Here is a 69,498-nt window from a genome sequence, read left to right on the forward strand (position 1 = left end):
TGAAGGACAATTGAAGGACAAAAGCCTGGGAGGAAGACAACCAGCATTCAGCCCGAGCAAGCCCCGAGAGACCACCAGAGACTGGTACGCAGGCGCCCCTGGGAGGGGTTTCGGATTCCGGAAACCAATTCTAATAACCCTGCCTCTTCTCGAAGTAGTAATGAATATGTATTAGCCTGGGAGCATCAAAACCAGCCGCCTTACGTAACAGGTGTGCGTCCTGGGGGAGCAGAGACTCCCGGCGCACCCAGCGCTGCTTGCTTGCCTCTATTCGTTTAATAAATTGTAAACTTTGATTGTAATCCTATTTGGATTTATAACAGCCATTTATAACACTTTTTATATTTGTATTTTATTTAAGGCTGTCTTGCCCCCCTCCCCCCCCCAGCCTCGCTGCTCACCAATAAAGCTGGCGCAGGGACTCCTGCCTGCGACCATAGAGGCGCAGGGACTCCTGCCTGCGACCATAGAGACGCGGTCCTCCCGGCCTGCTAGAGCGGCCCGCCACGCTCCTCCAGCATCCCAGCGTCCCTTGCGCGCTCCCGCCCGGCCTCAGGGGCTTCCGGAGGCGGCCCAGCAGGGGCGGCGGGAGCAGCGAGGCGGCGGCAGCCATGGCGTACCGCGGGCAGGACCAGAAGGTGCAGACGGTGATGGTGCAGCCCATCGTAGCCTTCCTGCGGCTGGGGAGCGACGGGGGAGCGGGTGGGGGGCGGCCCGGGCCTCAGGGGTCTCGGCCCGGGCCTTGAGGCCTTGTCCCGGGGCCCTGGGGCCTCGTTGCAGGGTTTGAGGCCTTGTCTTGAGGCCTTGTCCCGGGCCTGGAGCTCTTGTCCCCGTGCTGAGCCCTTCACGCAGTGCCCCAGAACCTCATCTTCCGCTACCTGCAGAGCGTGAGTAGCGCGGGGAGAGGACGGGGAGGGGATGGGGATGGGGATTTGGGGGGGGTGGGGGGAGCGGGGAGGGTCCGGGGATCTCCCTCGCTGAGTTTTCGGCTCCCACCCGTTGCTCGGGGCAGGTTTGTGGGGAATGGAGAGCTGTGCGGCGTGCTGGTGGGTACAAGGAGCTGCTGCGCAGCCCGGCGTTTCCCCCTCGTGTTAACGGGAGTGGGATCGTGCAGCCGGGCGTGCAGGAGTGTTCCCTTGTGACTGGAAACGTGTCCTTCAGCAAACGTGTAGTATTCACCCAGTCATATAAGACTCTAAAATGTCAGACTGTTAATTGAAACTGCCCCTGAGAGTTGCTCCTTGGAGTGTTTGGGAGCTCTAGCGGCTATGGTTAGCGGGTATTTCTGAACACACGAGAGAGAACAAAACTGCTCGCGGTGTTTGTGTTCCAATTTACTCTCCTCCTTCGTTCTGCAGAGCTCGAGGATCCAGGTGTGGCTGAGCAAGTGAACGTGCGGATAGAAGGCTGCATCATCGTGAGTGTCAGCATGACCCCACGTTACATCGTTAGTTTGTTTTCCCTCATTCACAATCCTATTTTTTCTTGTCAAGAAAAACTAGCCCAAGGGAAAAAAGAAATCGTGCTTCTCTAACAATTAGTCTTCGTTGTCCAGCCTGGGTCAGCAAAGCTGACGATGGTTCGTGTTGTTGCTGAACTAATTGCCACTGTTGCCGATTTCTAGGGCTTTGACGAGTACGTGAATTTGGCGCTGGACGACGCAGAGGAGATTCACTCCAAGACAAAATCAAGGAAACAGCTGGGTGTGTCGTGTGTCTGTGCAACCCGAGTGACGCGCGGTCTGAAACCTGCCCGGGTGAGCCTTCTAGGTAGCAGCACTGAGACGTACCAACCGTGTGACGAGCCTTGCTGTTGAAGTTCAGTGAGCAATTCCTGGCTACATCTCTGTCCCTGATGATTTTTGAGCTGCTGATTTTGCTGGATGAAGGAGAATCTGTCCCTGCCTGAGACCGGTTCTGGTCTTTGAAACGTGTAATACCAGGAGGCCTGCACTCTGCATGATGGGCAAAGCCCTGCTCAACCACACAAAACACTTTCTGAAAACACGAGATTATTCTCAGGTTCTGGGCTCTCTCTAATCCCCTCTTTCCCTTCTCTTTGCTGCAGGCCGGATCGTGTTAAAAGGGGACAACATCACTCTTCTACAGAGCGTTTCTAAGTAGAATTTGCCATCCTTAGAAGAAAGGTGGCTGCCGTGCTGCGGAGTGACTGAGTGCCAGGGGAACGCGGCCCGCTGGTAGATAGGAAGTTATTTGTAACTGGGGTTGCATGCTGAGGTCAAAAGTCTTTCCTTTGTGGGAGCGAGTTGTTTGTAGCTTGAAACAATACGTGATGTATTTCACAAATAGCCATTTTTCACATTAACTGTAAATGTAAACCACAAATCTGCTTGTTTTCAGTCTCTTCCTTCTGTGAATGGAGAAGGAGGAGAAATATAGAAGCGTGGGCTTTTCTTTTTGCTGTGGATCTGATAAGTTTCGATAACGCTATGTGCTTTCTTGACCATTACATCTGCATTATGTGGCCAGGGTGGACTCGTTCAGGGCACGGAAGCCCCACACAGTCCTTGAGCTAGCAGGGTGCTAAGGAGGGTGTTGGAGATTTTGCATACAATTGCAGCCCTTTGTTGCTGCAGTGACAGGTTCCTCAGATTCTTTCTAAACAGGGTTTAGCTTGTTGAGAATCTTTTTGGGAGTGTTTATTGTGGATCAGTCAGTAAAAGTATCTTAGTGGGCCCGTGAGGGATTTGGGGCTGTGGTGCAGTAACCCAGTGTTTACAAGTGTTACTGCTATGCATGCTTGTCCAATAACGTCTCCAGATCAGAGAGTGAGAGCGGGCAACTGGTTTGGATTAAATCTGTCACTTCTTGCTGCTTTGGACAGAGCCTGTAGATTAAACCCTTGTGCTGTTCAATAAGCTGGGGTATCAGATGTGTCGGTTGGGTTTTTATCATTTGATTTATTTTTTTTATCCGTTTGGAGATCTGTCTTTTCTATTTAAGTTTCCCCAAGAGAGCTGAGTTGCTTGATGCATCGACCAAAGAGAAGTTCCCCGGCTGACTTGGGACAGCCAGTCCCCTCGTTTTTCTGATCACAAAAAAAAAAAAAAAGGAAAAAAAAAAGAAAAAAATCGAAGAAGAAAAATTTTGACTGTAACTGTAACTCAGAAACTAAGATTACCTAAATGGAGAGAAATGAATTTTGATGCACAGGCTGTGCTAGAAATCTGTTAATCAGCATTCAGTTTTTCAAAACTTCAATTTGTGTATCATCATCACGAAAATTAATAAATTCAAGGTGGGAGATCCTTTCCTGAAAGGGAAGGACAGAAATACGAGTCTTGCTGTGGGGCCTACCCAGCGCAGTTCTGCCATTCCGAGAAGTAATACGTCAGGAGTGTCACAGCAGACGTTCCCAGGAAGAAACCTTTGAGGGGCAGCATGACACACTTGATTGGCTAAAGCAGCTTCAGCTGGACAGCCTGCTGCCGGGATGGGTAATTCTAAGTTGTGTTCAAGTTGCTGAGTTCCTTTCAGCATGTAGTAAAGATGTAACGTGCCGATGTCGTTTGGGAACAGGAGGCATTACGTGTCACCAGCAGTGGGCACGTAGGGAACAAAACAGTATCTTACGAGGTCCTCCACATCTGCCTTTCATTTTGTCCTTGGTTTGCCAGCTGGAGCTTTCAGGAGGTGAGGAAGGAGGCTGTCCCAGTGAATAGTTCAGGTGTTGCAGGGTATTTGTGATGCAGTGCTTGTAAAATTTACCTGCCCGCATCTCCTGTTACAGGCAGCCCCCCGCGGGCCCTGTGAGATGGGGAGCTGCTGCCCGGGGTTAGGCCCAAGGTGCCCTGTCAGGCCCAGGGCCGCCCTTCCCCTTCCCCTCGCCCTGCCCTTCCCTCCCGCTCCTCAGCCCTTGCTCAGGCCTTTTGGGCCGTCTGGCCGTCCATCTGGCCGTCTGTCCATCCATCCGGCCGTCTGGCCGTCCATCTGGCCCTGTGTCCCTCCATCCCACCGCCCTGCCCCGTCCCCGCTGTCTCCCTAGGGAAGCAAAGAGTCCCTGGGCTGCCTTCAGGGGGGAGGTTCTGCTCAGGAAAATAAAGCTTCCCCCTTAACGGGCGCCTTGCGAGTTATTTTGAGTTCCAACCTTCTGCCTTCCTTTCGTAGCAGTGCCTCTGAGGGGTGCGCTGTAAGGTAGCCGTCATCTGGCGCGCTGCTCCTGCGTTTCCCAAAGGAACTGCCTTCAGGATCTGACTAACTCTGGATGCACGCGGTTGTCACCTTAATTTCTCCGTTAGTTTGCTGAAAACAACCCGCTTGGGTGACCTTTGTGTTTGTTTCTTCAAACTTGGATCGAGGAGGTCTCTGTTTCCTTATGTTGATGTTCACGACGAAAGTGCAGAAGGGATGCTTACTGTTGCCCGGGTCAGTCCTGTTGCCAGGATGGGAATGTTTAGCCTACCGGCCCTCTGGTGCTGTTAGGCTGCACTCGGAGTGTGAGCTCTGGGCCTTATTTGGAAAAGACTGCGTTATTTGAGTGTACAAACCCGAGATATTCTGCGGATAGGTGATTCTCAAACCACGTCAGAACCACCGCTGTGACGTGTGCTGGAGTCGGACGCGCGTTTGACTGATCAGGCGGAGCAGGTGAATTGAATTTGTTGCTGGATGGCGAGGTGTTCTGGGGGAAGAGCTAGTCTAAGGAAAACTTCCTCTTACTGCCCCTTCCCATCTCAAATGGCCACTGCCTGGGGAAATTGCTTCTTTATGACATTAACTACAATGTTACAGTGAGGATGAGGAATCATCATTACTCCCATAGTTATTTGCTGCCAGGCCGCAGCGTTGATTTCAGAGATTTTAAAAAAAAAAAAAACAGGAAAAAGAAAGGAAGTATGTATTCTTTCACATACTCTCTTTTCCCTGAGAGTAAATGTTGTAGCTTCAGCAGTACCCTTCCTCTGGAAACGATTCCCAGTGCCTGCTCAGACACTGGGGAGTAAAATGACAGAACAATGGAGGAGAGCCACCCGATATAAAGAAAGGAAAAAAGGGGTTATGGATGAAGGGAAAGCAACTACATAAAAAATTGGTGCTATCTAAAAATTGGTTAACGGTTTGGGACCTGCAGGTGCTGCCTACACGTGCGTGTGTTGCAGTCGTGCCTGTTGCCACTGCGCAAAATGGAGAGAGCTTCTTTGTCGAATGCAGCACGTTAAAGAATGCGCCATCCCTCGTGTGGGACTTCTTCCCCATTGATCTGTGGTTTACCTGAAGGTTTACCATAACCTACATAAGTTTCAAAAGCAAGCAAACAACCAACCAAAAAACAACACCAACATTAAAGAGTGGCAAGGCAGATGCTCATCTGGGGACTCTGACTCATCGGTGACATCACCAAGCAAAGCATTGTGAGCGCTTCGGGTCGGGGCTGCTGTGGCGAGCCTCACAGCCGGGAGGGAGAGGAGGCCTCTGGTGGGTCTGTGTCAGCCCTCTGCCCTGGTGGCTTCGTTAGCAGTGAGAGTTTGACTGCTGTGTTCCCAGCTTTCGCTTCTGCACCGACCGTGTGGCAGAGCCCGCAAGCTGCTTCCTCAGCTGGAAGAGGAAGAGGAGTGACCTCAACTGTGCCGAGGTAAAGCAGAACCGTTGAAAAGATTTGTCAAAGATGCGGCTGGTACCAGCGCAGCCGCTGCAGCTGCAGCAGGTCCTGGAGCATTGGAGAAGATAGAGAGGGGTTTCTTCGTGAAAAGAATGCTGTGAAAGTGTTTTCACGCCAGAAATTAGGAGAAGCGCCTCTGTTGTTTGGATATCCTCTATTGACCTGGCACACGGGCATTACAGCATACCTGGCACACTCTTTGTATTGTTTGTAAAAGAAAAAAAAAAAAAAAGTGTTTTAGGGCAGGCCAAAAACCTGCCTTGGCACTTCCACATCGCAGCAGTGCTTGCAGGCCGTGCATCCTGGATGCCAGGCAAGGATCTAAATCCGATGGTGCTGTTGGTAATGTGAAGTTCAGGAAGCACTTCTGGTTTTTTCTGCTCTTCCATGTGAATTTTTGCCCTGTGAAGGTGGTGTACTGAGCTCTTTTCTTACCAACAAATAGGTTTAAAAGCAGTTACAGCAAGGATGAGCTGTGTTAGCAGGAGGCTGTTCTGTGCTTTGACCATGGGAAGATGAATGGTTTACCTATGCACCGTTAAATATAATTTGACACCTAGCACACAACACTTGCAGCCTGTGGGGTGCTTTAACAAGCAGGTAAATCAGCGGAGACTGTTTTGCAGCAAGGCTGATGCTGGGTGATTAAAAAGCAGGGTCACAACAAGGAGTTTATGCTGTTCTTTCTTGCTTGTCATCCGACTGTCCGCTTACACTGTTCTAAAAATAAAAAACCACCAAAACGGGGTAAGCATCTTTAATACCTTTATTATAAATGGAAGGCACAAAACAGGCCAGCAACAGAGACTGTCCAAGAGAAAGACTTTGCGCTTTATAAACAAACAAGAAATTACCCTTAGGTAGGTGTGATAATCCTTCCCTAATGCATTTTTTGGAGTGCAAAAATATTTTGTTCCCTTCTTGCTCTTCTCTCCAGGACAAAGGCAGAATAGCCAACTGGAAAGTTAGACCAGGGAGGTCAGTTTGTTCCGTACTGAGAAAGACAAGCCTGTAAAACAAACTAGGCAGGTTTTCTTTGGACTAGTTATCTTCCTTCAGCAAAGGCAAAGTTTATGACACTTGTTGGCATGTATTTCCAGACCCCCAGCTACCGTGACTGTAGTGCATCTGTAATTCTTTTGTACAAAAAGAGTTCAAAATCTCGTAACGCAAAAACTTTACTAGCACCCTGGAGAAAAAAGAAATCTAAAAATCTTGCCAACTTCTATTACAGACCTGCTGAGTGCACCAGAGTTACTCATTTTTATTCAGGCTTTCAGGGGCTAGTTCAGTTGGTTTCTGTTCAGCACTTGGATCGCCATATTGGCAGATGTCAGTTTAAAAAAAAAAAAAAAAGCTTTGGAGATCTTTTTTAAAATGAGACTGCTTTTTATGGCATTTAGGGCTGTGAGGTATCCTTGGTTTTTGCTTTCTTCCCATTCCTTAGACCAGATCCATTCATATCCTGAACAGCGTTCTGGGTCTGTTCAGGAAAATGGAAGGCAACAAGCAAAATGATGAGCTCCTTGGGCATTCAAAAGAGCTCAGTCTGGAAAAGATTTCAAGTCCAACTTCCATGCTAAGGAGCACCAGTAATTTTTAGAAGTAGATGCAGAGGAATCTGCATGGCACTAAGTGTGTTTCTGAAGGTGCTAAAGGTCAGAAGTGACGATTCCTCTCAATACTAAAGAAGAGAAGGAAACCTTGCACTTAACTACTGTTTTTATTCCCTTTGTCAAGCAGTCAAAACCAACAACTAATACGGGAACCCAACTTTTCCCCTCTTTACTTTAGATTTGGGAAAATTCCCTGCCAAAATAATACTTCCTGGAAAATTCACTAGTGTTTGTGTGAGTAAAAGGTTCCAACCTTTTATTATTAATTTGTAAGAACTATTTCATCCGCTTTTGTCCAGAAGAGTCCGAAATAATTTGCACAGAAATGTGCAGCATTTTAATGAAAGGCTTCAGAATCACTCTAATTTGAACTTTATCTGGTCTGGTTGCAGGTTTTATGACATTTAGTGTCCTAAAAAAAAAATCAAAATATCTGACTTCACATCAGAAAAAAAAAACCTGCTTGTGGCTAAATAAAATCTGTTGCAGCTCTGGTCATTGAAAAATCATTGGCTGTTAAATTGGACCTAAGTCATCTTTTCTAACCTTTCATGATCTTGCAGCAATGGATGATGATGGATATATGGATTAGGGAACAGCACGTGATGGCAAACCTGTGGTATTTGCTACAGCGCAGAAAGAAAACAAATTGCTTCCAAAAAATCAAACTAATTCAAAATTCTTGGTATCATGCAGCCATGCCACTGGCAAAGTGAGCATTGCCCTGCCTCTCAAAGCTTGCTGTATCCTTGATCTGCTGTCTTCCTGCTGTTAATTGATTGCAAGTCTACGTGTCTGATCAGGGCTACGAGTTGTTCTCGATATGGATACCATACGACATATACTGTGCACGCTTGTGTGTATAGATATGTTTATCCTGTATGCATGTACATATTTGATCTGGATAGGCTGGAGCGATGGGCTGAGGTCAACTGTATGAAGATCAACAAGGCCAAGTGCCGGGTCCTGCACCTGGGGCGCAACAACCCCAAGCAGAGCTACAGGCTGGGAGATGAGTGGCTGGAAAGCTGCCTGGCCGAGAAGGACCTGGGAGTGTTGGTTGACAGTCGGCTGAATATGAGCCAGCAGTGTGCCCAGGTGGCCAAGAAGGCCAACAGCATCCTGGCCTGTATAAGAAGCAGTGTGGCCAGCAGGTCTAGGGAAGTGATTGTGCCCCTGTACTCGGCTCTGGTGAGGCCGCACCTTGAGTACTGTGTTCAGTTTTGGGCCCCTCGCTACAGGAAGGACATGGACGTGCTCGAGCGAGTCCAGAGAAGGGCGACCAAGCTGGTGAGGGGTCTGGAGAACAAGTCTTACGAGGAGCGGCTGAGGGAGCTGGGCTTGTTCAGCCTGGAGAAGAGGAGGCTCAGGGGCGACCTCATCGCTCTCTATAGTACCTTAAAGGAGGCTGTAAAGAGGTGGGGGTTGGTCTGTTCTCCTACGTGCCTGGTGACAGGACGAGGGGGAATGGGCAAAAGTTGTGACAGGGGAGTTTTAGGTTGGATGTTAGGAAGTACTTCTTTACCGAAAGGGTTATTAAGCATTGGAACGGGCTGCCCAGGGAGGTGGTGGAGTCACCATCCCTGGAGGTCTTTAAAAGACGTTTAGATGTAGAGCTTAGCGATATGGTTTAGTGGAGTACTTAGTGTTAGGTCGGAGGTTGGACTCGATGATCTTGAGGTCTCTTCCAACCTAGAAATCCGTGATACTGTGTGATACATACGTATGCATATTTGTGTGCTGGCCCCCAGATCACTCATGGTATAAAGCATTGGCCTCGAAGGCATACTCATCAAAATATTTGGTAGATCCTCCATTTTTTTCTAGTTCCCTCAAAATGAGAGAGTTTTTACGCGCTCTCTGTGTCAAAAAGGCAAAACTTCTGATTTCCACTGTCGCTCTCGCTAACTTTCTATCACTCACTCCTCGTGTGTGTGTCTAAACACATATGTGTGTATGCGTATGCACATTTGTGTATTTCTGTGCACTGGTGTGTTTTTTGCTGTACAGGTAATAAAGACGGGGAAAGGTTTTAGTGTTTTCTTAATAGGTGAAGAAATCTTGAAGACCAGAGATTGGAACATACTGAATTTTGAATTAAAAAAAAAAAAAAAAGTCAAATTTTCTGGCTGTGGAAGATGGAGCCTCATTTTTGCAGCCACTTTGAATCACGAGTTCATCTCTAAATGCACTGGGTTTTTTTGTTTTCGTTTTGTTTTGTGTTTTTTTTTTTTTGGTTTTTATTTTTTGAAGAGCTAACTAACCCTGGCTGTCTCCAGTCTGAGAGAGTGTTCAGATGGACTTGCTTCCTCCATTAGTTATAAGCTGTTTAAAAGCACATCCTATGTTTGAATTGTGGATGAGAGGCTCCCTTGGCAAAGTGAGGAGGCAAATTCTTCCTACCCCTTTATCATTAATTCACGGATTCAGTGTTGGTTCGGCCTCCAGGAGAAGTTAACTGGAAGTCTTTGAAGATCGATAACTTTGCTGAGGTTGTCCAGGTAGGTGAACTCGAAGACCCACAGTGACTGGAACGTGCTATTTAATGCGTCATACTGCGTTCTGTAGAAGTTACTCGTAGCCATAGTTGATCATTGCCTTGCATGTATGATCAGGTGGTTTTTGAAGAAGTGACTCCATTTTCAGGCTTCCGGATGTGCTCCAAGGCATATTATTGAGGACGTGGAAGAGAACACTTGCTGACAAAGCTCCTGGCAGCTTTACAGAACTTTAGTTTAATATTGTGTTAGTTCCCGTAACAGCTGATTTCAAGGCATTGCTCTCCTCAAGAGACTAATTTGATGAACAGAAGAAAGCTGGAAAAATGCTTGTTACTCATTATTTTTCACTTGTTGGTACTTTCTTTAGGGTTACTTTTAAAAAGAAGATTTCACTGATCACAAGCCAGTGGAAGACTTTCAGCCCAAGCAAGGGTGAAGACAGCTCTCTCCAAGAGCAGAGGAAGTCCCTGTGGAGAGAACCCGAGCTTGTTATCAGAACTTGTCGGCATGTCTAAACAAGGAGACGATTGCTACTTCTATTTCTATTCTACCTGTACCAAGGTATGGCTGGGTTTCTTTTGCTTTGCTTTGCTTTGTTTTTTTGTTGTTTTTTTTTTTTGTTTTTTTTTCATTTTTTTCAGGAAGGGGTAGAGTAGGAGGAGGAGGCACACTGGTCTTTGGTTAACGTGATAACCAGATAGATTCTGAATTCAATCGTGGCAACCTGAGGCAGTAGCATGGACGTTTTTGAGGCTGTACTATATTTTCCTTGTTGGTTTCCTTTTGGTTACAGGGAGACAACTGTTCCTTCCGCCACTGTGAAGCTGCTCTGGGGAACGAGACAGTCTGCACGCTGTGGCAGGAGGGTCGTTGTTTCAGGAATGTCTGCCGATTCAGACACATGGAAATCGATGTGAGTGCCTAAAGATGTGTTCTCAAAATAAATCAACAAAAGCATTTTTCAGTGCTGTAGGTGTGCTGATTGTGCTTTTGCAGGACAGAGTCCTTTGCTTTGGAATTACACTGGTTTCTGTTAGCAGGGGAGGGGGTGGGAGGAAGGAGAGGGAAATAAAATCAATGCCTTAGGTATGTCTTAGCAAGATTTTCTTTTATTAGACGCCGACAGTATTTTCTCAACAGATGCAGAATAACCGCTAACTAGACTGCTCAAACCTGCTGGAGCAGGGGGGTAATAAACAGGCTGTACTAGCCTCCTGAGAGCAGGCTTGATAATGATCTATCAGGTCTCTTGTGTCCCGGAGTCCTTCAGATAATGCTGTTCTAGCTGCCTGGGCTAGGAAGCAGTGGGGAAAGTTAAAGGTGCAGAAGAACGAAGTCTCCGAGAAGTAGTTCTGGATAGAGTTAACGTAGGCAATTTAAGATGTCCTTTTTCCCTCTGAATAATCCTAGTATAATCCTAGGTGTATTAGTTTAACCCACCCTAAACTGATGTCTGAGAGTGCCTGTCTTCTCAAACTGAATGATGACAAGGCTAAACGTGCATAGTGGTTACAGCTTCTGCAAACTTTGTGAATATGCCCGGAAATACTATACTTCCGTGATAAACTGACCTTTGGAATGATGTTTCAGCACTGTATTGTGACAGCCCTATCGCTGTCGTGACCTGGAACTGTGCATCTCTTTGCAAACCTTAGGTGCATGTTATCACGAGCTTGTCTTTCTTTCTGTCTTCAGAAAAAGCGCGCTGAGATTCCCTGCTACTGGGAGAAGCAGCCAGTGGGCTGTCAGAAAGCCAACTGTGCTTTTCATCACGCAAAGGGACGTTACATCGATGGCGTCTTCTTACCACCAAGCAAGAGTGAGTTTAGGTCCTTTTTCTTTAAGTATTGAAGAATTAATTTTGCATATTACTTAGTGGGTGCCAATAGTGTAGGAGACATCAGGTAACCGTTCATTTGTGAGTGCAGGAAAAGGTCTGCAGTCCTAGGTGGTCAGCTAAACCGAGTGTACTGCTGCTGTACTGCTGGTATTTGTTTTCTGCTTTCATGCTCAGCTTCTCTCTGCTTTGTGTGATATTTGCCTTGCAGTTTGCTTTCTGTTGTTTCGTCTTCTGCTGGGTGGTAGGGAGATGTGTTGTTGTTTGAAGGCAAGTCATTGTTCACGGTGTAAACAGTGGCGGGATGGGCAAAAGGAGATGCTGCATTCATTGCCTGTGCAGGTTATCTGCCTTAGCTACCATCTTCGTGCATTGTGGTCAAAGTTTTAAACTGCCATATTACTGATGATCCTCCTCTTCCTCTAGCTACACTGCCAAGTCCGCCTGAGTCCGCGGACGATGATTTGAAAGTGGCTCAGATGTCACTGCAGCAAAACAAACTTTCTGTCCAGTCCAATCCCTCTCCATAGCTAAGGCGGGTGATGAAAGTGGAAAACTCGGAAAATGTCCCAAGCCCTACACACCCTCCAGTTGTAATCAATGCTGCAGATGATGATGAAGATGATGATGGTGAGCATGGTTTGGTTCTTGGAAGGAATTTGTGCTGTAAATGATTGTGTAAGTCTTTGGTTCTTGGAAGGAATTTGTGCTGTAAATGATTGTGTAAGTCTTTGGTTCTTGGAAGGAATTTGTGCTGTAAATGAATGTATAAATCACAGATGACCTGAGGTCTGACTAGCGATAGGGCAGGCAGTCCGCTCAGGTCACTGGTGGCTTTGTCTGGCAGTCAGTGGACAGAACCTGAAATGTTGGAGGAAAGCTTAGAACCACTCTTGGCTTTAGCTGGTCTGTTGTGTAAAGCTCTATGTGAAACTAGGAAGGAAATTCCTTTTTTTTTGTCTGAAGAGTAATATGTTGTGTAGTAGTTAAAGCTGCAGAGAGAATCTAGAGTCCTAGATGTTTTGTCCTAGGGTAGTCTACTTACGAGTTCATCAGGTCAGTGTAGCTGTATTAAAAAAAAAAAAAAAAAAACAACTTTTTTATAGGAACCATGGACTGAAGTGTCATTGCATGAGCTACATAATCACGAACAATCTGGCCTATGCATAACTGAATAGATTTTTCCCCTTCAGACCAGCTTTCTGCGGAAGGAGAAGAAACTAAAACTCCCGTCCAGCAACCAGCTGAGGAAGGCCAAAATGGATTACGGATGATTTCCACTCGGAAAGCCAGTGCTACTACTGCTAAACAAGGTATTCCAGCACCTGTAGTAGGATAAATCGGAAGGAGAACTTGACAATTAACTCAAAAGCAATGTGGCGTAAAAACACAACAGAATGTAGGGGTGCTGAATGGACTCGGTTATTTCCATGATCTCATTTCTCCCTGATACCATCATGTGCCCATTGGGTCAGAAAGTTGAACTCCTTTTCTTTCCTTTTGGAGAACAAAACAGGGTCACAGCATGGAGTTTAAATGGCTGCACGTGCAGCCTGGCAACCACTGTTGAAAGCCATATCTAACGATAGAGGGATCTAATATCACGTAAATGGATTAAAATTAAAACTACAGTTTTTACCCTGAAGGGTGAAAGGAGGGGCAAAATGCCATTGATTCTATGGTTGTTTCACTTGTGAGGAGTGTTGACAGGCTTTATTCTAAATACTTCTGAAAGTTCCTGAGCACTAAGAAGCCTGAGGATCTGTGGTCCTCAGTGAGTGCCTCTAAGCCTTAGTCTCATTAACTGTTTTCTGTTTTCAGAGGACGGTCTGAATTTTGGAATAAAAACACTTGAAGAAATCAAATTGCAGAAAATGAAGGAAAAAACTAAGAGACACGGTGGTGAGTTAATATTCCCTGCTTCCTTACCCTGTTCACCTTCATCCTGTGTGATGATTTTTCTTTCAAAAAAAAACTCTTCCAGTAATACCGGGTAGCTGGCTATGCTTTGGTGAATCCAACTATTTTGCCAAAGAAGTGAAATTTGATTGGCTTCAGAATGGCAGGTGATGGTGGCTGGGAGCTGCTTGAGGGATAGACTTCCATGTTTAGCTGGGGGCATCGAGCAACCTGATTCTCAGCCAGCTGGTATTCTAGATGGGAATTCCAAGGGCAACCAGAGGCAAATTAGTCACCTCTCTTATTTGCATGCTCTGGTCACTGTATGTTTGACAGTAATGAATAATTAAAGTTTTTTGTTCTTCGTGATAGTTTTTTCTGTTTGGTAAACTTCCTTATGTTTTGCTTGCTCTGAGCAGAAGGTCCTTCAAGATCTTCTCTTCCTCCCGTCGATTCTATGATTTTTCCTGCTCCGGAAAAGGAAAATGTCCGGACAGTGGTGAGAACTGTGACACTGTCTACAGAGGAAGGTAATAATTCATGCTTTTGTTTTGATTTCATTACTCCTAAACTGGAAGGTTAAGCAAGAAGGAAGGCAATTCACCCCTGTTAGCCTCCTGGTGCTGCCGCCTTCTGTTCAAAACATGCTTTTATGCTGAAAGTCCCTGGTTGTACTGGAAAGCTTTGGTGCTCAGGTTAAGTGCAGTAGCAGGAGAAAGAAAAAAATGTGTCAGTATGCAAATAGGGGGATAACTGAAAAACAGGAGAGTAACGAGAAGAAAGAGCTCTAGAGGACAGTGCTATGTAAGAAGCAATTTCTGAAGCTTTAAAGAGGCTGACAGTGGCACGTGTGGACAGTAGTGCGATAGGAGTCTGTGTATAAATTATATTGTTTAGAGTTGTGCAAATTCCTTTGAAAGGGAAAGAAGTGAAGAAGTACTTCTACTCATAGACATTCACCTTAGAAAGGAATATTTCTCAGCATTTGTACCTAATAATATTCTGCTTGCTTATGCAGCTCTGTTCTGCACAAAGTATAGCTGTCAAGCAGACTCAGATTCATTCTCGACTACATTCAGCTGGAATTTGAGGCAAACACTGAGACTATGGATACTTTTTCTAAGTTAATTATAGTTGAAATGTGAGTTTGTGTGGTTTAGCTGTCAAAACAGTGCCTTGCTGGGTTTTTTTTGGACATGGGCTAACAGTATACTATTTCTATTGGCTACTGGTTTCTATGAAATAGAAAAATTTTACTTTTGTTTTAGGGGAGGAACCTGTGGTTCGACTAGATCTTGCTGAGAAACAAGGAAAACGGAAAGCCTCCGTGGGTAAGAACTTTTTATGAGCTGTTATTTAGGTGCCGTCTTCTCTATATGACTGCATTGAAGAGTATTTTTGACGTATGAGAGGAAAATGCATTGCAGTGGAGATCTGTGTTGACTGCAGAAATGGCAAAAAAACCATTTAGCAGCTGAAAGGCAATTTTATGAAAATATGCTTGAAAAATAGAAGCTTGTGGTTGACTGTTCTCAAATCTTCCTGCAAAGAAATGTTCTTAAAATATTCCTTGTTTTCTCTGTCTGAAGCTGATGTAAGCGCCCTTCCGGTGAAGCGCAGCCTTGCTGAAAGGCTGGGGAAGAAGGTGGAGGTTCCGGGAAATGCTGACAAAGCACCAAAGAGAGGTACAGCTACTAAACAGGCATCTGGATGTGATTCACGGGTTTTGTATTTAGGCTTTCTGTTTGTCCTTTTCCTGCGATGTTTCTTTTTGCATGTTGGCTGAGGTCTTAATCACCGGGATTCAAAGTTACCTTTCCTGCCTTGTTTTCGAATGTGAACACAAAGTTGACGTTTATGCAGCCTCCCTAATTTGGTCTTTTTCTGTTTTGCAGTTCAAGTTCCCAAGTCTGTGAAGGAGAGGCTAGGATTACCTTCTCAACGGACTAGTGCTGCGAAAGGTAACAACTGGCTATTAAATATACTTTCTCCTTCTTCCTTTCCGTGAACTTAGACCGTTTTCATACAGCCCTAAAAAGGAATTCAAATGAAAACAAAGAACTGATTCCTCTTGCTTGAGTGCTGAAGCTCTTCTGACAGCCACTATCAGAAATCTGCCTCTAGGTGTGTGTTTATTTTCCGCTTGTGCCTTGTCAAGGTTTTAAGCTGCTTCTGTGAACCATCATATACAATTAGAATAGAGCCACTGCCGGGAGCAGGAATTTGAAATGCAGTCTGAAAAAGTAATCAAGTAAACTAGCATTTCTGTGTAGCAACTCTCTCTGGATAGGGCTGGTCTTCAAAATACAACAAGTGGCTCAGAGGAGGAGGAGAATGTTAGGCTATTGTCCTAAGATGCGTTATTGGGAACGCTCAGGCTTAGTTTTCCTTAGTACTGTGACAAATTTTGGAGACTTAAACTATTGTTGGACTCTCTTTAAATGTTGGTGCTTCTCATTTCTTGATGATGACAGGGAAGGCTGCTAAGCCAAAGGGAGAGATCCATGTGAAAACACTGGAGGAAATCCGTCGTGAGAGAGCTCTTCAGAGACGAGAATGTCAAGCCAAAGCCCAGGCTGAATGGCATGGTAAAACCAAAGATCCCAGCGCAGGGGCAAAAATTGAGGGTGAGCCCAAGAAGCAGAGCGTGCTCACTCTTTCCGGGCCCAGCAAAGTGCAGTCGAAGGAGCCGGCAGGTAAAGCCAAGCCAGAAGGAGAAGTGCGTGTTAAAACCCTGGAAGAAATAAAGCGCGAGAAAGCTCTGCGGATGCAGCAGAGTGGAGGAAATGTGCCAGCTCCCCCAGCACAACCTGGACCTGCCCCAGCCGGGCAGAAATCGTTATGGAACACAAAGCTATCAGGTAATAAGATGCTTTAATACCTGCCCCGGTGAGGTGCTTCCCATATTGAGCAAGTTCCGTTTGCTCAGGATCTGCTTTGCTTTTTCCTTCAATGCAGAGGATAAAAGAGTTTAAGGCTACAAAGTTCAAAGGCAAAGAAGGGCCAGAACATGCAACCATGTCTGTTTTCGTTAATTACGTGATGGTATTCTGTATTTCCCACTAGAAAATTAACACATTGAGGGGCTTTTTAGTCTAATTTTGGTATTCTGTTTTTTTCTGCCATCTGTTTACGGTATGAAGTCCTCCCTGCGTTGAGTTCAAGTTCACCTTCCTCTTTGGCATGTGTTGCTTAACTTGACACGTGTATGTGTTTGTAAAGCATGCATCAGCGTCTTAATGTGGGGGGCCAGTTTCTGTCAAAAATGACAGAGGATCAAAGGCCTCGTTGTTAAGATTATATCAACTTTGTAAAATGAGATTGTGTGAGGGAGATAAGGAGGGCTTAAAGGCTGCATGCACTGCACATTGTAGCCTTTCTCTCTGTCTCATGGGACACGAGGAAATAAACACACAAAGAAAACAAGTACCCAGCCTTCTTTCGTTTCTTCTCCTGCCAGCCAGATGTTAGGTCAGGAATGGGAGACTAGAATATGACTCTACAAATTTGGATTTTGTAGAACAACTTAATAGATTTTGTGGGACATCACTGCAGGGGAGAGGAAGCTGGTACAACAGTTGCATACACTCTCTTGTCTTACTATACCTGCTGCTTTTCCTTTCCTAGAGGGAGCAAGACTTTAAATACAAAAGCTGTCAACATTTGTGAATCTTACTAGACTTCATACAACGTCTTAGAGTATTGCTTGCACTTGGGATCGCTCTGTGTCTGAGTTTCCCTCGTCCTGGATTATGATTTACTGTAGCTATTCAGTTCCTTTGTTCCTTTGTATGGATTGTTGGTAGACGGAGTTTACTATGTGGAAGATATTGCTGAGAATCCAGGCAATGGCAGTGTACTTCTGCTGGCCAAATACAGTTAACTGTGTAGACGGGCCGTGGAAATGAGGAAGAGAACGTGGATTTTTCATGAGGCAGAGCAAGACTGTATCAGTTCTCTCTTCCTTTTACTCTAGCCAACTTTAACATGTTTGCGAAGCCTTGGGATGGGAAAGTCGTTTCCCCCAAGAAGAAGGCACTGAAACGTAAGGCACCTGGCAGTTTTCCCTCTGCTGTAGCAGCTGTGAAGCCACGGACTGCCTCTGACGCTGACACAATGGGACCTCCAGCCAAAAAAGCAGCTATGGTAAGGACAGGGGCTAATGCAGAAATGGATCCCTTGTAAAATTTACACCCTCCTCTAGGAGAAAAGATGGAAAACTCAAAAGTTCTACAGGCTTTCTGTTTCCTTTTAAATCCAGTAGCTGCCTACAGAATTCTTGTAGTACCCTTCCATATTTATTAGATTAATGGCACTATTTACTTAGTCCTCTGTGATTCTGTGATTTCTCTGGTGTGGAGGATTTTGTCCATTAATGCTGTGTTCTTAAAAGACACAAGATCATTAGTAACCTCCAAGTGAATATTAACTTTCTTCAGGAGCACCTTGGTTTTGTATTTTGGCTAAGGCTCCGCAATGCCAGAGGAGAAGCAGCATGGAGGAAAAAGCTAGTAAGGAATCTTTTACCCATGAGTCCTAAATACTGTTTTGCTGCTTTCTAGGCTGTTCCAGCCACGCTGGAGCACGTCCCAGCCACCAGACTTGAAGAAAATCCCCAAAACAGGTGATGACCACAACTTGTTCTTTTTCTCAATCGGTGTATATCCCCAGTGAAACATAAGTTCTGTCACACGTGGGGAAAAAAGGAGGGTTCTGAGATAATTAAAGCCCAAATCCATCAGAGGAATAAGTCACGTGAAATGACTTTCTAGCAGCTAGCAGGAATGCTTAATTAGACTTACTTTCTTTAAATGCTGCAAGTCGGTACAGCTTTCCAGTGACTTCTTGCTCTGTCTGAATACCTAAATGAGGATGAGGTGAAGTTCTCCTACTTCCTCGTGAGGTGATAAATGATGAGTAGTGTCCTCTGCCTTTTGGTCCTCAAGAATGCCACCCGAACAAACATACAAGGTGACAAGAGTGCAGGGAGAGCAGAGGGAAGTGATGGCTGCAGATCAGCTTCCTGTAGTGGGGAGCAAACTCTGCTGAGTGTGCCGTGGGAAAAATGACTAACTTAGCAAACAGATATTTGCAGATGGAGACTTCTTACCATTTTTACAGGAAAATTAAGCAAGGTGGCAAAGTGCCTCTTGCTACAACAATTGAACCATCTTTGCTAGACTCCAGGTGCTCTGGCTTCACAGAGAAACCCCCAAACTGAAAAATGTACCTGCTAATATATTGGGCTCTAAATGTAGCCCTGGGTTAATTGAATAACAATCCCTGGGTAAGATTGAAGTGCAGGAGGGGTTGGCTACGGTTTTAAGAGCCGGTTTGCAGAAAAGGGATTTCCCGTTAAGAAATGGCATATACTGATTGTTCTCTTCCTTGCTCTGCCAAGACCTGAAGCACATCTTGGAAGCCAGGCAGAATCTGTGGAGCCAATGGAGTTCTCAAGCTCGACTTCAGCTTCTTCCCAGCTAGAAGAAGCAAGGACACGCCGGCTGAGTTCCACAGGCAACGCGCCCGTATCTGTAGACGAGGATTTAGAGACGCTACTTTGGGAACTCTCAGACGGCATACTGGAAGCCGAGCTCGACTTGGACCCAGGGAAGGATGAGGATGACCTCCTCCTTGAGCTTTCCAAGATGATTGATGATTGAACTGCATAGTCCTATGGTATATTAAAAAAAACAAACAAACAAAAAAAAAATACAACTCTTCTTCTTGTTGGATACCCCGAGGTGATCCTTTTTCGAACTGAGGCTTTGCAATGAGACTTAAAGCACAGTTGGAACTGGTAGAAATTGGCAGGATCTGCACTCAGTTGTCCTAAGTTTCCCTGCTGGTCAGAGTTAAGGTCTTGTGCATGGTTCCGTAACTATAGGTGGCTACCTTTGATATCAAGAGGACAAAGCACTTGTTTCTTTTGGCACAGAAAGATGTCCATCGGCACGCTGCGGTGGCTGTGAATTGACGTAGTGATGGAGCGATGCTCTGAAGGCTTAAACGGAAAGCTTCTTCCTTCCCCCCCGCCTTGGCACAGCTCGATGTTGGGCACATTGTGAAGCCTGGGTGTTCTGATTTCTCGGACAGTTGATACCCAAATCCCGGAGTTACTATGTCAACTCTTGACTTTTATTTGTGTATGCCATTGTTTTGACTGTAATCTTTTCAGATGATGAAGCTGTAGGGGCGGGAGGGAGCAGAATAATTATTCTAGCGTTGTGGACCAAACATGCTGCCAGGAGTGGTGGTGGTGGGGTCAGCCCACCCGGCCTTACTTTCAATTATCAGGGATGATAAAATGGTGTGAAAAGCAGCAGCTCTGCGATACGGCTACGCTACCCCCACTCCCTTCTCTTGTGCTGTACCAAAGTTCCCCCAAGCTTTGGTTGGTGCTTTTTGCTGGTGACAGTAGGACTCCAGGGCGAGTAGTCGGGACTCTCCTGCAGTAACTGGGTCAATTAAGGGTTGGTTTAAGTGCCTCCTGGTTTTTAAAATTGCTCCCCTGAGCTGCTGGCTCTGCTGCCTGCTACAGCAAATGTTCGGGTGCCATCAGCGTCGCACTTGGGCGTGGGCACTGACCCTGCGGAGGAGAGCTGAGACTCGCGTGTATTGTGTACCCTGCCGCCAGTGATCGTTTTCCCCTAGCAGATCTATTTTGAATCATTTCCCTAAATTTTAGAGGAACTTTAGGCTCTTTGTGCTATGATTTGTGAAGCTGTAGGGGCCCTCAGGCATTTGTTGCTGGAAGAGAAAAACCGCTTGTCGAATTTGTTGTAAATACTTTCTGTTTGGACAACAACGCCTGTGTGTGTGTGTGTGTGTGTGTGTGTGTACGTGCGTGCTTTGATGACCCCCTGCGACGCCCCAGCTCCGCGAGGGAAGCTTTGAAGCGGCTCTGGGAAAACCTCTGCGGAAGAAACTGCTGCTGGCGACTTGCGGAAAACGGACTCCACAATCAGTGAGATTGTAAAGTAGGTATGTTTATTCAGCGCTGGGCAGCACGGGAGGTCGTGGGCATGAAGATTGATGACTCTTCCTCGTCACCGCTAGTTGACCTCTTGTCTTTGCACAGACTCAGTTGCTCCTTGGCTCTTGTCCATCTGCAGGACCAGTTTCTCCCAGTTTCTTAAGATAGGCTCGCTCTCTTATTAGGAGACTGACCTTGGTAAGGGGCCCAAGGCTTCTTGCTTTAGTTAATTGGCACAATGCACCATAGTTAGCAAAGACACTAAGTAGCATCCTAGTTTAATGCCGTCAGCGCTCTATCTCTACTTGATAAGATTCTCCTAACTCCCTCTCTCACTGGAGCCCACGCAGCCCTCCGTCCTGCCGAAGGACTTCACGGGGACTTCTGCCGGCTCCGGGTGCCCGCACACAGACAGAAATGGCTTTGAGAGAAAACAATCAGGAGGAGGAGAGCTCAGAGACTGCGGCCGGCTTCGGCCACCTTCCCCTCGCTTTCCCTCTCCGTGTTCAAACCGAGCACTGTTCTGCCGTCAACCTTCGCTGCCTCTGCCCGCGGCGCTGGGCTTTCGCGTGTGCCATTGCTCCTCTACATATTTTATCCTTCCTTTTGTAAGGAATGGTCCAGCAATTCGTGTCACTAAGGGATTTGAAGGGTTAACATTGAGGCCCGGGTCTAGGTGATAAGAGAACAAAGGGGTTTTTAGGGAAAAGTGCTGACTACTGCAGGGGATGTTGCTAGAGTTTCTGAAATCCGGCGCAGAGGCTCCCAAACGAGGAGGAAGGGGGAGCTGAAGGACAATTGAAGGACAAAAGCCTGGGAGGAAGACAACCAGCATTCAGCCCGAGCAAGCCCCGAGAGACCACCAGAGACTGGTACGCAGGCGCCCCTGGGAGGGGTTTCGGATTCCGGAAACCAATTCTAATAACCCTGCCTCTTCTCGAAGTAGTAATGAATATGTATTAGCCTGGGAGCATCAAAACCAGCCGCCTTACGTAACAGGTGTGCGTCCTGGGGGAGCAGAGACTCCCGGCGCACCCAGCGCTGCTTGCTTGCCTCTATTCGTTTAATAAATTGTAAACTTTGATTGTAATCCTATTTGGATTTATAACAGCCATTTATAACACTTTTTATATTTGTATTTTATTTAAGGCTGTCTTGCCCCCCTCCCCCCCCCAGCCTCGCTGCTCACCAATAAAGCTGGCGCAGGGACTCCTGCCTGCGACCATAGAGGCGCAGGGACTCCTGCCTGCGACCATAGAGACGCGGTCCTCCCGGCCTGCTAGAGCGGCCCGCCACGCTCCTCCAGCATCCCAGCGTCCCTTGCGCGCTCCCGCCCGGCCTCAGGGGCTTCCGGAGGCGGCCCAGCAGGGGCGGCGGGAGCAGCGAGGCGGCGGCAGCCATGGCGTACCGCGGGCAGGACCAGAAGGTGCAGACGGTGATGGTGCAGCCCATCGTAGCCTTCCTGCGGCTGGGGAGCGACGGGGGAGCGGGTGGGGGGCGGCCCGGGCCTCAGGGGTCTCGGCCCAGGCCTTGAGGCCTTGTCCCGGGGCCCTGGGGCCTCGTTGCAGGGTTTGAGGCCTTGTCTTGAGGCCTTGTCCCGGGCCTGGAGCTCTTGTCCCCGTGCTGAGCCCTTCACGCAGTGCCCCAGAACCTCATCTTCCGCTACCTGCAGAGCGTGAGTAGCGCGGGGAGAGGACGGGGAGGGGATGGGGATGGGGATTTGGGGGGGGTGGGGGGAGCGGGGAGGGTCCGGGGATCTCCCTCGCTGAGTTTTCGGCTCCCACCCGTTGCTCGGGGCAGGTTTGTGGGGAATGGAGAGCTGTGCGGCGTGCTGGTGGGTACAAGGAGCTGCTGCGCAGCCCGGCGTTTCCCCCTCGTGTTAACGGGAGTGGGATCGTGCAGCCGGGCGTGCAGGAGTGTTCCCTTGTGACTGGAAACGTGTCCTTCAGCAAACGTGTAGTATTCACCCAGTCATATAAGACTCTAAAATGTCAGACTGTTAATTGAAACTGCCCCTGAGAGTTGCTCCTTGGAGTGTTTGGGAGCTCTAGCGGCTATGGTTAGCGGGTATTTCTGAACACACGAGAGAGAACAAAACTGCTCGCGGTGTTTGTGTTCCAATTTACTCTCCTCCTTCGTTCTGCAGAGCTCGAGGATCCAGGTGTGGCTGAGCAAGTGAACGTGCGGATAGAAGGCTGCATCATCGTGAGTGTCAGCATGACCCCACGTTACATCGTTAGTTTGTTTTCCCTCATTCACAATCCTATTTTTTCTTGTCAAGAAAAACTAGCCCAAGGGAAAAAAGAAATCGTGCTTCTCTAACAATTAGTCTTCGTTGTCCAGCCTGGGTCAGCAAAGCTGACGATGGTTCGTGTTGTTGCTGAACTAATTGCCACTGTTGCCGATTTCTAGGGCTTTGACGAGTACGTGAATTTGGCGCTGGACGACGCAGAGGAGATTCACTCCAAGACAAAATCAAGGAAACAGCTGGGTGTGTCGTGTGTCTGTGCAACCCGAGTGACGCGCGGTCTGAAACCTGCCCGGGTGAGCCTTCTAGGTAGCAGCACTGAGACGTACCAACCGTGTGACGAGCCTTGCTGTTGAAGTTCAGTGAGCAATTCCTGGCTACATCTCTGTCCCTGATGATTTTTGAGCTGCTGATTTTGCTGGATGAAGGAGAATCTGTCCCTGCCTGAGACCGGTTCTGGTCTTTGAAACGTGTAATACCAGGCGGCCTGCACTCTGCATGATGGGCAAAACCCTGCTCAACCACACAAAACACTTTCTGAAAACACGAGATTATTCTCAGGTTCTGGGCTCTCTCTAATCCCCTCTTTCCCTTCTCTTTGCTGCAGGCCGGATCGTGTTAAAAGGGGACAACATCACTCTTCTACAGAGCGTTTCTAAGTAGAATTTGCCATCCTTAGAACAAAGGTGGCTGCCGTGCTGCGGAGTGACTGAGTGCCAGGGGAACGCGGCCCGCTGGTAGATAGGAAGTTATTTGTAACTGGGGTTGCATGCTGAGGTCAAAAGTCTTTCCTTTGTGGGAGCGAGTCGTTTGTAGCTTGAAACAATACGTGATGTATTTCACAAATAGCCATTTTTCACATTAACTGTAAAAGGAAACCACAAATCTGCTTGTTTTCAGTCTCTTCCTTCTGTGAATGGAGAAGGAGGAGAAATATAGAAGCGTGGGCTTTTCTTTTTGCTGTGGATCTGATAAGTTTCGATAACGCTATGTGCTTTCTTGACCATTACATCTGCATTATGTGGCCAGGGTGGACTCGTTCAGGGCACGGAAGCCCCACACAGTCCTTGAGCTAGCAGGGTGCTAAGGAGGGTGTTGGAGATTTTGCATACAATTGCAGCCCTTTGTTGCTGCAGTGACAGGTTCCTCAGATTCTTTCTAAACAGGGTTTAGCTTGTTGAGAATCTTTTTGGGAGTGTTTATTGTGGATCAGTCAGTAAAAGTATCTTAGTGGGCCCGTGAGGGATTTGGGGCTGTGGTGCAGTAACCCAGTGTTTACAAGTGTTACTGCTATGCATGCTTGTCCAATAACGTCTCCAGATCAGAGAGTGAGAGCGGGCAAGTGGTTTGGATTAAATCTGTCACTTCTTGCTGCTTTGGACAGAGCCTGTAGATTAAACCCTTGTGCTGTTCAATAAGCTGGGGTATCAGATGTGTCGGTTGGGTTTTTATCATTTGATTTATTTTTTTTATCCGTTTGGAGATCTGTCTTTTCTATTTAAGTTTCCCCAAGAGAGCTGAGTTGCTTGATGCATCGACCAAAGAGAAGTTCCCCGGCTGACTTGGGACAGCCAGTCCCCTCGTTTTTCTGATCACAAAAAAAAAAAAAAAAGAAAAAAAAAAGAAAAAAATCGAAGAAGAAAAATTTTGACTGTAACTGTAACTCAGAAACTAAGATTACCTAAATGGAGAGAAATGAATTTTGATGCAGAGGCTGTGCTAGAAATCTGTTAATCAGCATTCAGTTTTTCAAAACTTCAATTTGTGTATCATCATCATGAAAATTAATAAATTCAAGGTGGGAGATCCTTTCCTGAAAGGGAAGGACAGAAATACGAGTCTTGCTGTGGGGCCTACCCAGCGCAGTTCTGCCATTCCGAGAAGTAATACGTCAGGAGTGTCACAGCAGACGTTCCCAGGAAGAAACCTTTGAGGGGCAGCATGACACACTTGATTGGCTAAAGCAGCTTCAGCTGGACAGCCTGCTGCCGGGATGGGTAATTCTAAGTTGTGTTCAAGTTGCTGAGTTCCTTTCAGCATGTAGTAAAGATGTAACGTGCCGATGTCGTTTGGGAACAGGAGGCATTACGTGTCACCAGCAGTGGGCACGTAGGGAACAAAACAGTATCTTACGAGGTCCTCCACATCTGCCTTTCATTTTGTCCTTGGTTTGCCAGCTGGAGCTTTCAGGAGGTGAGGAAGGAGGCTGTCCCAGTGAATAGTTCAGGTGTTGCAGGGTATTTGTGATGCAGTGCTTGTAAAATTTACCTGCCCGCATCTCCTGTTACAGGCAGCCCCCCGCGGGCCCTGTGAGATGGGGAGCTGCTGCCCGGGGTTAGGCCCAAGGTGCCCTGTCAGGCCCAGGGCCGCCCTTCCCCTTCCCCTCGCCCTGCCCTTCCCTCCCGCTCCTCAGCCCTTGCTCAGGCCTTTTGGGCCGTCTGGCCGTCCATCTGGCCGTCTGTCCATCCATCCGGCCGTCTGGCCGTCCATCTGGCCCTGTGTCCCTCCATCCCACCGCCCTGCCCCGTCCCCGCCGTCTCCCTAGGGAAGCAAAGAGTCCCTGGGCTGCCTTCAGGGGGGAGGTTCTGCTCAGGAAATTAAAGCTTCCCCCTTAACGGGCGCCTTGCGAGTTATTTTGAGTTCCAACCTTCTGCCTTCCTTTCGTAGCAGTGCCTCTGAGGGGTGCGCTGTAAGGTAGCCGTCATCTGGCGCGCTGCTCCTGCGTTTCCCAAAGGAACTGCCTTCGGGATCTGACTAACTCTGGATGCACGCGGTTGTCACCTTAATTTCTCCGTTAGTTTGCTGAAAACAACCCGCTTGGGTGACCTTTGTGTTTGTTTCTTCAAACTTGGATCGAGGAGGTCTCTGTTTCCTTATGTTGATGTTCACGACGAAAGTGCAGAAGGGATGCTTACTGTTGCCCGGGTCAGTCCTGTTGCCAGGATGGGAATGTTTAGCCTACCGGCCCTCTGGTGCTGTTAGGCTGCACTCGGAGTGTGAGCTCTGGGCCTTATTTGGAAAAGACTGCGTTATTTGAGTGTACAAACCCGAGATATTCTGCGGATAGGTGATTCTCAAACCACGTCAGAACCACCGCTGTGACGTGTGCTGGAGTCGGACGCGCGTTTGACTGATCAGGCGGAGCAGGTGAATTGAATTTGTTGCTGGATGGCGAGGTGTTCTGGGGGAAGAGCTAGTCTAAGGAAAACTTCCTCTTACTGCCCCTTCCCATCTCAAATGGCCACTGCCTGGGGAAATTGCTTCTTTATGACATTAACTACAATGTTACAGTGAGGATGAGGAATCATCATTACTCCCATAGTTATTTGCTGCCAGGCCGCAGCGTTGATTTCAGAGATTTTAAAAAAAAAAAAAAACAGGAAAAAGAAAGGAAGTATGTATTCTTTCACATACTCTCTTTTCCCTGAGAGTAAATGTTGTAGCTTCAGCAGTACCCTTCCTCTGGAAACGATTCCCAGTGCCTGCTCAGACACTGGGGAGTAAAATGACAGAACAATGGAGGAGAGCCACCCGATATAAAGAAAGGAAAAAAGGGGTTATGGATGAAGGGAAAGCAACTACATAAAAAATTGGTGCTATCTAAAAATTGGTTAACGGTTTGGGACCCGCAGGTGCTGCCTACACGTGCGTGTGTTGCAGTCGTGCCTGTTGCCACTGCGCAAAATGGAGAGAGCTTCTTTGTCGAATGCAGCACGTTAAAGAATGCGCCATCCCTCGTGTGGGACTTCTTCCCCATTGATCTGTGGTTTACCTGAAGGTTTACCATAACCTACATAAGTTTCAAAAGCAAGCAAACAACCAACCAAAAAACAACACCAACATTAAAGAGTGGCAAGGCAGATGCTCATCTGGGGACTCTGACTCATCGGTGACATCACCAAGCAAAGCATTGTGAGCGCTTCGGGTCGGGGCTGCTGTGGCGAGCCTCGCAGCCGGGAGGGAGAGCGGGTACGGTTCGCCTCTGGTGGGTCTGTGTCAGCCCTCTGCCCTGGTGGCTTCGTTAGCAGTGAGAGTTTGACTGCTGTGTTCCCAGCTTTCGCTTCTGCACCGACCGTGTGGCAGAGCCCGCAAGCTGCTTCCTCGGCTGGAAGAGGAAGAGGAGTGACCTCAACTGTGCCGAGGTAAAGCAGAACCGTTGAAAAGATTTGTCAAAGATGCGGCTGGTACCAGCGCAGCCGCTGCAGCTGCAGCAGGTCCTGGAGCATTGGAGAAGATAGAGAGGGGTTTCTTCGTGAAAAGAATGCTGTGAAAGTGTTTTCACGCCAGAAATTAGGAGAAGCGCCTCTGTTGTTTGGATATCCTCTATTGACCTGGCACACGGGCATTACAGCATACCTGGCACACTCTTTGTATTGTTTGTAAAAGAAAAAAAAAAAAAAAGTGTTTTAGGGCAGGCCAAAAACCTGCCTTGGCACTTCCACATCGCAGCAGTGCTTGCAGGCCGTGCATCCTGGATGCCAGGCAAGGATCTAAATCCGATGGTGCTGTTGGTAACGTGAAGTTCAGGAAGCACTTCTGGTTTTTTCTGCTCTTCCATGTGAATTTTTGCCCTGTGAAGGTGGTGTACTGAGCTCTTTTCTTACCAACAAATAGGTTTAAAAGCAGTTACAGCAAGGATGAGCTGTGTTAGCAGGAGGCTGTTCTGTGCTTTGACCATGGGAAGATGAATGGTTTACCTATGCACCGTTAAATATAATTTGACACCTAGCACACAACACTTGCAGCCTGTGGGGTGCTTTAACAAGCAGGTAAATCAGCGGAGACTGTTTTGCAGCAAGGCTGATGCTGGGTGATTAAAAAGCAGGGTCACAACAAGGAGTTTATGCTGTTCTTTCTTGCTTGTCATCCGACTGTCCGCTTACACTGTTCTAAAAATAAAAAACCACCAAAACGGGGTAAGCATCTTTAATACCTTTATTATAAATGGAAGGCACAAAACAGGCCAGCAACAGAGACTGTCCAAGAGAAAGACTTTGCGCTTTATAAACAAACAAGAAATTACCCTTAGGTAGGTGTGATAATCCTTCCCTAATGCATTTTTTGGAGTGCAAAAATATTTTGTTCCCTTCTTGCTCTTCTCTCCAGGACAAAGGCAGAATAGCCAACTGGAAAGTTAGACCAGGGAGGTCAGTTTGTTCCGTACTGAGAAAGACAAGTCTGTAAAACAAACTAGGCAGGTTTTCTTTGGACTAGTTATCTTCCTTCAGCAAAGGCAAAGTTTATGACACTTGTTGGCATGTATTTCCAGACCCCCAGCTACCGTGACTGTAGTGCATCTGTAATTCTTTTGTACAAAAAGAGTTCAAAATCTCGTAACGCAAAAACTTTACTAGCACCCTGGAGAAAAAAGAAATCTAAAAATCTTGCCAACTTCTATTACAGACCTGCTGAGTGCACCAGAGTTACTCATTTTTATTCAGGCTTTCAGGGGCTAGTTCAGTTGGTTTCTGTTCAGCACTTGGATCGCCATATTGGCAGATGTCAGTTTAAAAAAAAAAAAAAAAGCTTTGGAGATCTTTTTTAAAATGAGACTGCTTTTTATGGCATTTAGGGCTGTGAGGTATCCTTGGTTTTTGCTTTCTTCCCATTCCTTAGACCAGATCCATTCATATCCTGAACAGCGTTCTGGGTCTGTTCAGGAAAATGGAAGGCAACAAGCAAAATGATGAGCTCCTTGGGCATTCAAAAGAGCTCAGTCTGGAAAAGATTTCAAGTCCAACTTCCATGCTAAGGAGCACCAGTAATTTTTAGAAGTAGATGCAGAGGAATCTGCATGGCACTAAGTGTGTTTCTGAAGGTGCTAAAGGTCAGAAGTGACGATTCCTCTCAATACTAAAGAAGAGAAGGAAACCTTGCACTTAACTACTGTTTTTATTCCCTTTGTCAAGCAGTCAAAACCAACAACTAATACGGGAACCCAACTTTTCCCCTCTTTACTTTAGATTTGGGAAAATTCCCTGCCAAAATAATACTTCCTGGAAAATTCACTAGTGTTTGTGTGAGTAAAAGGTTCCAACCTTTTATTATTAATTTGTAAGAACTATTTCATCCGCTTTTGTCCAGAAGAGTCCGAAATAATTTGCACAGAAATGTGCAGCATTTTAATGAAAGGCTTCAGAATCACTCTAATTTGAACTTTATCTGGTCTGGTTGCAGGTTTTATGACATTTAGTGTCCTAAAAAAAAAATCAAAATATCTGACTTCACATCAGAAAAAAAAAACCTGCTTGTGGCTAAATAAAATCTGTTGCAGCTCTGGTCATTGAAAAATCATTGGCTGTTAAATTGGACCTAAGTCATCTTTTCTAACCTTTCATGATCTTGCAGCAATGGATGATGATGGATATATGGATTAGGGAACAGCACGTGATGGCAAACCTGTGGTATTTGCTACAGCGCAGAAAGAAAACAAATTGCTTCCAAAAAATCAAACTAATTCAAAATTCTTGGTATCATGCAGCCATGCCACTGGCAAAGTGAGCATTGCCCTGCCTCTCAAAGCTTGCTGTATCCTTGATCTGCTGTCTTCCTGCTGTTAATTGATTGCAAGTCTACGTGTCTGATCAGGGCTACGAGTTGTTCTCGATATGGATACCATACGACATATACTGTGCACGCTTGTGTGTATAGATATGTTTATCCTGTATGCATGTACATATTTGATCTGGATAGGCTGGAGCGATGGGCTGAGGTCAACTGTATGAAGATCAACAAGGCCAAGTGCCGGGTCCTGCACCTGGGGCGCAACAACCCCAAGCAGAGCTACAGGCTGGGAGATGAGTGGCTGGAAAGCTGCCTGGCCGAGAAGGACCTGGGAGTGTTGGTTGACAGTCGGCTGAATATGAGCCAGCAGTGTGCCCAGGTGGCCAAGAAGGCCAACAGCATCCTGGCCTGTATAAGAAGCAGTGTGGCCAGCAGGTCTAGGGAAGTGATTGTGCCCCTGTACTCGGCTCTGGTGAGGCCGCACCTTGAGTACTGTGTTCAGTTTTGGGCCCCTCGCTACAGGAAGGACATGGACGTGCTCGAGCGAGTCCAGAGAAGGGCGACCAAGCTGGTGAGGGGTCTGGAGAACAAGTCTTACGAGGAGCGGCTGAGGGAGCTGGGCTTGTTCAGCCTGGAGAAGAGGAGGCTCAGGGGCGACCTCATCGCTCTCTACAGTTACCTTAAAGGAGGCTGTAAAGAGGTGGGGGTTGGTCTGTTCTCCTACGTGCCTGGTGACAGGACGAGGGGGAATGGGCAAAAGTTGCGACAGGGGAGTTTTAGGTTGGATGTTAGGAAGTACTTCTTTACCGAAAGGGTTATTAAGCATTGGAACGGGCTGCCCAGGGAGGTGGTGGAGTCACCATCCCTGGAGGTCTTTAAAAGACGTTTAGATGTAGAGCTTAGCGATATGGTTTAGTGGAGTACTTAGTGTTAGGTCGGAGGTTGGACTCGATGATCTTGAGGTCTCTTCCAACCTAGAAATCCGTGATACTGTGTGATACATACGTATGCATATTTGTGTGCTGGCCCCCAGATCACTCATGGTATAAAGCATTGGCCTCGAAGGCATACTCATCAAAATATTTGGTAGATCCTCCATTTTTTTCTAGTTCCCTCAAAATGAGAGAGTTTTTACGCGCTCTCTGTGTCAAAAAGGCAAAACTTCTGATTTCCACTGTCGCTCTCGCTAACTTTCTATCACTCACTCCTCGTGTGTGTGTCTAAACACATATGTGTGTATGCGTATGCACATTTGTGTATTTCTGTGCACTGGTGTGTTTTTTGCTGTACAGGTAATAAAGACGGGGAAAGGTTTTAGTGTTTTCTTAATAGGTGAAGAAATCTTGAAGACCAGAGATTGGAACATACTGAATTTTGAATTAAAAAAAAAAAAAAAAGTCAAATTTTCTGGCTGTGGAAGATGGAGCCTCATTTTTGCAGCCACTTTGAATCACGAGTTCATCTCTAAATGCACTGGGTTTTTTTGTTTTCGTTTTGTTTTGTGTTTTTTTTTTTTTGGTTTTTATTTTTTGAAGAGCTAACTAACCCTGGCTGTCTCCAGTCTGAGAGAGTGTTCAGATGGACTTGCTTCCTCCATTAGTTATAAGCTGTTTAAAAGCACATCCTATGTTTGAATTGTGGATGAGAGGCTCCCTTGGCAAAGTGAGGAGGCAAATTCTTCCTACCCCTTTATCATTAATTCACGGATTCAGTGTTGGTTCGGCCTCCAGGAGAAGTTAACTGGAAGTCTTTGAAGATCGATAACTTTGCTGAGGTTGTCCAGGTAGGTGAACTCGAAGACCCACAGTGACTGGAACGTGCTATTTAATGCGTCATACTGCGTTCTGTAGAAGTTACTCGTAGCCATAGTTGATCATTGCCTTGCATGTATGATCAGGTGGTTTTTGAAGAAGTGACTCCATTTTCAGGCTTCCGGATGTGCTCCAAGGCATATTATTGAGGACGTGGAAGAGAACACTTGCTGACAAAGCTCCTGGCAGCTTTACAGAACTTTAGTTTAATATTGTGTTAGTTCCCGTAACAGCTGATTTCAAGGCATTGCTCTCCTCAAGAGACTAATTTGATGAACAGAAGAAAGCTGGAAAAATGCTTGTTACTCATTATTTTTCACTTGTTGGTACTTTCTTTAGGGTTACTTTTAAAAAGAAGATTTCACTGATCACAAGCCAGTGGAAGACTTTCAGCCCAAGCAAGGGTGAAGACAGCTCTCTCCAAGAGCAGAGGAAGTCCCTGTGGAGAGAACCCGAGCTTGTTATCAGAACTTGTCGGCATGTCTAAACAAGGAGACGATTGCTACTTCTATTTCTATTCTACCTGTACCAAGGTATGGCTGGGTTTCTTTTGCTTTGCTTTGCTTTGTTTTTTTGTTGTTTTTTTTTTTTGTTTTTTTTTCATTTTTTTCAGGAAGGGGTAGAGTAGGAGGAGGAGGCACACTGGTCTTTGGTTAACGTGATAACCAGATAGATTCTGAATTCAATCGTGGCAACCTGAGGCAGTAGCATGGACGTTTTTGAGGCTGTACTATATTTTCCTTGTTGGTTTCCTTTTGGTTACAGGGAGACAACTGTTCCTTCCGCCACTGTGAAGCTGCTCTGGGGAACGAGACAGTCTGCACGCTGTGGCAGGAGGGTCGTTGTTTCAGGAATGTCTGCCGATTCAGACACATGGAAATCGATGTGAGTGCCTAAAGATGTGTTCTCAAAATAAATCAACAAAAGCATTTTTCAGTGCTGTAGGTGTGCTGATTGTGCTTTTGCAGGACAGAGTCCTTTGCTTTGGAATTACACTGGTTTCTGTTAGCAGGGGAGGGGGTGGGAGGAAGGAGAGGGAAATAAAATCAATGCCTTAGGTATGTCTTAGCAAGATTTTCTTTTATTAGACGCCGACAGTATTTTCTCAACAGATGCAGAATAACCGCTAACTAGACTGCTAAAAGCTGCTGGAGCAGGGGGGTAATAAACAGGCTGTACTAGCCTCCTGAGAGCAGGCTTGATAATGATCTATCAGGTCTCTTGTGTCCCGGAGTCCTTCAGATAATGCTGTTCTAGCTGCCTGGGCTAGGAAGCAGTGGGGAAAGTTAAAGGTGCAGAAGAACGAAGTCTCCGAGAAGTAGTTCTGGATAGAGTTAACGTAGGCAATTTAAGATGTCCTTTTTCCCTCTGAATAATCCTAGTATAATCCTAGGTGTATTAGTTTAACCCACCCTAAACTGATGTCTGAGAGTGCCTGTCTTCTCAAACTGAATGATGACAAGGCTAAACGTGCATAGTGGTTACAGCTTCTGCAAACTTTGTGAATATGCCCGGAAATACTATACTTCCGTGATAAACTGACCTTTGGAATGATGTTTCAGCACTGTATTGTGACAGCCCTATCGCTGTCGTGACCTGGAACTGTGCATCTCTTTGCAAACCTTAGGTGCATGTTATCACGAGCTTGTCTTTCTTTCTGTCTTCAGAAAAAGCGCGCTGAGATTCCCTGCTACTGGGAGAAGCAGCCAGTGGGCTGTCAGAAAGCCAACTGTGCTTTTCATCACGCAAAGGGACGTTACATCGATGGCGTCTTCTTACCACCAAGCAAGAGTGAGTTTAGGTCCTTTTTCTTTAAGTATTGAAGAATTAATTTTGCATATTACTTAGTGGGTGCCAATAGTGTAGGAGACATCAGGTAACCGTTCATTTGTGAGTGCAGGAAAAGGTCTGCAGTCCTAGGTGGTCAGCTAAACCGAGTGTACTGCTGCTGTACTGCTGGTATTTGTTTTCTGCTTTCATGCTCAGCTTCTCTCTGCTTTGTGTGATATTTGCCTTGCAGTTTGCTTTCTGTTGTTTCGTCTTCTGCTGGGTGGTAGGGAGATGTGTTGTTGTTTGAAGGCAAGTCATTGTTCACGGTGTAAACAGTGGCGGGATGGGCAAAAGGAGATGCTGCATTCATTGCCTGTGCAGGTTATCTGCCTTAGCTACCATCTTCGTGCATTGTGGTCAAAGTTTTAAACTGCCATATTACTGATGATCCTCCTCTTCCTCTAGCTACACTGCCAAGTCCGCCTGAGTCCGCGGACGATGATTTGAAAGTGGCTCAGATGTCACTGCAGCAAAACAAACTTTCTGTCCAGTCCAATCCCTCTCCATAGCTAAGGCGGGTGATGAAAGTGGAAAACTCGGAAAATGTCCCAAGCCCTACACACCCTCCAGTTGTAATCAATGCTGCAGATGATGATGAAGATGATGATGGTGAGCATGGTTTGGTTCTTGGAAGGAATTTGTGCTGTAAATGATTGTGTAAGTCTTTGGTTCTTGGAAGGAATTTGTGCTGTAAATGATTGTGTAAGTCTTTGGTTCTTGGAAGGAATTTGTGCTGTAAATGAATGTATAAATCACAGATGACCTGAGGTCTGACTAGCGATAGGGCAGGCAGTCCGCTCAGGTCACTGGTGGCTTTGTCTGGCAGTCAGTGGACAGAACCTGAAATGTTGGAGGAAAGCTTAGAACCACTCTTGGCTTTAGCTGGTCTGTTGTGTAAAGCTCTATGTGAAACTAGGAAGGAAATTCCTTTTTTTTTGTCTGAAGAGTAATATGTTGTGTAGTAGTTAAAGCTGCAGAGAGAATCTAGAGTCCTAGATGTTTTGTCCTAGGGTAGTCTACTTACGAGTTCATCAGGTCAGTGTAGCTGTATTAAAAAAAAAAAAAAAAAACAAACAAAAAAAACAACTTTTTTATAGGAACCATGGACTGAAGTGTCATTGCATGAGCTACATAATCACGAACAATCTGGCCTATGCATAACTGAATAGATTTTTCCCCTTCAGACCAGCTTTCTGCGGAAGGAGAAGAAACTAAAACTCCCGTCCAGCAACCAGCTGAGGAAGGCCAAAATGGATTACGGATGATTTCCACTCGGAAAGCCAGTGCTACTACTGCTAAACAAGGTATTCCAGCACCTGTAGTAGGATAAATCGGAAGGAGAACTTGACAATTAACTCAAAAGCAATGTGGCGTAAAAACACAACAGAATGTAGGGGTGCTGAATGGACTCGGTTATTTCCATGATCTCATTTCTCCCTGATACCATCATGTGCCCATTGGGTCAGAAAGTTGAACTCCTTTTCTTTCCTTTTGGAGAACAAAACAGGGTCACAGCATGGAGTTTAAATGGCTGCACGTGCAGCCTGGCAACCACTGTTGAAAGCCATATCTAACGATAGAGGGATCTAATATCACGTAAATGGATTAAAATTAAAACTACAGTTTTTACCCTGAAGGGTGAAAGGAGGGGCAAAATGCCATTGATTCTATGGTTGTTTCACTTGTGAGGAGTGTTGACAGGCTTTATTCTAAATACTTCTGAAAGTTCCTGAGCACTAAGAAGCCTGAGGATCTGTGGTCCTCAGTGAGTGCCTCTAAGCCTTAGTCTCATTAACTGTTTTCTGTTTTCAGAGGACGGTCTGAATTTTGGAATAAAAACACTTGAAGAAATCAAATTGCAGAAAATGAAGGAAAAAACTAAGAGACACGGTGGTGAGTTAATATTCCCTGCTTCCTTACCCGGTTCACCTTCATCCTGTGTGATGATTTTTCTTTCAAAAAAAAACTCTTCCAGTAATACCGGGTAGCTGGCTATGCTTTGGTGAATCCAACTATTTTGCCAAAGAAGTGAAATTTGATTGGCTTCAGAATGGCAGGTGATGGTGGCTGGGAGCTGCTTGAGGGATAGACTTCCATGTTTAGCTGGGGGCATCGAGCAACCTGATTCTCAGCCAGCTGGTATTCTAGATGGGAATTCCAAGGGCAACCAGAGGCAAATTAGTCACCTCTCTTATTTGCATGCTCTGGTCACTGTATGTTTGACAGTAATGAATAATTAAAGTTTTTTGTTCTTCGTGATAGTTTTTTCTGTTTGGTAAACTTCCTTATGTTTTGCTTGCTCTGAGCAGAAGGTCCTTCAAGATCTTCTCTTCCTCCCGTCGATTCTATGATTTTTCCTGCTCCGGAAAAGGAAAATGTCCGGACAGTGGTGAGAACTGTGACACTGTCTACAGAGGAAGGTAATAATTCATGCTTTTGTTTTGATTTCATTACTCCTAAACTGGAAGGTTAAGCAAGAAGGAAGGCAATTCACCCCTGTTAGCCTCCTGGTGCTGCCGCCTTCTGTTCAAAACATGCTTTTATGCTGAAAGTCCCTGGTTGTACTGGAAAGCTTTGGTGCTCAGGTTAAGTGCAGTAGCAGGAGAAAGAAAAAAATGTGTCAGTATGCAAATAGGGGGATAACTGAAAAACAGGAGAGTAACGAGAAGAAAGAGCTCTAGAGGACAGTGCTATGTAAGAAGCAATTTCTGAAGCTTTAAAGAGGCTGACAGTGGCACGTGTGGACAGTAGTGCGATAGGAGTCTGTGTATAAATTATATTGTTTAGAGTTGTGCAAATTCCTTTGAAAGGGAAAGAAGTGAAGAAGTACTTCTACTCATAGACATTCACCTTAGAAAGGAATATTTCTCAGCATTTGTACCTAATAATATTCTGCTTGCTTATGCAGCTCTGTTCTGCACAAAGTATAGCTGTCAAGCAGACTCAGATTCATTCTCGACTACATTCAGCTGGAATTTGAGGCAAACACTGAGACTATGGATACTTTTTCTAAGTTAATTATAGTTGAAATGTGAGTTTGTGTGGTTTAGCTGTCAAAACAGTGCCTTGCTGGTTTTTTTTTGGACATGGGCTAACAGTATACTATTTCTATTGGCTACTGGTTTCTATGAAATAGAAAAATTTTACTTTTGTTTTAGGGGAGGAACCTGTGGTTCGACTAGATCTTGCTGAGAAACAAGGAAAACGGAAAGCCTCCGTGGGTAAGAACTTTTTATGAGCTGTTATTTAGGTGCCGCCTTCTCTATATGACTGCATTGAAGAGTATTTTTGACGTATGAGAGGAAAATGCATTGCAGTGGAGATCTGTGTTGACTGCAGAAATGGCAAAAAAACCATTTAGCAGCTGAAAGGCAATTTTATGAAAATATGCTTGAAAAATAGAAGCTTGTGGTTGACTGTTCTCAAATCTTCCTGCAAAGAAATGTTCTTAAAATATTCCTTGTTTTCTCTGTCTGAAGCTGATGTAAGCGCCCTTCCGGTGAAGCGCAGCCTTGCTGAAAGGCTGGGGAAGAAGGTGGAGGTTCCGGGAAATGCTGACAAAGCACCAAAGAGAGGTACAGCTACTAAACAGGCATCTGGATGTGATTCACGGGTTTTGTATTTAGGCTTTCTGTTTGTCCTTTTCCTGCGATGTTTCTTTTTGCATGTTGGCTGAGGTCTTAATCACCGGGATTCAAAGTTACCTTTCCTGCCTTGTTTTCGAATGTGAACACAAAGTTGACGTTTATGCAGCCTCCCTAATTTGGTCTTTTTCTGTTTTGCAGTTCAAGTTCCCAAGTCTGTGAAGGAGAGGCTAGGATTACCTTCTCAACGGACTAGTGCTGCGAAAGGTAACAACTGGCTATTAAATATACTTTCTCCTTCTTCCTTTCCGTGAACTTAGACCGTTTTCATACAGCCCTAAAAAGGAATTCAAATGAAAACAAAGAACTGATTCCTCTTGCTTGAGTGCTGAAGCTCTTCTGACAGCCACTATCAGAAATCTGCCTCTAGGTGTGTGTTTATTTTCCGCTTGTGCCTTGTCAAGGTTTTAAGCTGCTTCTGTGAACCATCATATACAATTAGAATAGAGCCACTGCCGGGAGCAGGAATTTGAAATGCAGTCTGAAAAAGTAATCAAGTAAACTAGCATTTCTGTGTAGCAACTCTCTCTGGATAGGGCTGGTCTTCAAAATACAACAAGTGGCTCAGAGGAGGAGGAGAATGTTAGGCTATTGTCCTAAGATGCGTTATTGGGAACGCTCAGGCTTAGTTTTCCTTAGTACTGTGACAAATTTTGGAGACTTAAACTATTGTTGGACTCTCTTTAAATGTTGGTGCTTCTCATTTCTTGATGATGACAGGGAAGGCTGCTAAGCCAAAGGGAGAGATCCATGTGAAAACACTGGAGGAAATCCGTCGTGAGAGAGCTCTTCAGAGACGAGAATGTCAAGCCAAAGCCCAGGCTGAATGGCATGGTAAAACCAAAGATCCCAGCGCAGGGGCAAAAATTGAGGGTGAGCCCAAGAAGCAGAGCGTGCTCACTCTTTCCGGGCCCAGCAAAGTGCAGTCGAAGGAGCCGGCAGGTAAAGCCAAGCCAGAAGGAGAAGTGCGTGTTAAAACCCTGGAAGAAATAAAGCGCGAGAAAGCTCTGCGGATGCAGCAGAGTGGAGGAAATGTGCCAGCTCCCCCAGCACAACCTGGACCTGCCCCAGCCGGGCAGAAATCGTTATGGAACACAAAGCTATCAGGTAATAAGATGCTTTAATACCTGCCCCGGTGAGGTGCTTCCCATATTGAGCAAGTTCCGTTTGCTCAGGATCTGCTTTGCTTTTTCCTTCAATGCAGAGGATAAAAGAGTTTAAGGCTACAAAGTTCAAAGGCAAAGAAGGGCCAGAACATGCAACCATGTCTGTTTTCGTTAATTACGTGATGGTATTCTGTATTTCCCACTAGAAAATTAACACATTGAGGGGCTTTTTAGTCTAATTTTGGTATTCTGTTTTTTTCTGCCATCTGTTTACGGTATGAAGTCCTCCCTGCGTTGAGTTCAAGTTCACCTTCCTCTTTGGCATGTGTTGCTTAACTTGACACGTGTATGTGTTTGTAAAGCATGCATCAGCGTCTTAATGTGGGGGGCCAGTTTCTGTCAAAAATGACAGAGGATCAAAGGCCTCGTTGTTAAGATTATATCAACTTTGTAAAATGAGATTGTGTGAGGGAGATAAGGAGGGCTTAAAGGCTGCATGCACTGCACATTGTAGCCTTTCTCTCTGTCTCATGGGACACGAGGAAATAAACACACAAAGAAAACAAGTACCCAGCCTTCTTTCGTTTCTTCTCCTGCCAGCCAGATGTTAGGTCAGGAATGGGAGACTAGAATATGACTCTACAAATTTGGATTTTGTAGAACAACTTAATAGATTTTGTGGGACATCACTGCAGGGGAGAGGAAGCTGGTACAACAGTTGCATACACTCTCTTGTCTTACTATACCTGCTGCTTTTCCTTTCCTAGAGGGAGCAAGACTTTAAATACAAAAGCTGTCAACATTTGTGAATCTTACTAGACTTCATACAACGTCTTAGAGTATTGCTTGCACTTGGGATCGCTCTGTGTCTGAGTTTCCCTCGTCCTGGATTATGATTTACTGTAGCTATTCAGTTCCTTTGTTCCTTTGTATGGATTGTTGGTAGACGGAGTTTACTATGTGGAAGATATTGCTGAGAATCCAGGCAATGGCAGTGTACTTCTGCTGGCCAAATACAGTTAACTGTGTAGACGGGCCGTGGAAATGAGGAAGAGAACGTGGATTTTTCATGAGGCAGAGCAAGACTGTATCAGTTCTCTCTTCCTTTTACTCTAGCCAACTTTGACATGTTTGCGAAGCCTTGGGATGGGAAAGTCGCTTCCCCCAAGAAGAAGGCACTGAAACGTAAGGCACCTGGCAGTTTTCCCTCTGCTGTAGCAGCTGTGAAGCCACGGACTGCCTCTGACGCTGACACAATGGGACCTCCAGCCAAAAAAGCAGCTATGGTAAGGACAGGGGCTAATGCAGAAATGGATCCCTTGTAAAATTTACACCCTCCTCTAGGAGAAAAGATGGAAAACTCAAAAGTTCTACAGGCTTTCTGTTTCCTTTTAAATCCAGTAGCTGCCTACAGAATTCTTGTAGTACCCTTCCATATTTATTAGATTAATGGCACTATTTACTTAGTCCTCTGTGATTCTGTGATTTCTCTGGTGTGGAGGATTTTGTCCATTAATGCTGTGTTCTTAAAAGACACAAGATCATTAGTAACCTCCAAGTGAATATTAACTTTCTTCAGGAGCACCTTGGTTTTGTATTTTGGCTAAGGCTCCGCAATGCCAGAGGAGAAGCAGCATGGAGGAAAAAGCTAGTAAGGAATCTTTTACCCATGAGTCCTAAATACTGTTTTGCTGCTTTCTAGGCTGTTCCAGCCACGCTGGAGCACGTCCCAGCCACCAGACTTGAAGAAAATCCCCAAAACAGGTGATGACCACAACTTGTTCTTTTTCTCAATCGGTGTATATCCCCAGTGAAACATAAGTTCTGTCACACGTGGGGAAAAAAGGAGGGTTCTGAGATAATTAAAGCCCAAATCCATCAGAGGAATAAGTCACGTGAAATGACTTTCTAGCAGCTAGCAGGAATGCTTAATTAGACTTACTTTCTTTAAATGCTGCAAGTCGGTACAGCTTTCCAGTGACTTCTTGCTCTGTCTGAATACCTAAATGAGGATGAGGTGAAGTTCTCCTACTTCCTCGTGAGGTGATAAATGATGAGTAGTGTCCTCTGCCTTTTGGTCCTCAAGAATGCCACCCGAACAAACATACAAGGTGACAAGAGTGCAGGGAGAGCAGAGGGAAGTGATGGCTGCAGATCAGCTTCCTGTAGTGGGGAGCAAACTCTGCTGAGTGTGCCGTGGGAAAAATGACTAACTTAGCAAACAGATATTTGCAGATGGAGACTTCTTACCATTTTTACAGGAAAATTAAGCAAGGTGGCAAAGTGCCTCTTGCTACAACAATTGAACCATCTTTGCTAGACTCCAGGTGCTCTGGCTTCACAGAGAAACCCCCAAACTGAAAAATGTACCTGCTAATATATTGGGCTCTAAATGTAGCCCTGGGTTAATTGAATAACAATCCCTGGGTAAGATTGAAGTGCAGGAGGGGTTGGCTACGGTTTTAAGAGCCGGTTTGCAGAAAAGGGATTTCCCGTTAAGAAATGGCATATACTGATTGTTCTCTTCCTTGCTCTGCCAAGACCTGAAGCACATCTTGGAAGCCAGGCAGAATCTGTGGAGCCAATGGAGTTCTCAAGCTCGACTTCAGCTTCTTCCCAGCTAGAAGAAGCAAGGACACGCCGGCTGAGTTCCACAGGCAACGCGCCCGTATCTGTAGACGAGGATTTAGAGACGCTACTTTGGGAACTCTCAGACGGCATACTGGAAGCCGAGCTCGACTTGGACCCAGGGAAGGATGAGGATGACCTCCTCCTTGAGCTTTCCAAGATGATTGATGATTGAACTGCATAGTCCTATGGTATATTAAAAAAAAAAAAAAAAAAAAAAAATACAACTCTTCTTCTTGTTGGATACCCCGAGGTGATCCTTTTTCGAACTGAGGCTTTGCAATGAGACTTAAAGCACAGTTGGAACTGGTAGAAATTGGCAGGATCTGCACTCAGTTGTCCTAAGTTTCCCTGCTGGTCAGAGTTAAGGTCTTGTGCATGGTTCCGTAACTATAGGTGGCTACCTTTGATATCAAGAGGACAAAGCACTTGTTTCTTTTGGCACAGAAAGATGTCCATCGGCACGCTGCGGTGGCTGTGAATTGACGTAGTGATGGAGCGATGCTCTGAAGGCTTAAACGGAAAGCTTCTTCCTTCCCCCCCGCCTTGGCACAGCTCGATGTTGGGCACATTGTGAAGCCTGGGTGTTCTGATTTCTCGGACAGTTGATACCCAAATCCCGGAGTTACTATGTCAACTCTTGACTTTTATTTGTGTATGCCATTGTTTTGACTGTAATCTTTTCAGATGATGAAGCTGTAGGGGCGGGAGGGAGCAGAATAATTATTCTAGCGTTGTGGACCAAACATGCTGCCAGGAGTGGTGGTGGTGGGGTCAGCCCACCCGGCCTTACTTTCAATTATCAGGGATGATAAAATGGTGTGAAAAGCAGCAGCTCTGCGATACGGCTACGCTACCCCCACTCCCTTCTCTTGTGCTGTACCAAAGTTCCCCCAAGCTTTGGTTGGTGCTTTTTGCTGGTGACAGTAGGACTCCAGGGCGAGTAGTCGGGACTCTCCTGCAGTAACTGGGTCAATTAAGGGTTGGTTTAAGTGCCTCCTGGTTTTTAAAATTGCTCCCCTGAGCTGCTGGCTCTGCTGCCTGCTACAGCAAATGTTCGGGTGCCATCAGCGTCGCACTTGGGCGTGGGCACTGACCCTGCGGAGGAGAGCTGAGGCTCGCGTGTATTGTGTACCCTGCCGCCAGTGATCGTTTTCCCCTAGCAGATCTATTTTGAATCATTTCCCTAAATTTTAGAGGAACTTTAGGCTCTTTGTGCTATGATTTGTGAAGCTGTAGGGGCCCTCAGGCATTTGTTGCTGGAAGAGAAAAACCGCTTGTCGAATTTGTTGTAAATACTTTCTGTTTGGACAACAACGCCTGTGTGTGTGTGTGTGTGTGTGTGTGTGTACGTGCGTGCTTTGATGACCCCCTGCGACGCCCCAGCTCCGCGAGGGAAGCTTTGAAGCGGCTCTGGGAAAACCTCTGCGGAAGAAACTGCTGCTGGCGACTTGCGGAAAACGGACTCCACAATCAGTGAGATTGTAAAGTAGGTATGTTTATTCAGCGCTGGGCAGCACGGGAGGTCGTGGGCATGAAGATTGATGACTCTTCCTCGTCACCGCTAGTTGACCTCTTGTCTTTGCACAGACTCAGTTGCTCCTTGGCTCTTGTCCATCTGCAGGACCAGTTTCTCCCAGTTTCTTAAGATAGGCTCGCTCTCTTATTAGGAGACTGACCTTGGTAAGGGGCCCAAGGCTTCTTGCTTTAGTTAATTGGCACAATGCACCATAGTTAGCAAAGACACTAAGTAGCATCCTAGTTTAATGCCGTCAGCGCTCTATCTCTACTTGATAAGATTCTCCTAACTCCCTCTCTCACTGGAGCCCACGCAGCCCTCCGTCCTGCCGAAGGACTTCACGGGGACTTCTGCCGGCTCCGGGTGCCCGCACACAGACAGAAATGGCTTTGAGAGAAAACAATCAGGAGGAGGAGAGCTCAGAGACTGCGGCCGGCTTCGGCCACCTTCCCCTCGCTTTCCCTCTCCGTGTTCAAACCGAGCACTGTTCTGCCGTCAACCTTCGCTGCCTCTGCCCGCGGCGCTGGGCTTTCGCGTGTGCCATTGCTCCTCTACATATTTTATCCTTCCTTTTGTAAGGAATGGTCCAGCAATTCGTGTCACTAAGGGATTTGAAGGGTTAACATTGAGGCCCGGGTCTAGGTGATAAGAGAACAAAGGGGTTTTTAGGGAAAAGTGCTGACTACTGCAGGGGATGTTGCTAGAGTTTCTGAAATCCGGCGCAGAGGCTCCCAAACGAGGAGGAAGGGGGAGCTGAAGGACAATTGAAGGACAAAAGCCTGGGAGGAAGACAACCAGCATTCAGCCCGAGCAAGCCCCGAGAGACCACCAGAGACTGGTACGCAGGCGCCCCTGGGAGGGGTTTCGGATTCCGGAAACCAATTCTAATAACCCTGCCTCTTCTCGAAGTAGTAATGAATATGTATTAGCCTGGGAGCATCAAAACCAGCCGCCTTAAGTAACAGGTGTGCGTCCTGGGGGAGCAGAGACTCCCGGCGCACCCAGCGCTGCTTGCTTGCCTCTATTCGTTTAATAAATTGTAAACTTTGATTGTAATCCTATTTGGATTTATAACAGCCATTTATAACACTTTTTATATTTGTATTTTATTTAAGGCTGTCTTGCCCCCCTCCCCCCCCCAGCCTCGCTGCTCACCAATAAAGCTGGCGCAGGGACTCCTGCCTGCGACCATAGAGGCGCAGGGACTCCTGCCTGCGACCATAGAGACGCGGTCCTCCCGGCCTGCTAGAGCGGCCCGCCACGCTCCTCCAGCATCCCAGCGTCCCTTGCGCGCTCCCGCCCGGCCTCAGGGGCTTCCGGAGGCGGCCCAGCAGGGGCGGCGGGAGCAGCGAGGCGGCGGCAGCCATGGCGTACCGCGGGCAGGACCAGAAGGTGCAGACGGTGATGGTGCAGCCCATCGTAGCCTTCCTGCGGCTGGGGAGCGACGGGGGAGCGGGTGGGGGGCGGCCCGGGCCTCAGGGGTCTCGGCCCGGGCCTTGAGGCCTTGTCCCGGGGCCCTGGGGCCTCGTTGCAGGGTTTGAGGCCTTGTCTTGAGGCCTTGTCCCGGGCCTGGAGCTCTTGTCCCCGTGCTGAGCCCTTCACGCAGTGCCCCAGAACCTCATCTTCCGCTACCTGCAGAGCGTGAGTAGCGCGGGGAGAGGACGGGGAGGGGATGGGGATGGGGATTTGGGGGGGGTGGGGGGAGCGGGGAGGGTCCGGGGATCTCCCTCGCTGAGTTTTCGGCTCCCACCCGTTGCTCGGGGCAGGTTTGTGGGGAATGGAGAGCTGTGCGGCGTGCTGGTGGGTACAAGGAGCTGCTGCGCAGCCCGGCGTTTCCCCCTCGTGTTAACGGGAGTGGGATCGTGCAGCCGGGCGTGCAGGAGTGTTCCCTTGTGACTGGAAACATGTCCTTCAGCAAACGTGTAGTATTCACCCAGTCATATAAGACTCTAAAATGTCAGACTGTTAATTGAAACTGCCCCTGAGAGTTGCTCCTTGGAGTGTTTGGGAGCTCTAGCGGCTATGGTTAGCGGGTATTTCTGAACACACGAGAGAGAACAAAACTGCTCGCGGTGTTTGTGTTCCAATTTACTCTCCTCCTTCGTTCTGCAGAGCTCGAGGATCCAGGTGTGGCTGAGCAAGTGAACGTGCGGATAGAAGGCTGCATCATCGTGAGTGTCAGCACGACCCCGCGTTACATCGTTAGTTTGTTTTCCCTCATTCACAATCCTATTTTTTCTTGTCAAGAAAAACTAGCCCAAGGGAAAAAAGAAATCGTGCTTCTCTAACAATTAGTCTTCGTTGTCCAGCCTGGGTCAGCAAAGCTGACGATGGTTCGTGTTGTTGCTGAACTAATTGCCACTGTTGCCGATTTCTAGGGCTTTGACGAGTACGTGAATTTGGCGCTGGACGACGCAGAGGAGATTCACTCCAAGACAAAATCAAGGAAACAGCTGGGTGTGTCGTGTGTCTGTGCAACCCGAGTGACGCGCGGTCTGAAACCTGCCCGGGTGAGCCTTCTAGGTAGCAGCACTGAGACGTACCAACCGTGTGACGAGCCTTGCTGTTGAAGTTCAGTGAGCAATTCCTGGCTACATCTCTGTCCCTGATGATTTTTGAGCTGCTGATTTTGCTGGATGAAGGAGAATCTGTCCCTGCCTGAGACCGGTTCTGGTCTTTGAAACGTGTAATACCAGGCGGCCTGCACTCTGCATGATGGGCAAAGCCCTGCTCAACCACACAAAACACTTTCTGAAAACACGAGATTATTCTCAGGTTCTGGGCTCTCTCTAATCCCCTCTTTCCCTTCTCTTTGCTGCAGGCCGGATCGTGTTAAAAGGGGACAACATCACTCTTCTACAGAGCGTTTCTAAGTAGAATTTGCCATCCTTAGAAGAAAGGTGGCTGCCGTGCTGCGGAGTGACTGAGTGCCAGGGGAACGCGGCCCGCTGGTAGATAGGAAGTTATTTGTAACTGGGGTTGCATGCTGAGGTCAAAAGTCTTTCCTTTGTGGGAGCGAGTTGTTTGTAGCTTGAAACAATACGTGATGTATTTCACAAATAGCCATTTTTCACATTAACTGTAAATGTAAACCACAAATCTGCTTGTTTTCAGTCTCTTCCTTCTGTGAATGGAGAAGGAGGAGAAATATAGAAGCGTGGGCTTTTCTTTTTGCTGTGGATCTGATAAGTTTCGATAACGCTATGTGCTTTCTTGACCATTACATCTGCATTATGTGGCCAGGGTGGACTCGTTCAGGGCACGGAAGCCCCACACAGTCCTTGAGCTAGCAGGGTGCTAAGGAGGGTGTTGGAGATTTTGCATACAATTGCAGCCCTTTGTTGCTGCAGTGACAGGTTCCTCAGATTCTTTCTAAACAGGGTTTAGCTTGTTGAGAATCTTTTTGGGAGTGTTTATTGTGGATCAGTCAGTAAAAGTATCTTAGTGGGCCCGTGAGGGATTTGGGGCTGTGGTGCAGTAACCCAGTGTTTACAAGTGTTACTGCTATGCATGCTTGTCCAATAACGTCTCCAGATCAGAGAGTGAGAGCGGGCAAGTGGTTTGGATTAAATCTGTCACTTCTTGCTGCTTTGGACAGAGCCTGTAGATTAAACCCTTGTGCTGTTCAATAAGCTGGGGTATCAGATGTGTCGGTTGGGTTTTTATCATTTGATTTATTTTTTTTATCCGTTTGGAGATCTGTCTTTTCTATTTAAGTTTCCCCAAGAGAGCTGAGTTGCTTGATGCATCGACCAAAGAGAAGTTCCCCGGCTGACTTGGGACAGCCAGTCCCCTCGTTTTTCTGATCACAAAAAAAAAAAAAAAAAAGGAAAAAAAAAAGAAAAAAATCGAAGAAGAAAAATTTTGACTGTAACTGTAACTCAGAAACTAAGATTACCTAAATGGAGAGAAATGAATTTTGATGCACAGGCTGTGCTAGAAATCTGTTAATCAGCATTCAGTTTTTCAAAACTTCAATTTGTGTATCATCATCACGAAAATTAATAAATTCAAGGTGGGAGATCCTTTCCTGAAAGGGAAGGACAGAAATACGAGTCTTGCTGTGGGGCCTACCCAGCGCAGTTCTGCCATTCCGAGAAGTAATACGTCAGGAGTGTCACAGCAGACGTTCCCAGGAAGAAACCTTTGAGGGGCAGCATGACACACTTGATTGGCTAAAGCAGCTTCAGCTGGACAGCCTGCTGCCGGGATGGGTAATTCTAAGTTGTGTTCAAGTTGCTGAGTTCCTTTCAGCATGTAGTAAAGATGTAACGTGCCGATGTCGTTTGGGAACAGGAGGCATTACGTGTCACCAGCAGTGGGCACGTAGGGAACAAAACAGTATCTTACGAGGTCCTCCACATCTGCCTTTCATTTTGTCCTTGGTTTGCCAGCTGGAGCTTTCAGGAGGTGAGGAAGGAGGCTGTCCCAGTGAATAGTTCAGGTGTTGCAGGGTATTTGTGATGCAGTGCTTGTAAAATTTACCTGCCCGCATCTCCTGTTACAGGCAGCCCCCCGCGGGCCCTGTGAGATGGGGAGCTGCTGCCCGGGGTTAGGCCCAAGGTGCCCTGTCAGGCCCAGGGCCGCCCTTCCCCTTCCCCTCGCCCTGCCCTTCCCTCCCGCTCCTCAGCCCTTGCTCAGGCCTTTTGGGCCGTCTGGCCGTCCATCTGGCCGTCTGTCCATCCATCCGGCCGTCTGGCCGTCCATCTGGCCCTGTGTCCCTCCATCCCACCGCCCTGCCCCGTCCCTGCCGTCTCCCTAGGGAAGCAAAGAGTCCCTGGGCTGCCTTCAGGGGGGAGGTTCTGCTCAGGAAATTAAAGCTTCCCCCTTAACGGGCGCCTTGCGAGTTATTTTGAGTTCCAACCTTCTGCCTTCCTTTCGTAGCAGTGCCTCTGAGGGGTGCGCTGTAAGGTAGCCGTCATCTGGTGCGCTGCTCCTGCGTTTCCCAAAGGAACTGCCTTCGGGATCTGACTAACTCTGGATGCACGCGGTTGTCACCTTAATTTCTCCGTTAGTTTGCTGAAAACAACCCGCTTGGGTGACCTTTGTGTTTGTTTCTTCAAACTTGGATCGAGGAGGTCTCTGTTTCCTTATGTTGATGTTCACGACGAAAGTGCAGAAGGGATGCTTACTGTTGCCCGGGTCAGTCCTGTTGCCAGGATGGGAATGTTTAGCCTACCGGCCCTCTGGTGCTGTTAGGCTGCACTCGGAGTGTGAGCTCTGGGCCTTATTTGGAAAAGACTGCGTTATTTGAGTGTACAAACCCGAGATATTCTGCGGATAGGTGATTCTCAAACCACGTCAGAACCACCGCTGTGACGTGTGCTGGAGTCGGACGCGCGTTTGACTGATCAGGCGGAGCAGGTGAATTGAATTTGTTGCTGGATGGCGAGGTGTTCTGGGGGAAGAGCTAGTCTAAGGAAAACTTCCTCTTACTGCCCCTTCCCATCTCAAATGGCCACTGCCTGGGGAAATTGCTTCTTTATGACATTAACTACAACGTTACAGTGAGGATGAGGAATCATCATTACTCCCATAGTTATTTGCTGCCAGGCCGCAGCGTTGATTTCAGAGATTTAAAAAAAAAAAAAACAGGAAAAAGAAAGGAAGTATGTATTCTTTCACATACTCTCTTTTCCCTGAGAGTAAATGTTGTAGCTTCAGCAGTACCCTTCCTCTGGAAACGATTCCCAGTGCCTGCTCAGACACTGGGGAGTAAAATGACAGAACAATGGAGGAGAGCCACCCGATATAAAGAAAGGAAAAAAGGGGTTATGGATGAAGGGAAAGCAACTACATAAAAAATTGGTGCTATCTAAAAATTGGTTAACGGTTTGGGACCTGCAGGTGCTGCCTACACGTGCGTGTGTTGCAGTCGTGCCTGTTGCCACTGCGCAAAATGGAGAGAGCTTCTTTGTCGAATGCAGCACGTTAAAGAATGCGCCATCCCTCGTGTGGGACTTCTTCCCCATTGATCTGTGGTTTACCTGAAGGTTTACCATAACCTACATAAGTTTCAAAAGCAAGCAAGCAACCAACCAAAAAACAACACCAACATTAAAGAGTGGCAAGGCAGATGCTCATCTGGGGACTCTGACTCATCGGTGACATCACCAAGCAAAGCATTGTGAGCGCTTCGGGTCGGGGCTGCTGTGGCGAGCCTCACAGCCGGGAGGGAGAGCGGGTACGGTTTGCCTCTGGCGGGTCTGTGTCAGCCCTCTGCCCTGGTGGCTTCGTTAGCAGTGAGAGTTTGACTGCTGTGTTCCCAGCTTTCGCTTCTGCACCGACCGTGTGGCAGAGCCCGCAAGCTGCTTCCTCAGCTGGAAGAGGAAGAGGAGTGACCTCAACTGTGCCGAGGTAAAGCAGAACCGTTGAAAAGATTTGTCAAAGATGCGGCTGGTACCAGCGCAGCCGCTGCAGCTGCAGCAGGTCCTGGAGCATTGGAGAAGATAGAGAGGGGTTTCTTCGTGAAAAGAATGCTGTGAAAGTGTTTTCACGCCAGAAATTAGGAGAAGCGCCTCTGTTGTTTGGATATCCTCTATTGACCTGGCACACGGGCATTACAGCATACCTGGCACACTCTTTGTATTGTTTGTAAAAGAAAAAAAAAAAAAAATTGTTTTAGGGCAGGCCAAAAACCTGCCTTGGCACTTCCACATCGCAGCAGTGCTTGCAGGCCGTGCATCCTGGATGCCAGGCAAGGATCTAAATCCGATGGTGCTGTTGGTAACGTGAAGTTCAGGAAGCACTTCTGGTTTTTTCTGCTCTTCCATGTGAATTTTTGCCCTGTGAAGGTGGTGTACTGAGCTCTTTTCTTACCAACAAATAGGTTTAAAAGCAGTTACAGCAAGGATGAGCTGTGTTAGCAGGAGGCTGTTCTGTGCTTTGACCATGGGAAGATGAATGGTTTACCTATGCACCGTTAAATATAATTTGACACCTAGCACACAACACTTGCATCCTGTGGGGTGCTTTAACAAGCAGGTAAATCAGCGGAGACTGTTTTGCAGCAAGGCTGATGCTGGGTGATTAAAAAGCAGGGTCACAACAAGGAGTTTATGCTGTTCTTTCTTGCTTGTCATCCGACTGTCCGCTTACACTGTTCTAAAAATAAAAAACCACCGAAACGGGGTAAGCATCTTTAATACCTTTATTATAAATGGAAGGCACAAAACAGGCCAGCAACAGAGACTGTCCAAGAGAAAGACTTTGCGCTTTATAAACAAACAAGAAATTACCCTTAGGTAGGTGTGATAATCCTTCCCTAATGCATTTTTTGGAGTGCAAAAATATTTTGTTCCCTTCTTGCTCTTCTCTCCAGGACAAAGGCAGAATAGCCAACTGGAAAGTTAGACCAGGGAGGTCAGTTTGTTCCGTACTGAGAAAGACAAGCCTGTAAAACAAACTAGGCAGGTTTTCTTTGGACTAGTTATCTTCCTTCAGCAAAGGCAAAGTTTATGACACTTGTTGGCATGTATTTCCAGACCCCCAGCTACCGTGACTGTAGTGCATCTGTAATTCTTTTGTACAAAAAGAGTTCAAAATCTCGTAACGCAAAAACTTTACTAGCACCCTGGAGAAAAAAGAAATCTAAAAATCTTGCCAACTTCTATTACAGACCTGCTGAGTGCACCAGAGTTACTCATTTTTATTCAGGCTTTCAGGGGCTAGTTCAGTTGGTTTCTGTTCAGCACTTGGATCGCCATATTGGCAGATGTCAGTTTAAAAAAAAAAAAAAAAAGCTTTGGAGATCTTTTTTAAAATGAGACTGCTTTTTATGGCATTTAGGGCTGTGAGGTATCCTTGGTTTTTGCTTTCTTCCCATTCCTTAGACCAGATCCATTCATATCCTGAACAGCGTTCTGGGTCTGTTCAGGAAAATGGAAGGCAACAAGCAAAATGATGAGCTCCTTGGGCATTCAAAAGAGCTCAGTCTGGAAAAGATTTCAAGTCCAACTTCCATGCTAAGGAGCACCAGTAATTTTTAGAAGTAGATGCAGAGGAATCTGCATGGCACTAAGTGTGTTTCTGAAGGTGCTAAAGGTCAGAAGTGACGATTCCTCTCAATACTAAAGAAGAGAAGGAAACCTTGCACTTAACTACTGTTTTTATTCCCTTTGTCAAGCAGTCAAAACCAACAACTAATACGGGAACCCAACTTTTCCCCTCTTTACTTTAGATTTGGGAAAATTCCCTGCCAAAATAATACTTCCTGGAAAATTCACTAGTGTTTGTGTGAGTAAAAGGTTCCAACCTTTTATTATTAATTTGTAAGAACTATTTCATCCGCTTTTGTCCAGAAGAGTCCGAAATAATTTGCACAGAAATGTGCAGCATTTTAATGAAAGGCTTCAGAATCACTCTAATTTGAACTTTATCTGGTCTGGTTGCAGGTTTTATGACATTTAGTGTCTTAAAAAAAAAATCAAAATATCTGACTTCACATCAGAAAAAAAAAACCTGCTTGTGGCTAAATAAAATCTGTTGCAGCTCTGGTCATTGAAAAATCATTGGCTGTTAAATTGGACCTAAGTCATCTTTTCTAACCTTTCATGATCTTGCAGCAATGGATGATGATGGATATATGGATTAGGGAACAGCACGTGATGGCAAACCTGTGGTATTTGCTACAGCGCAGAAAGAAAACAAATTGCTTCCAAAAAATCAAACTAATTCAAAATTCTTGGTATCATGCAGCCATGCCACTGGCAAAGTGAGCATTGCCCTGCCTCTCAAAGCTTGCTGTATCCTTGATCTGCTGTCTTCCTGCTGTTAATTGATTGCAAGTCTACGTGTCTGATCAGGGCTACGAGTTGTTCTCGATATGGATACCATACGACATATACTGTGCACGCTTGTGTGTATAGATATGTTTATCCTGTATGCATGTACATATTTGATCTGGATAGGCTGGAGCGATGGGCTGAGGTCAACTGTATGAAGTTCAACAAGGCCAAGTGCCGGGTCCTGCACCTGGGGCGCAACAACCCCAAGCAGAGCTACAGGCTGGGAGATGAGTGGCTGGAAAGCTGCCTGGCCGAGAAGGACCTGGGAGTGTTGGTTGACAGTCGGCTGAATATGAGCCAGCAGTGTGCCCAGGTGGCCAAGAAGGCCAACAGCATCCTGGCCTGTATAAGAAGCAGTGTGGCCAGCAGGTCTAGGGAAGTGATTGTGCCCCTGTACTCGGCTCTGGTGAGGCCGCACCTTGAGTACTGTGTTCAGTTTTGGGCCCCTCGCTACAGGAAGGACATGGACGTGCTCGAGCGAGTCCAGAGAAGGGCGACCAAGCTGGTGAGGGGTCTGGAGAACAAGTCTTACGAGGAGCGGCTGAGGGAGCTGGGCTTGTTCAGCCTGGAGAAGAGGAGGCTCAGGGGCGACCTCATCGCTCTCTACAGTTACCTTAAAGGAGGCTGTAAAGAGGTGGGGGTTGGTCTGTTCTCCTACGTGCCTGGTGACAGGACGAGGGGGAATGGGCAAAAGTTGCGACAGGGGAGTTTTAGGTTGGATGTTAGGAAGTACTTCTTTACCGAAAGGGTTATTAAGCATTGGAACGGGCTGCCCAGGGAGGTGGTGGAGTCACCATCCCTGGAGGTCTTTAAAAGACGTTTAGATGTAGAGCTTAGCGATATGGTTTAGTGGAGTACTTAGTGTTAGGTCGGAGGTTGGACTCGATGATCTTGAGGTCTCTTCCAACCTAGAAATCCGTGATACTGTGTGATACATACGTATGCATATTTGTGTGCTGGCCCCCAGATCACTCATGGTATAAAGCATTGGCCTCGAAGGCATACTCATCAAAATATTTGGTAGATCCTCCATTTTTTTCTAGTTCCCTCAAAATGAGAGAGTTTTTACGCGCTCTCTGTGTCAAAAAGGCAAAACTTCTGATTTCCACTGTCGCTCTCGCTAACTTTCTATCACTCACTCCTCGTGTGTGTGTCTAAACACATATGTGTGTATGCGTATGCACATTTGTGTATTTCTGTGCACTGGTGTGTTTTTTGCTGTACAGGTAATAAAGACGGGGAAAGGTTTTAGTGTTTTCTTAATAGGTGAAGAAATCTTGAAGACCAGAGATTGGAACATACTGAATTTTGAATTAAAAAAAAAAAAAAAAGTCAAATTTTCTGGCTGTGGAAGATGGAGCCTCATTTTTGCAGCCACTTTGAATCACGAGTTCATCTCTAAATGCACTGGGTTTTTTTGTTTTTGTTTTGTTTTGTGTTTTTTTTTTTTTGGTTTTTATTTTTTGAAGAGCTAACTAACCCTGGCTGTCTCCAGTCTGAGAGAGTGTTCAGATGGACTTGCTTCCTCCATTAGTTATAAGCTGTTTAAAAGCACATCCTATGTTTGAATTGTGGATGAGAGGCTCCCTTGGCAAAGTGAGGAGGCAAATTCTTCCTACCCCTTTATCATTAATTCACGGATTCAGTGTTGGTTCGGCCTCCAGGAGAAGTTAACTGGAAGTCTTTGAAGATCGATAACTTTGCTGAGGTTGTCCAGGTAGGTGAACTCGAAGACCCACAGTGACTGGAACGTGCTATTTAATGCGTCATACTGCGTTCTGTAGAAGTTACTCGTAGCCATAGTTGATCATTGCCTTGCATGTATGATCAGGTGGTTTTTGAAGAAGTGACTCCATTTTCAGGCTTCCGGATGTGCTCCAAGGCATATTATTGAGGACGTGGAAGAGAACACTTGCTGACAAAGCTCCTGGCAGCTTTACAGAACTTTAGTTTAATATTGTGTTAGTTCCCGTAACAGCTGATTTCAAGGCATTGCTCTCCTCAAGAGACTAATTTGATGAACAGAAGAAAGCTGGAAAAATGCTTGTTACTCATTATTTTTCACTTGTTGGTACTTTCTTTAGGGTTACTTTTAAAAAGAAGATTTCACTGATCACAAGCCAGTGGAAGACTTTCAGCCCAAGCAAGGGTGAAGACAGCTCTCTCCAAGAGCAGAGGAAGTCCCTGTGGAGAGAACCCGAGCTTGTTATCAGAACTTGTCGGCATGTCTAAACAAGGAGACGATTGCTACTTCTATTTCTATTCTACCTGTACCAAGGTATGGCTGGGTTTCTTTTGCTTTGCTTTGCTTTGTTTTTTTTTTTTTTTTTTTTTTTTTTTTTCATTTTTTTCAGGAAGGGGTAGAGTAGGAGGAGGAGGCACACTGGTCTTTGGTTAACGTGATAACCAGATAGATTCTGAATTCAATCGTGGCAACCTGAGGCAGTAGCATGGACGTTTTTGAGGCTGTACTATATTTTCCTTGTTGGTTTCCTTTTGGTTACAGGGAGACAACTGTTCCTTCCGCCACTGTGAAGCTGCTCTGGGGAACGAGACAGTCTGCACGCTGTGGCAGGAGGGTCGTTGTTTCAGGAATGTCTGCCGATTCAGACACATGGAAATCGATGTGAGTGCCTAAAGATGTGTTCTCAAAATAAATCAACAAAAGCATTTTTCAGTGCTGTAGGTGTGCTGATTGTGCTTTTGCAGGACAGAGTCCTTTGCTTTGGAATTACACTGGTTTCTGTTAGCAGGGGAGGGGGTGGGAGGAAGGAGAGGGAAATAAAATCAATGCCTTAGGTATGTCTTAGCAAGATTTTCTTTTATTAGACGCCGACAGTATTTTCTCAACAGATGCAGAATAACCGCTAACTAGACTGCTAAAAGCTGCTGGAGCAGGGGGGTAATAAACAGGCTGTACTAGCCTCCTGAGAGCAGGCTTGATAATGATCTATCAGGTCTCTTGTGTCCCGGAGTCCTTCAGATAATGCTGTTCTAGCTGCCTGGGCTAGGAAGCAGTGGGGAAAGTTAAAGGTGCAGAAGAACGAAGTCTCCGAGAAGTAGTTCTGGATAGAGTTAACGTAGGCAATTTAAGATGTTCTTTTTCCCTCTGAATAATCCTAGTATAATCCTAGGTGTATTAGTTTAACCCACCCTAAACTGATGTCTGAGAGTGCCTGTCTTCTCAAACTGAATGATGACAAGGCTAAACGTGCATAGTGGTTACAGCTTCTGCAAACTTTGTGAATATGCCCGGAAATACTATACTTCCGTGATAAACTGACCTTTGGAATGATGTTTCAGCACTGTATTGTGACAGCCCTATCGCTGTCGTGACCTGGAACTGTGCATCTCTTTGCAAACCTTAGGTGCATGTTATCACGAGCTTGTCTTTCTTTCTGTCTTCAGAAAAAGCGCGCTGAGATTCCCTGCTACTGGGAGAAGCAGCCAGTGGGCTGTCAGAAAGCCAACTGTGCTTTTCATCACGCAAAGGGACGTTACATCGATGGCGTCTTCTTACCACCAAGCAAGAGTGAGTTTAGGTCCTTTTTCTTTAAGTATTGAAGAATTAATTTTGCATATTACTTAGTGGGTGCCAATAGTGTAGGAGACATCAGGTAACCGTTCATTTGTGAGTGCAGGAAAAGGTCTGCAGTCCTAGGTGGTCAGCTAAACCGAGTGTACTGCTGCTGTACTGCTGGTATTTGTTTTCTGCTTTCATGCTCAGCTTCTCTCTGCTTTGTGTGATATTTGCCTTGCAGTTTGCTTTCTGTTGTTTCGTCTTCTGCTGGGTGGTAGGGAGATGTGTTGTTGTTTGAAGGCAAGTCATTGTTCACGGTGTAAACAGTGGCGGGATGGGCAAAAGGAGATGCTGCATTCATTGCCTGTGCAGGTTATCTGCCTTAGCTACCATCTTCGTGCATTGTGGTCAAAGTTTTAAACTGCCATATTACTGATGATCCTCCTCTTCCTCTAGCTACACTGCCAAGTCCGCCTGAGTCCGCGGACGATGATTTGAAAGTGGCTCAGATGTCACTGCAGCAAAACAAACTTTCTGTCCAGTCCAATCCCTCTCCATAGCTAAGGCGGGTGATGAAAGTGGAAAACTCGGAAAATGTCCCAAGCCCTACACACCCTCCAGTTGTAATCAATGCTGCAGATGATGATGAAGATGATGATGGTGAGCATGGTTTGGTTCTTGGAAGGAATTTGTGCTGTAAATGATTGTGTAAGTCTTTGGTTCTTGGAAGGAATTTGTGCTGTAAATGATTGTGTAAGTCTTTGGTTCTTGGAAGGAATTTGTGCTGTAAATGAATGTATAAATCACAGATGACTAGCGATAGGGCAGGCAGTCCGCTCAGGTCACTGGTGGCTTTGTCTGGCAGTCAGTGGACAGAACCTGAAATGTTGGAGGAAAGCTTAGAACCACTCTTGGCTTTAGCTGGTCTGTTGTGTAAAGCTCTATGTGAAACTAGGAAGGAAATTCCTTTTTTTTTGTCTGAAGAGTAATATGTTGTGTAGTAGTTAAAGCTGCAGAGAGAATCTAGAGTCCTAGATGTGTTGTCCTAGGGTAGTCTACTTACGAGTTCATCAGGTCAGTGTAGCTGTATTAAAAAAAAAAAAAAAAAACAACTTTTTTATAGGAACCATGGACTGAAGTGTCATTGCATGAGCTACATAATCACGAACAATCTGGCCTATGCATAACTGAATAGATTTTTCCCCTTCAGACCAGCTTTCTGCGGAAGGAGAAGAAACTAAAACTCCCGTCCAGCAACCAGCTGAGGAAGGCCAAAATGGATTACGGATGATTTCCACTCGGAAAGCCAGTGCTACTACTGCTAAACAAGGTATTCCAGCACCTGTAGTAGGATAAATCGGAAGGAGAACTTGACAATTAACTCAAAAGCAATGTGGCGTAAAAACACAACAGAATGTAGGGGTGCTGAATGGACTCGGTTATTTCCATGATCTCATTTCTCCCTGATACCATCATGTGCCCATTGGGTCAGAAAGTTGAACTCCTTTTCTTTCCTTTTGGAGAACAAAACAGGGTCACAGCATGGAGTTTAAATGGCTGCACGTGCAGCCTGGCAACCACTGTTGAAAGCCATATCTAACGATAGAGGGATCTAATATCACGTAAATGGATTAAAATTAAAACTACAGTTTTTACCCTGAAGGGTGAAAGGAGGGGCAAAATGCCATTGATTCTATGGTTGTTTCACTTGTGAGGAGTGTTGACAGGCTTTATTCTAAATACTTCTGAAAGTTCCTGAGCACTAAGAAGCCTGAGGATCTGTGGTCCTCAGTGAGTGCCTCTAAGCCTTAGTCTCATTAACTGTTTTCTGTTTTCAGAGGACGGTCTGAATTTTGGAATAAAAACACTTGAAGAAATCAAATTGCAGAAAATGAAGGAAAAAACTAAGAGACACGGTGGTGAGTTAATATTCCCTGCTTCCTTACCCGGTTCACCTTCATCCTGTGTGATGATTTTTCTTTCAAAAAAAAACTCTTCCAGTAATACCGGGTAGCTGGCTATGCTTTGGTGAATCCAACTATTTTGCCAAAGAAGTGAAATTTGATTGGCTTCAGAATGGCAGGTGATGGTGGCTGGGAGCTGCTTGAGGGATAGACTTCCATGTTTAGCTGGGGGCATCGAGCAACCTGATTCTCAGCCAGCTGGTATTCTAGATGGGAATTCCAAGGGCAACCAGAGGCAAATTAGTCACCTCTCTTATTTGCATGCTCTGGTCACTGTATGTTTGACAGTAATGAATAATTAAAGTTTTTTGCTCTTCGTGATAGTTTTTTCTGTTTGGTAAACTTCCTTATGTTTTGCTTGCTCTGAGCAGAAGGTCCTTCAAGATCTTCTCTTCCTCCCGTCGATTCTATGATTTTTCCTGCTCCGGAAAAGGAAAATGTCCGGACAGTGGTGAGAACTGTGACACTGTCTACAGAGGAAGGTAATAATTCATGCTTTTGTTTTGATTTCATTACTCCTAAACTGGAAGGTTAAGCAAGAAGGAAGGCAATTCACCCCTGTTAGCCTCCTGGTGCTGCCGCCTTCTGTTCAAAACATGCTTTTATGCTGAAAGTCCCTGGTTGTACTGGAAAGCTTTGGTGCTCAGGTTAAGTGCAGTAGCAGGAGAAAGAAAAAAATGTGTCAGTATGCAAATAGGGGGATAACTGAAAAACAGGAGAGTAACGAGAAGAAAGAGCTCTAGAGGACAGTGCTATGTAAGAAGCAATTTCTGAAGCTTTAAAGAGGCTGACAGTGGCACGTGTGGACAGTAGTGCGATAGGAGTCTGTGTATAAATTATATTGTTTAGAGTTGTGCAAATTCCTTTGAAAGGGAAAGAAGTGAAGAAGTACTTCTACTCATAGACATTCACCTTAGAAAGGAATATTTCTCAGCATTTGTACCTAATAATATTCTGCTTGCTTATGCAGCTGTGTTCTGCACAAAGTATAGCTGTCAAGCAGACTCAGATTCATTCTCGACTACATTCAGCTGGAATTTGAGGCAAACACTGAGACTATGGATACTTTTTCTAAGTTAATTATAGTTGAAATGTGAGTTTGTGTGGTTTAGCTGTCAAAACAGTGCCTTGCTGGTTTTTTTTTGGACATGGGCTAACAGTATACTATTTCTATTGGCTACTGGTTTCTATGAAATAGAAAAATTTTACTTTTGTTTTAGGGGAGGAACCTGTGGTTCGACTAGATCTTGCTGAGAAACAAGGAAAACGGAAAGCCTCCGTGGGTAAGAACTTTTTATGAGCTGTTATTTAGGTGCCGCCTTCTCTATATGACTGCATTGAAGAGTATTTTTGACGTATGAGAGGAAAATGCATTGCAGTGGAGATCTGTGTTGACTGCAGAAATGGCAAAAAAACCATTTAGCAGCTGAAAGGCAATTTTATGAAAATATGCTTGAAAAATAGAAGCTTGTGGTTGACTGTTCTCAAATCTTCCTGCAAAGAAATGTTCTTAAAATATTCCTTGTTTTCTCTGTCTGAAGCTGATGTAAGCGCCCTTCCGGTGAAGCGCAGCCTTGCTGAAAGGCTGGGGAAGAAGGTGGAGGTTCCGGGAAATGCTGACAAAGCACCAAAGAGAGGTACAGCTACTAAACAGGCATCTGGATGTGATTCACGGGTTTTGTATTTAGGCTTTCTGTTTGTCCTTTTCCTGCGATGTTTCTTTTTGCATGTTGGCTGAGGTCTTAATCACCGGGATTCAAAGTTACCTTTCCTGCCTTGTTTTCGAATGTGAACACAAAGTTGACGTTTATGCAGCCTCCCTAATTTGGTCTTTTTCTGTTTTGCAGTTCAAGTTCCCAAGTCTGTGAAGGAGAGGCTAGGATTACCTTCTCAACGGACTAGTGCTGCGAAAGGTAACAACTGGCTATTAAATATACTTTCTCCTTCTTCCTTTCCGTGAACTTAGACCGTTTTCATACAGCCCTAAAAAGGAATTCAAATGAAAACAAAGAACTGATTCCTCTTGCTTGAGTGCTGAAGCTCTTCTGACAGCCACTATCAGAAATCTGCCTCTAGGTGTGTGTTTATTTTCCGCTTGTGCCTTGTCAAGGTTTTAAGCTGCTTCTGTGAACCATCATATACAATTAGAATAGAGCCACTGCCGGGAGCAGGAATTTGAAATGCAGTCTGAAAAAGTAATCAAGTAAACTAGCATTTCTGTGTAGCAACTCTCTCTGGATAGGGCTGGTCTTCAAAATACAACAAGTGGCTCAGAGGAGGAGGAGAATGTTAGGCTATTGTCCTAAGATGCGTTATTGGGAACGCTCAGGCTTAGTTTTCCTTAGTACTGTGACAAATTTTGGAGACTTAAACTATTGTTGGACTCTCTTTAAATGTTGGTGCTTCTCATTTCTTGATGATGACAGGGAAGGCTGCTAAGCCAAAGGGAGAGATCCATGTGAAAACACTGGAGGAAATCCGTCGTGAGAGAGCTCTTCAGAGACGAGAATGTCAAGCCAAAGCCCAGGCTGAATGGCATGGTAAAACCAAAGATCCCAGCGCAGGGGCAAAAATTGAGGGTGAGCCCAAGAAGCAGAGCGTGCTCACTCTTTCCGGGCCCAGCAAAGTGCAGTCGAAGGAGCCGGCAGGTAAAGCCAAGCCAGAAGGAGAAGTGCGTGTTAAAACCCTGGAAGAAATAAAGCGCGAGAAAGCTCTGCGGATGCAGCAGAGTGGAGGAAATGTGCCAGCTCCCCCAGCACAACCTGGACCTGCCCCAGCCGGGCAGAAATCGTTATGGAACACAAAGCTATCAGGTAATAAGATGCTTTAATACCTGCCCCGGTGAGGTGCTTCCCATATTGAGCAAGTTCCGTTTGCTCAGGATCTGCTTTGCTTTTTCCTTCAATGCAGAGGATAAAAGAGTTTAAGGCTACAAAGTTCAAAGGCAAAGAAGGGCCAGAACATGCAACCATGTCTGTTTTCGTTAATTACGTGATGGTATTCTGTATTTCCCACTAGAAAATTAACACATTGAGGGGCTTTTTAGTCTAATTTTGGTATTCTGTTTTTTTCTGCCATCTGTTTACGGTATGAAGTCCTCCCTGCGTTGAGTTCAAGTTCACCTTCCTCTTTGGCATGTGTTGCTTAACTTGACACGTGTATGTGTTTGTAAAGCATGCATCAGCGTCTTAATGTGGGGGGCCAGTTTCTGTCAAAAATGACAGAGGATCAAAGGCCTCGTTGTTAAGATTATATCAACTTTGTAAAATGAGATTGTGTGAGGGAGATAAGGAGGGCTTAAAGGCTGCATGCACTGCACATTGTAGCCTTTCTCTCTGTCTCATGGGACACGAGGAAATAAACACACAAAGAAAACAAGTACCCAGCCTTCTTTCGTTTCTTCTCCTGCCAGCCAGATGTTAGGTCAGGAATGGGAGACTAGAATATGACTCTACAAATTTGGATTTTGTAGAACAACTTAATAGATTTTGTGGGACATCACTGCAGGGGAGAGGAAGCTGGTACAACAGTTGCATACACTCTCTTGTCTTACTATACCTGCTGCTTTTCCTTTCCTAGAGGGAGCAAGACTTTAAATACAAAAGCTGTCAACATTTGTGAATCTTACTAGACTTCATACAACGTCTTAGAGTATTGCTTGCACTTGGGATCGCTCTGTGTCTGAGTTTCCCTCGTCCTGGATTATGATTTACTGTAGCTATTCAGTTCCTTTGTTCCTTTGTATGGATTGTTGGTAGACGGAGTTTACTATGTGGAAGGTATTGCTGAGAATCCAGGCAATGGCAGTGTACTTCTGCTGGCCAAATACAGTTAACTGTGTAGACGGGCCGTGGAAATGAGGAAGAGAACGTGGATTTTTCATGAGGCAGAGCAAGACTGTATCAGTTCTCTCTTCCTTTTACTCTAGCCAACTTTAACATGTTTGCGAAGCCTTGGGATGGGAAAGTCGCTTCCCCCAAGAAGAAGGCACTGAAACGTAAGGCACCTGGCAGTTTTCCCTCTGCTGTAGCAGCTGTGAAGCCACGGACTGCCTCTGACGCTGACACAATGGGACCTCCAGCCAAAAAAGCAGCTATGGTAAGGACAGGGGCTAATGCAGAAATGGATCCCTTGTAAAATTTACACCCTCCTCTAGGAGAAAAGATGGAAAACTCAAAAGTTCTACAGGCTTTCTGTTTCCTTTTAAATCCAGTAGCTGCCTACAGAATTCTTGTAGTACCCTTCCATATTTATTAGATTAATGGCACTATTTACTTAGTCCTCTGTGATTCTGTGATTTCTCTGGTGTGGAGGATTTTGTCCATTAATGCTGTGTTCTTAAAAGACACAAGATCATTAGTAACCTCCAAGTGAATATTAACTTTCTTCAGGAGCACCTTGGTTTTGTATTTTGGCTAAGGCTCCGCAATGCCAGAGGAGAAGCAGCATGGAGGAAAAAGCTAGTAAGGAATCTTTTACCCATGAGTCCTAAATACTGTTTTGCTGCTTTCTAGGCTGTTCCAGCCACGCTGGAGCACGTCCCAGCCACCAGACTTGAAGAAAATCCCCAAAACAGGTGATGACCACAACTTGTTCTTTTTCTCAATCGGTGTATATCCCCAGTGAAACATAAGTTCTGTCACACGTGGGGAAAAAAGGAGGGTTCTGAGATAATTAAAGCCCAAATCCATCAGAGGAATAAGTCACGTGAAATGACTTTCTAGCAGCTAGCAGGAATGCTTAATTAGACTTACTTTCTTTAAATGCTGCAAGTCGGTACAGCTTTCCAGTGACTTCTTGCTCTGTCTGAATACCTAAATGAGGATGAGGTGAAGTTCTCCTACTTCCTCGTGAGGTGATAAATGATGAGTAGTGTCCTCTGCCTTTTGGTCCTCAAGAATGCCACCCGAACAAACATACAAGGTGACAAGAGTGCAGGGAGAGCAGAGGGAAGTGATGGCTGCAGATCAGCTTCCTGTAGTGGGGAGCAAACTCTGCTGAGTGTGCCGTGGGAAAAATGACTAACTTAGCAAACAGATATTTGCAGATGGAGACTTCTTACCATTTTTACAGGAAAATTAAGCAAGGTGGCAAAGTGCCTCTTGCTACAACAATTGAACCATCTTTGCTAGACTCCAGGTGCTCTGGCTTCACAGAGAAACCCCCAAACTGAAAAATGTACCTGCTAATATATTGGGCTCTAAATGTAGCCCTGGGTTAATTGAATAACAATCCCTGGGTAAGATTGAAGTGCAGGAGGGGTTGGCTACGGTTTTAAGAGCCGGTTTGCAGAAAAGGGATTTCCCGTTAAGAAATGGCATATACTGATTGTTCTCTTCCTTGCTCTGCCAAGACCTGAAGCACATCTTGGAAGCCAGGCAGAATCTGTGGAGCCAATGGAGTTCTCAAGCTCGACTTCAGCTTCTTCCCAGCTAGAAGAAGCAAGGACACGCCGGCTGAGTTCCACAGGCAACGCGCCCGTATCTGTAGACGAGGATTTAGAGACGCTACTTTGGGAACTCTCAGACGGCATACTGGAAGCCGAGCTCGACTTGGACCCAGGGAAGGATGAGGATGACCTCCTCCTTGAGCTTTCCAAGATGATTGATGATTGAACTGCATAGTCCTATGGTATATTAAAAAAAAAAAAAACAAAAAAAAAATACAACTCTTCTTCTTGTTGGATACCCCGAGGTGATCCTTTTTCGAACTGAGGCTTTGCAATGAGACTTAAAGCACAGTTGGAACTGGTAGAAATTGGCAGGATCTGCACTCAGTTGTCCTAAGTTTCCCTGCTGGTCAGAGTTAAGGTCTTGTGCATGGTTCCGTAACTATAGGTGGCTACCTTTGATATCAAGAGGACAAAGCACTTGTTTCTTTTGGCACAGAAAGATGTCCATCGGCACGCTGCGGTGGCTGTGAATTGACGTAGTGATGGAGCGATGCTCTGAAGGCTTAAACGGAAAGCTTCTTCCTTCCCCCCCCGCCTTGGCACAGCTCGATGTTGGGCACATTGTGAAGCCTGGGTGTTCTGATTTCTCGGACAGTTGATACCCAAATCCCGGAGTTACTATGTCAACTCTTGACTTTTATTTGTGTATGCCATTGTTTTGACTGTAATCTTTTCAGATGATGAAGCTGTAGGGGCGGGAGGGAGCAGAATAATTATTCTAGCGTTGTGGACCAAACATGCTGCCAGGAGTGGTGGTGGTGGGGTCAGCCCACCCGGCCTTACTTTCAATTATCAGGGATGATAAAATGGTGTGAAAAGCAGCAGCTCTGCGATACGGCTACGCTACCCCCACTCCCTTCTCTTGTGCTGTACCAAAGTTCCCCCAAGCTTTGGTTGGTGCTTTTTGCTGGTGACAGTAGGACTCCAGGGCGAGTAGTCGGGACTCTCCTGCAGTAACTGGGTCAATTAAGGGTTGGTTTAAGTGCCTCCTGGTTTTTAAAATTGCTCCCCTGAGCTGCTGGCTCTGCTGCCTGCTACAGCAAATGTTCGGGTGCCATCAGCGTCGCACTTGGGCGTGGGCACTGACCCTGCGGAGGAGAGCTGAGGCTCGCGTGTATTGTGTACCCTGCCGCCAGTGATCGTTTTCCCCTAGCAGATCTATTTTGAATTATTTCCCTAAATTTTAGAGGAACTTTAGGCTCTTTGTGCTATGATTTGTGAAGCTGTAGGGGCCCTCAGGCATTTGCTGCTGGCAGAGGAAAACCGCTTGTCGAATTTGTTGTAAATACTTTCTGTTTGGACAACAACGCCTGTGTGTGTGTGTGTGTGTGCGCGCGTGCGTGCTTTGACGACCCCCTGCGACGCCCCAGCTCCGCGAGGGAAGCTTTGAAGCGGCTCTGGGAAAACCTCTGCGGAAGAAACTGCTGCTGGCGACTTGCGGAAAACGGACTCCACAATCAGTGAGATTGTAAAGTAGGTATGTTTATTCAGCGCTGGGCAGCACGGGAGGTCGTGGGCATGAAGATTGATGACTCTTCCTCGTCACCGCTAGTTGACCTCTTGTCTTTGCACAGACTCAGTTGCTCCTTGGCTCTTGTCCACCTGCAGGACCAGTTTCTCCCAGTTTCTTAAGATAGGCTCGCTCTCTTATTAGGAGACTGACCTGGGTAAGGGGGCCCAAGGCTTCTTGCTTTAGTTAATTGGCACAATGCACCATAGTTAGCAAAGACAATTAGTAGCATCCTAGTTTAATGCCGTCAGCGCTCTATCTCTACTTGATAAGATTCTCCTAACTCCCTCTCTCACTGGAGCCCACGCAGCCCTCTGTCCTGCCGAAGGACTTCACGGGGACTTCTGCCGGCTCCGGGTGCCCGCACACAGACAGAAATGGCTTTGAGAGAAAACAATCAGGAGGAGGAGAGCTCAGAGACTGCGGCCGGCTTCGGCCACCTTCCCCTCGCTTTCCCTCTCCGTGTTCAAACCGAGCACTGTTCTGCCGTCAACCTTCGCTGCCTCTGCCCGCGGCGCTGGGCTTTCGCGTGTGCCATTGCTCCTCTACATATTTTATCCTTCCTTTTGTAAGGAATGGTCCAGCAATTCGTGTCACTAAGGGATTTGAAGGGTTAACATTGAGGCCCGGGTCTAGGTGATAAGAGAACAAAGGGGTTTTTAGGGAAAAGTGCTGACTACTGCAGGGGATGTTGCTAGAGTTTCTGAAATCCGGCGCAGAGGCTCCCAAACGAGGAGGAAGGGGGAGCTGAAGGACAATTGAAGGACAAAAGCCTGGGAGGAAGACAACCAGCATTCAGCCCGAGCAAGCCCCGAGAGACCACCAGAGACTGATACGCAGGCGCCCCTGGGAGGGGTTTCGGATTCCGGAAACCAATTCTAATAACCCTGCCTCTTCTCGAAGTAGTAATGAATATGTATTAGCCTGGGAGCATCAAAACCAGCCGCCTTACGTAACAGGTGTGCGTCCTGGGGGAGCAGAGACTCCCGGCGCACCCAGCGCTGCTTGCTTGCCTCTTTTCGTTTAATAAATTGTAAACTTTGATTGTAATCCTATTTGGGACTCAGCCATTTATAACACTTTTTATATTTGTATTTTATTTAAGGCTGTCTTGCCCCCCTCCCCCCCCCAGCCTCGCTGCTCGCCAATAAAGCTGGCGCAGGGGCTAAGGGATTTGAAGGGCCTGCTTGTATACCTAAGGGATTTGAGGGCCTGCTTGTACACCTTTGGGGACTGCCTCTTTTGGGGGGGGGGGGGGTGTTAGGAGCTGCTTGTATACTTTTTTAGGCATTCCTCTGAGAGGGGATTGGGAGCTTCGTGTATACTGGGGGGGGAGGGCCTCCCTCGAGGTGGAAGGGGGGGGGTTGGAGCGTTTCTACACTGTAGGGGCCTGCCTGTACACTTTTGGGGCCTGCCTTGGAGGGGTTGGGAACTGCTTGTACACCTTTGGGGCCTGCGTCTGCATGGGGTGGGGCGGGGGGGGGGGGGGGGTTGGAGCTGGTTTTAACCTTTCGGGCTTGCATCTGGAGGGGTTGGGGCCTGCCTTTGGGGGGGTGGTTGTGAGCTGCTTGTATACTGTAGGGGCCTGCTTGTACACCTTTGGGCCTGCATCTGGGGGGGGTGGGAGCTGCTTGTACACTGTTAGGGCCTGCCTTGGGGGAGGGGTTGGGGCATGTGCCTTGGGGGGGTGGGGTTGGGAGCTGCTTCTACGCTGTAGGGGTCTGGGTCTGTTTGTACACCTTTGGGGCGTGCCTCTGGGGAGGATGGGGAGTTGCTTGTACACCTTTGGGGCCTGTGTCTGGGGGGGGTTGGGGCCTGTGCCGGGGGGGGGTTGGGAGCTGCTTGTACACTCTAGGGCCCTCTGGCAGGCTTTGGGGCCTCCCTTTGAGGGGGGCAGTTGGGAGCTGGTTGTACACCTTTGGGGCCTGAGTCTGGGGTGTGGGGGCTGGGGCTGAGGCCTGGGGCCTGCATCTGGGTGGTGGTGGTGGGGGGTCCAGTTCATGGGGGGGGTGGGTTGGGAGCTGCTTGTGGACAGTTGGGGTCTGCATCCGGGTGTGGCTGGGGCCTGCTTGTAGACTTCTACAGCCTGTGTCTGGTGTTTGGGGGCTTTTCTGTAGTGTTTGGGGATTGCATTTTGGCTTTGGGATGTGTCTAGAGCTTCTGGGGCCTAGCTGTAGTGCTTGGGGCCTGCGTCTGGGGCTTTTCTGTAGCATTTTGGTAGCGTGTTTGTGATTTGGGGTCTGTATCCAGGGTTTTGCCTTTTTTGTAGTTTTCAGCTTTGTGTCTGTTTCTTTGTTGGTTGCCTGGGGTTTGGGGTTTGGATCATTAGTCAGTGTCATTAGCGTCGGGGGGTTGATATGAAGGGTTAGGGTTGTGGTTAGAGTTGTTAGGGTTAAAGAGAATAAGGATTTTAGGGTAAGGGGATCAAGGTTGTGGGAATAAAAATGTTTTTGCACAGAGTTACATCGTTTAGAGGGAAGGAAGGTGGTATTGATATATGCTTGCAGTGATAAGAAAGCTTAACAGACAACCTTGTAAAATGCAGACAACCAGAATCCTTAGAGCAATTGGGTGGAAATCACGGTGTAAGAAACATTACCACCTCAAAGAGGAAAACAGTCAAGAAAAAAATAAAATTGACTAGTAACAGGCCAGCAGCTGTGTATTTTCTGTGAAGCACTGGATAGATTGTGAACATGGATTACCCAGTCAATGGGGAAACTGGGGAGGGTCCTGGTCACCGAGAAGGAAAAAAAAATTATATAAACTGTGTTATGGAACTAGTAGGTGGCTTGTGGGACGCCTGCCATTGCAATCGTGAATAAAAATGCTACCTCACTGAGATACTTGCCTGAGCCTATGGTATTGGTTACAGAGTGTTTCTAATAAGGTGTTAGGGTGTTAAGGTTTCAGGGCTAAGGCACTAGGGTTGGGTTTCAGGGTTAGGGTTTCCAGGGTTTAGGGTTAGGATTTTAAGGTTGTTAGGGTTGGAGTTATAAGGGTTAGGGTTTGGGGGTTAGTGTGTTAAGGTTTTAAAGTATTTTGTGGTTTTAGTGTTGATAGGGTTTTTAGGGGTAGGGTCTTAGGGTTTTAGTTATGGTCAGGTATTTAGGGTTAGGGTTTTAAGGTCTTATTTTTTTTTTTTTAAGGTTAGGGTCTCCAGCGTTAGGGCTTTGAGAATCTTTACGTTTTGGGTTAGGGTTTAGAGGGTCTTAATTTTTAGGGTTAGGGCTTTTAGGCGTAGGTCTAGTGTGGTAAATTTTATCGGGTTAGGACTGTAAGGGTTTTTAGGATTAGGGTTTCTAGGGTTTTTTGGGGTAGGGGTTAGGGTTAGATCCGTGGGAGCCGTAGTGTTAGGGGTCAGGGTTCTTAGGGCTAAGGCCCAATATTAGGGTGGAAGGCCAAACTAAGGGGGGAGCCCCCCCCAAAATTGAAGGGTCGAAGCCCCAATTTAGGGGAAGAAACGTCAAAATTGTGGGGTCCCCCAAAATTGGGCGGAAGAGCTCTTAATATTGGGGGAAACCCAAAAAAGGAGGGTGGGGGACTCTAAAATTGGGGGGACCCCCCAAATTGGTTGTGTCCCCCCCCAAATTGGTTGTGTCCCCCCCAAAATTGGTTGTGTCCCCCCCAATTAGGGGAGGAACCCCCAAAATTGGGTGGGCGAACCCCCATATTGGGGGGGCAGAACACTTAAATGGAAGTGTGAAATTCCAGAATTGAATGTGGACCCCCCAGAACAGTCTTCAGGGGTTTAGTGTGGTAAATTTTATCGGGTTAGGGCTGTAAGGGTTTTTAGGGTTAGGGTTTCTAGGGTTTGTTGGGGTAGGGGTTAGGCTTAGATCCGTGGTTGCCATAGCGTTAGGGGTCAAGGTTCTTAGGGGTTAGGCCTAATATTAGGGCGGAAGGCCAAAATAAGAGGGTGGGAGCCCCCCCCAAAATTGAAGGGTTGAAGCCCCAAGTTAGGGGAAGGAACGTCAAAATTGTGGGGTCCCCCAAAATTGGGCGGAAGAACTTTTAATATTAGGGGGGAACCCAAAAAAGGAGGGTGGGGGACTCTACAATCGGTTGTGTCCCCCCCAAATTAGGGGAGGAACCCCCAAAATTGGGTGGGTGAACCCCCAAATTGGGGGGAAGAAGACTTAAATGGAAGTGTGAAATTCCAGAATTGAATGTGGACCCCCCCCAGACCTGGGGAGGAATCCCCAAACTTGGGGGGGACCCCCAAAATTGGGGTTAAAGCCCCAGATCCCGGGGAGCTAAGCCCCAAATTAAGGGAAGGAACCTCAAACATGTGGTGAGAACCCCAACATTGGGGGAAAGAACCTTAATATTAGGGTGGCAGGCCAAGAAAGGATGGTGGGGGCCTCCAAAATTGTGGGGGGCTTGGAACTGGGGGGAATCCCCAAAATGGAGGGGGAACCCCAAAAGTGGGGGGGGGGCGAAGCACCAAATTAGGGGAAGGAACCCCAAAATTGCGGGGAAGAACTCTGAAATGGAGAGCTGAAAACCCGAAATTGAGGGGAAACCCCCCAAAACGGCGGGAAAACCCTCCATAAACACGAAACCGGTAATGTAACAGAGCAAAAAATGGCGTCCTACGGCACGCTGCGAGGCTCAATTTTCTGGGGAGTGCTGGGAAATGTAGTTCTTGGCCACCGGGTTTCCGGGAGTCCATATTGTTTTCCCAGAGCATGCCGGGAGATGTAGTTCTCGGACACTGGGCTTCCGGGAGGCCATGTTGGTTTCCCATCTTTGCTAGACTCCGGGTGCTCTGGCTTCACAGAGAAACCCCCAAACTGAAAAATGTACCTGCTAATATATTGGGCTCTAAATGTAGCTCTGGGTTAATTGAATAACAATCCCTGGGTAAGATTGAAGTGCAGGAGGGGTTGGCTACGGTTTTAAGAGCCGGTTTGCAGAAAAGGGATTTCCCGTTAAGAAATGGCATATACTGATTGTTCTCTTCCTTGCTCTGCCAAGACCTGAAGCACATCTTGGAAGCCAGGCAGAATCCGTGCAGCCAATGGAGTTATCAAGCTCGACTTCAGCTTCTTCCCAGCTAGAAGAAGCAAGGACACGCCGGCTGAGTTCCACAGGCAACGCGCCCGTATCTGTAGACGAGGATTTAGAGATGCTACTTTGGGAACTCTCAGACGGCATACTGGAAGCCGAGCTCGACTTGGACCCAGGGAAGGATGAGGATGACCTCCTCCTTGAGCTTTCCAAGATGATTGATGATTGAACTGCATAGTCCTATGGTATATTAAAAAAAACAAACAAACAAAAAAAAAATACAACTCTTCTTCTTGTTGGATACCCCGAGGTGATCCTTTTTCGAACTGAGGCTTTGCAATGAGACTTAAAGCACAGTTGGAACTGGTAGAAATTGGCAGGATCTGCACTCAGTTGTCCTAAGTTTTCCTGCTGGTCAGAGTTAAGGTCTTGTGCATGGTTCCGTAACTATAGGTGGCTACCTTTGATATCAAGAGGACAAAGCACTTGTTTCTTTTGGCACAGAAAGATGTCCATCGGCACGCTGCGGTGGCTGTGAATTGACGTAGTGATGGAGCGATGCTCTGAAGGCTTAAACGGAAAGCTTCTTCCTTTCCCCCCGCCTTGGCACAGCTCGATGTTGGGCACATTGTGAAGCCTGGGTGTTCTGATTTCTCGGACAGTTGATACCCAAATCCCGGAGTTACTATGTCAACTCTTGACTTTTATTTGTGTATGCCATTGTTTTGACTGTAATCTTTTCAGATGATGAAGCTGTAGGGGCGGGAGGGAGCAGAATAATTATTCTAGCGTTGTGGACCAAACATGCTGCCAGGAGTGGTGGTGGTGGGGTCAGCCCACCCGGCCTTACTTTCAATTATCAGGGATGATAAAATGGTGTGAAAAGCAGCAGCTCTGTGATACGGCTACGCTACCCCCACTCCCTTCTCTTGTGCTGTACCAAAGTTCCCCCAAGCTTTGGTTGGTGCTTTTTGCTGGTGACAGTAGGACTCCAGGGCGAGTAGTCGGGACTCTCCTGCAGTAACTGGGTCAATTAAGGGTTGGTTTAAGTGCCTCCTGGTTTTTAAAATTGCTCCCCTGAGCTGCTGGCTCTGCTGCCTGCTACAGCAAATGTTCGGGTGCCATCAGCGTCGCACTTGGGCGTGGGCACTGACCCTGCGGAGGAGAGCTGAGGCTCGGGTGTATTGTGTACCCTGCCGCCAGTGATCGTTTTCCCCTAGCAGATCTATTTTGAATTATTTCCCTAAATTTTAGAGGAACTTTAGGCTCTTTGTGCTATGATTTGTGAAGCTGTAGGGGCCCTCAGGCATTTGCTGCTGGCAGAGGAAAACCGCTTGTCGAATTTGTTGTAAATACTTTCTGTTTGGACAACAACGCCTGTGTGTGTGTGTGTGTGTGTGTGCGCGTGCGTGCTTTGATGACCCCCTGCGACGCCCCAGCTCCGCGAGGGAAGCTTTGAAGCGGCTCTGGGAAAACCTCTGCGGAAGAAACTGCTGCTGGTGACTTGCGGAAAAC

At 46.5% G+C, this 69,498-nt stretch overlaps 2 protein-coding genes and 2 pseudogenes across 4 annotated transcripts; all 4 read left to right on the forward strand.

Moving 5' to 3' along the window:
• The first annotated feature begins 10,490 nt into the window (after positions 1-10,490).
• LOC310891750 (zinc finger CCCH domain-containing protein 11A-like) lies at positions 10,491-17,727 on the forward strand (annotated as a pseudogene). Its single transcript has 10 exons — positions 10,491-10,649; positions 11,432-11,555; positions 12,000-12,203; positions 12,767-12,886; positions 13,395-13,475; positions 13,892-14,002; positions 14,741-14,803; positions 15,062-15,157; positions 15,368-15,433; positions 15,947-17,727. The product of its transcript is annotated as a zinc finger CCCH domain-containing protein 11A-like (transcript).
• Positions 17,728-31,737: 14,010 nt separating this feature from the next.
• On the forward strand, positions 31,738-39,066 carry LOC310891760 (zinc finger CCCH domain-containing protein 11A-like; annotated as a pseudogene). Its single transcript has 9 exons — positions 31,738-31,896; positions 32,679-32,802; positions 33,247-33,450; positions 34,026-34,145; positions 34,654-34,734; positions 35,151-35,261; positions 36,000-36,416; positions 36,627-36,692; positions 37,206-39,066. The product of its transcript is annotated as a zinc finger CCCH domain-containing protein 11A-like (transcript).
• Positions 39,067-52,642: 13,576 nt separating this feature from the next.
• Positions 52,643-55,013, forward strand: LOC310891757 (zinc finger CCCH domain-containing protein 11A-like). The gene is made up of 3 exons (XM_083853989.1): positions 52,643-52,802; positions 53,933-54,056; positions 54,501-55,013. Exons 1-3 carry the CDS (start codon positions 52,749-52,751, stop codon positions 54,602-54,604), a joined length of 282 nt encoding a protein of 93 aa, XP_083710115.1. The 5' UTR covers positions 52,643-52,748; the 3' UTR covers positions 54,605-55,013.
• A 1,690-nt stretch (positions 55,014-56,703) lies between these two features.
• On the forward strand, positions 56,704-60,588 carry LOC310891752 (zinc finger CCCH domain-containing protein 11A-like; the record flags this gene model as incomplete). Its single annotated transcript, XM_083853985.1, has 5 exons — positions 56,704-57,645; positions 57,856-57,921; positions 58,435-58,821; positions 59,937-60,106; positions 60,523-60,588. Exons 1-5 carry the CDS (start codon positions 57,450-57,452, stop codon positions 60,586-60,588), a joined length of 885 nt encoding a protein of 294 aa, XP_083710111.1. The 5' UTR covers positions 56,704-57,449.
• Positions 60,589-69,498: the final 8,910 nt, after the last annotated feature.

Source organism: Anser anser, assembly GCF_964211835.1.
Source record: "Anser anser genome assembly, contig: HAP1_SCAFFOLD_90, whole genome shotgun sequence".
NCBI lineage: Eukaryota > Metazoa > Chordata > Aves > Anseriformes > Anatidae > Anser > Anser anser.

Excerpts from the sequence above, each read along its gene's own strand:
- LOC310891757 (XM_083853989.1), top strand. The coding sequence starts at position 52,749 with ATGTCTAAACAAGGAGACGATTGCTACTTCTATTTCTATTCTACCTGT. Across the intron at positions 52,803-53,932 it reads TCTATTCTACCTGTACCAAG|AAAAAGCGCGCTGAGATTCC; the intron begins GTATGGCTGGGT and ends TTCTGTCTTCAG. Across the intron at positions 54,057-54,500 it reads CTTCTTACCACCAAGCAAGA|CTACACTGCCAAGTCCGCCT; the intron begins GTGAGTTTAGGT and ends CTCTTCCTCTAG.